This window comes from Arachis ipaensis, chromosome B8 (genome assembly GCF_059453495.1).
Source record: "Arachis ipaensis isolate K30076 ecotype BB chromosome B8, ASM5945349v1, whole genome shotgun sequence".
In the NCBI taxonomy this organism is placed as follows: Eukaryota; Viridiplantae; Streptophyta; class Magnoliopsida; order Fabales; family Fabaceae; genus Arachis; species Arachis ipaensis.
In genome coordinates, this window is record NC_142443.1 from 136,597,193 (window position 1) to 136,669,281 (window position 72,089).

A 72,089-nucleotide genomic window follows, 5' to 3' on the forward strand; every position below is an offset into this window, starting at 1 on the left:
GGTCTTATCCAACTTTAGGAAGGTGCAGTACACAGCCCCCAAGCTTGACTTGGTGTCTTTGCAGCAAGTTGAGCTTATTGTTGTGTTTTTATACCTCGGCGTAGTAAGATATCTTGAAGCCCCCAAGCTCAACGCGCATGTCAAGCTTGGGTTTGTTTGTTTTTTATTATGAGAAACTGAAATTAAAAGAAAAAATAGAATTATTTGAATTAAAGGTGATCTTTTATCTTGTAAACTGGGCTGTAATAAATTGCTTGCTTTTACTATATTGGAATCGAACCGTTTTGCATTTGGGCGCGTGTTTGTTGTTTCCACTTCCCACTAAGATAGTGGGTTTGCAATTAAACCTGTATCTTAACGGAACGTAACTTTAATTTGCTAAAAAGTGTGGTTAGTTCTCAGGAGTCATGTCTTCCAAAGGTTAGTTTCCTGTCTCTTAGTTTCTTCTGTTCTGTTTTGTTTCTTCCCTTCTTACTGATCCTCAAAAGAAAAAATGGTTAGACAAAAAGAGAAAGAGAAAATTAAGGTAGTCGAAGTAAATAAGGATAACCCTTATCATTGGGTTCACGATGACGTGAAGACTCGTGCCTCTTCATTTTGCGATCCTGAGTCTATTCGTTCTCTGGGTATTGAAGGGTTGGGCAAATTTATTCAGGTATTCTTTCTGCTGATTTTTCTTTCGTTCTTGTTTAGTTTGAATAGTTATATTAAGACCTGTGATTATGCAGATTGATGCTTCTCGGTTGTTGTGTGTTGGTCGCACAACCGAGCTTTTGAGTTCTGAGCAGCAGGTTATGATCGAGAAAGCTGTGTCCTGTGAACGTTTGTTGAAAGAAAAGGAAAAGAATGTCGTCGATATGACTGCTAGGTTGAAGGAAAAAGAGGATGCAGTGGTGGATCTTAATGAGCAGATCAAATTGCTGAAGAAAGAAAAGGAAGACGATGTGGGGTGTCTTCAGGAGCAAATTAGAGTGCTCTAGGTTGATTTTAAGAAAAATGATAAAGTTAAAGATGAAATGACTGCTCGTCTGAATAAGCTTGAGGAGGAAAAGATGGACATGTTCATTGCCGGGTTTGACCGTGCTGTCAGCCAAGTTTTATTGTTTTCCCCGGACTTTTATGTTGTTTTTGTAATTTTCTATTTTAATTGAAGTGTTTTGAACTTTACTTCCGACTTGTTGTTGTCGGCTTTTGACTTGTGGATATTTGTGCTAGCCTTTGTATGCTAGTTGTTTTGTTAATAGATATTCCTTGCTTGCTCAATTGTCGTTTCCGACTTTATAGGGCCGGTTTGTAATTTTTGTTATCAATTCGCGAGGCTTGTTTAATTGATATGCGTTTCGCATTGTTTTTGGCTATATGCATGGATATGTTGAAAATGATATTTATTGACCTGTTTCGACATATGAGTTGGTCGGCCTCGTTAAAACCCGTCCGAGTAAATCCCTCCTTAGGGAAAAAACCTCGTGATCGGAAAAAAGAGTACCTGGCCAGCTCATTTTTGTATTGAAAAAATTCAACTGTAGTACATTTTTAGTGATGCAATGTTCCAAGTGTTGGGGAGGGGCATTCCTTCTAATGTTTCCAGGCAGTATGCTCCCTTTCCGATAACTTTAGAAATTTGAAAAGGTCCTTCCCAATTTGCGGCTAACTGCCCCTGTCCTGGTGGTTTCCGGGCTTCTTCCATTTGCCTTAGCACTAAGTCTCCTTCCTTTAACGTTCTTGGCCTTACCCTTTTGTTGTATTGTCTCTTTATTGTCGCCTGCATTGCTTGTTGTCTGAGTTTTGTAAGTTCACAGTCTTCCTATATGAGGTTGAGCTCGGCTACTCTTGCGTCCGAGTTATCTTGTTCGTTGAAATACTCGATCCGTGTTGATCCTCGACTGATTTCTATTAGTATCATACAGTTTGCGCTATATACTAGTCGGAATGGACTCTCCTTTGTCGTTGTGTGTGGTCTTGTGTTATAAATCCACAATATTTCTGGTATGAGTTCGGCCCATCCTCCCTTAGCGTCTGTTAGTTTCTTTTTTAATGCCTGCAAGATGACTTTGTTAGCTGCTTCCGCGAGCCCATTAGTTTGTGGGTGCTCGACGGAGGAGAAGTGATGCTTAATATGCAAATCTGTTAAATATGATGCGATCTTTTTGTCCGTAAATTTCCTACAATTGCCAGATACGATTTCCCTGGGTAATCCAAATCTACATATGATAGATTTTCAAATAAAATTTTGTACCTTTTCGGCTGTGATCTTTGCTAATGGCTGAGCTTCTATCCATTTTGTGAAATATTCAACAGCAACCAGAAGGAAATTTACCTGCCCTGTTGACATTGGGAATGGTCCGAGTATATCCATTCCCCATTTGTAGAATGGCCAGCCGATGTTTGATGTGTGCAAGAGCTCGGCCGGGTTGTGAATAAGTGGTGCGCATCTTTGACAGGCGTCACAGTTTTGTACCTTGTATCTGCAGTCTTTCCTTAATATCGGCCAGTAGTAGCCAGCTCGGAGTATTTTTGTGGCTAAGCTTCTACTTCCAGTGTGGTGTCTGCAAATTCCTTCGTGCAATTCGTTTACCGTTTCTTCGGCTTCTTCTTGGCCGAGACATTTCAGGAGGGGCCGAGAAATGCCTCGCCTGTACAGATTTTGTCCCAACAAAGTATATTGGCTTGCTTTATATTTGAATGTCCTCAAGCTTTCGCCTACTGGTATTTCTCCTTTCTGTAAATAGTGAATGTACGTTCCACGCTAATCTTCTGCCTGTGTCACACTCAACACCGATTTTGTTTCTAAACTTGATTCTGCTAGAGTAATGTGGTGTAGTTTGTCTGTTTGGTCTGCTACTCTATGTGTGGCTAACTTGGATAAAATATCGGCCCTACTGTTTTGTTCTCTAGGTACATGTAGAATTTCAAAATGTTGAAAATATTTTGTTAGCTCCTTAACCGAAGTCAAATATTTTTCCAAGAGCGGATCGCGTACCTGGAATTGGCCGTTTACCTGTTGCACTACGAGTGGTGAGTCACAGTATACTTTTAGGGCTGAGATGTCTGCTTCCTTGGCTAGTCTCAAACCTGCCAGTAGGGCTTCATATTTGGCCTGGTTGTTAGTTGTTTCGAAGAGGAACTTGATTGATTGCTCGGTGTGGACTCCATTGTCGTCCTTAAGGAGAATTCCTGCTCCGCACCTATTCTCGTTCGATGCTCCATCCACATACAGCTCCCAGGAGTTGGTAAGCTCATCTTTGTCCGTGAATTCAGAGACAAAGTCGGCCAATGCATGGGCTTTGGGCGATCCCCTCGTTTGATAGGAGATGTCGAATTCAGAGAGCTCGATTGCCCATTTTGTCAAACGTCCTGCCAAGTCTGGTTTTGATAGTATTTGTCGCAGGGGGTGGCTTGTCCGAACTATGATTGGGTGTGTTTGAAAGTAATGCCTCAGGCGCCGGGCGGTAACTACTAGGCCAAATGCCAGCTTTTCAATCATTGGGTATCTTTTTTCGGCTTCTGCAAGACTTTGCTTACAAAATATACTGGATGTGGTTCCTTTCATATTTCTATTACAAAGACAAAGCTGATAGTGTTAGCTGAAATTGAAAGAAATAATGACAATGGTTTACCTTGCTCCGGTTTCTGCAGTATGGGTGGTGATCCCAAGATTTGTTTGAATTCGGTGAACGCTTTCTCGCATTCGTCTGTCCAGGCGAACTTATCTGACTTTTTCATGGTCTTGAAGAAATGGTAGGACCTTGTTGCTGCTGCCGGCAAGAATCTTGATAAGGCGGCTAGGCACCCTGTTAATCGTTGTACTTCTTTGATCGTCCTTGGTGACTGCATGTTTAGGATTGCTTGACATTTGTCCGGATTGGCTTCTATACCTCGGTTTGTTAAGAGGAATCCGAGGAACTTTCCCTTTTTTACTCCAAATGCACATTTGTCTGGATTTAATCTCATGTTGTGCAGTCGGAGTTGTTGGAAGACTTCCTTTAAGTTGGACTCGTGTTGTTCTTCTAAACTTGATTTGACGACCATGTCATCGACATATATTTCGATGTTTCTTCCGATTTGTTTTTTGAATATTTTGTCCATTAGCCTCTGATAAGTGGCACCTGCATTTTTTAGTCCGAAATGCATTGCTTTATAACAAAAGTAACCTTGGTCGGTTATGAACTTTGTCTTGTCCTCGTCGTCTGGATGCATCTGGATTTGATTGTATCCAGAGTAGGCGTCCATAAAGCTCAACACTTTGTACCTTGAGGTGTCATCTAAAAGTCTGTCAATGTTCGGCAATGGGTACGAGTCTTTTGGACAGGCCTTGTTTAAATCTGTGAAATCCACGCACATTCGCCATTTTCCTGAATTTTTCCTGACGATGACCACGTTTGCCAGCCATGAAGAGAATCAGACTTCTCTTATAAACCCCGCATCGAGTAGTTTCTGCATTTCTATTGTTGCTGCACTTCTTCTTTCAGTTCCCAAATTACGTTTTTTTCTATCGTATAGGTCGGGCATTTGGGTTGACTACTAGTTTATGGTAGATAAAGTTTGGGTCAATCCCCGGCATGTCAGTCGAGGTCCAAGCGAATAGGTCGGCATTAGCTTTCAATATGCTCTTCAAATGTTGCTTTGTTTCTACAGAAAAAGTTGTTCCAATGTTAGTATACTGGCTGTCTGTGTGTAATTCTACCTTTTCAAGATCGTCCGTTGAAGAGGGGCATCTGTGGTTGTCTCTGGGATCCATCTCAGTCAGGCGTGGGATATGCTCCGAGTTGTACACCAAATTAATCCTCGGGATGGCTTCCTTCGTGACCTTCTGTAAGCTTGCATTGTAGCATTGTCTGGCCTCCTTGTGGTTGGCGTGGACCGTCACTATTCTGTTGTCTTGCAGGGGAAACTTGACACACAAGTGAATAGTGGAGACAATGGCTCCGAAAGAGTTAAGGGATGGACGTCCCAAAATGATATTGTAAGGGCTAGGACAGTCAACCACTAGAAATTGAATGTCCATTGTTTTGGAGTTTAGAGGTTCTCCTAATGTCGTTCTCAACTAGACGTAACCTGATATGGGGACCCTTTCACCTGAAAAACCTGCCAGTTCTCCTCCTGATGGTTGTAGTGACTTGCTGCTTAATTGCATCTTCTTGAATGTGGAGTAGAACAAGACATCGACGCTACTTCCTGGATCAAGCAGTACTTTTCTCATGGTCAGTCCTCCCATGCTTACTGAAATTACCACTGGGTCGTCTAAGTTCGGAGTTCTTGATTTGAAATCAGAAGCACTAAAATTGACAGTGGCCGAGGAGGTTGGTGTTGGAGGATTCTGTTGAGTTCCTTCCATTGTCATCATGGCTCTGTAACTTCGCTTCCTTGCTGTGTTTGTTATTCCTCCACCCGCGAAACCTCTGGATATGTAGTTTATGATTCCTTTGGAGGTGGGGGTTTCTACTGGGTCTCGCCATGTTCCTTTGTCTCTGCGTTCCGAGGTATACTTCGGCTTGCTTGTGTCAGCTATTTCCTTGTGGTTCCGAGAACCGGTGTATTTGTCTAGTAGCCCCTGCCTTGCCAATCTCTCCAACAGGTCCTTAGCTGCCACACACTCGTCCGTGGTGTGGCCGAATTTCTGGTGGAATGTGCAGTGCTTCCCTTTGTCTACATACTTTTGATCTTGGTACGTCCCCGCTTTTACTGGCAGCTTTATAAGCCTGTTGTGTAATATATCCTTTATTATGTCCTCTCTTCTCGTGTTGAACCTGGTATACGAATCAAATTTGGAGTTAGCTTAAAATATTTTTTATGATCTTTGATAATAGACCTGTTCGGCTTGTCATCGTCTTTTCGTGATGGTGGTCTTTCATTCCTTCGCGTTTCACGTAGCTCTTCTATTTCAATCTGTCCCGTGGCCTTGTCTCAAAATTCCTCTAATGTCTTCGGCTTGGCCACAGCTATGGCTTCCTGGAACTTTCCTAGTCAGAGGCCACTTTTGATAGCATGCAATTGTACTTCTGGGTTTAGGTCGGAGATTTCCATGGCTGCCGTGGTGAAACGCGTCATGTAATCCTTGAGGCTTTCATGCGGGCCTTGCTTGATCGTGCTGAGATAATATGAGTCTCTCACATAGATTTTTTATGCTACAAAGTGATTGATGAACATCTTGGCGAATTCATCAAAGCTGGTTATTGACCCTGCAGGCAAATTAGAGAACCACAGTAAGGCAGCTCCATCTAAGAAAGTAGGAAAAGATCAGCATAGAATGGGATCGCAGTCACTGTTGAGAAACATCATGGACTCGAACTTGGTGACATGGACTTTTGGGTCCCTGATCCCCTTGTATGGTGTCAGGGTCATCGGAAGTGTAAAGTTCTGGGGCATTTTGTAGCTCATTATCTCTTTGGAGAATGGATTAGCTCGTCGCCTCCCAGATTTGGGAGGATTTTCTCCTGTCTTAGCATTGGACTCTAACTGATGCTCTTCGTGGTGTTCAGCATTTGTCCTTTTACTATCGACCTTCCGATCTCCGTTGTTTTGCATCGCCGCCAACAGTTCGGCCATCCGCTGATTCTCTGCCAAGAGTGCGGCATTTGTGGCCGTGAGATAGGCATTAGTTCGGGGAGTTTGCTGAGTTTCCGACTGATCCGTCATGTTTCCTTTCCTGCAAAAGAAAGAGAAATGTGCAACTGGTACGGGTGAGTTAAAAATGGTTATACCTTCGGGGTGGGGGGGTTAACGCCGGCCCCACGGTGGGCGCCAAATGTTCTTGTCCAGATACCGGTGCCGAGCTATACGTCGGTTTTCTATCGGTTAAGATGAAGCCGGCGATCTAAGCAGGTTAGGTTGTATCCTCGAGAATCTGGACCCGAGCGTGGTACCTGCAAAAGGGACTCCGACGCCCAAGTCAGTAGAGTAAAAGATAAAAGCAGATGAGGATGAATGAGATCTTAGCAAGTATATTAGGTTTCCTTTTTTCTTCCGTGTGTTGTGTAACTCCTTGTCCTGGCTTTATAACGTGATTTGCTTGCTTAGTGGTCCATTAGTCTCCGTGATTCTTGTTGTAGTCCGAGATTGAGTCGGAAGTTTTGAATCCGAGATCTGCGGGACAGGATTTGTTTCAATTGAGCCGTTGAGCTGAGGTATTTGTTCGGTCTTATCCGACTTTAGGAAGGTGCAGTACAGATACGTTTAGTTACGGAAAAATATTAGTCAACTCTAACATTTTTTATATTAGAAATGACCTAATAACAAAATTAAAAGTAGTGTAGGGACTCAATTAAAAAAAATTATAAAAACCTAATTGTAAATCTGATAAAACTATAAAGACCAACAGAATAATTAAACATAATAATAATTATATTTATTTTCACGAATTAATTTTGATATGCTACCGTGTAAAATATTTTATATTGATATTTAATTATATTCATTTTTTGAAATCAGTTATTTTTGTGATATATTATTACATAATTAGTTGTATATGCAAATCTATTTTAAAATAATAATACATTAAAATTAAATTTTATAAATAATTATCTAAAAGAATGGTTAAATTTTTTGGCTACTTTTCTCCAAATGAGATAATCTTCTACAGGTATCGAGTCATCTTTTTTATAGTTAGTTATATCAAAAGTTCAAATTTTGTGTTCACATGATAACTTTTCCCCATGCTGATAGACATTAATACAATCTTTCACCATAAGAGCTTTTTAAGAATTCAATTTTCTCACTACGTTAAAGTTTGTTTAATCCATTTCCGCTGAGGTAACTTATTGAATAATATTCATTAGATATTTTGTGACTGCATTTTTGCATTTTATAGTTATAGAAATAGAAGTGGGCAAGAAATATTTATAAGGTACCCACCATTATTTTTAGGGAGACATCACCAGTCACAAGTCACAACAATTCATAGGATTAAACAACAGAAGATTCCTCAGAATATGATGTGCAAACCACCAATTATTAAGCTCATTCTTTGGTTTCTGTCAACTACATGCAGATCTTAAGTATGACAATCACATTTTACAAAATGCAAGAGGTCAGATATACTCTAAAGTTTAAAAGTAAGGTTAGTATATGAGAAAGCCAAGATACAAAACTAAATGCTCAATTGTAACAGAGTTGATAAACAAAAAACCAAAACCCTTATTCCATTCTCAATTGCTTAAAAATATTATCTGTTGGTAAAAAGGAAAATTCCAGTAATGTAAGAGAAGAAAACAAGAATAAGTTAACTGAATAAGAAAAAAACCAAGTATTCACTTCGGCCTCTTGAGAAAACAAAAAAAAAAAAATCAGCACTTGACCTCATCCTGTTACGCCTCTTCATCGTCGTCTACCAATATCCTCTTGCATGCTTCATAGCACATGAAAGAGATTCCAGCAGCCGGCACTAATTTCATGCAACTAGGCCCGAGCCCTCTGTATAAACCGGGAATCCCTTCGTGTTCTAGTATGCTTGCAAGGGCATGAATCACATTTTTGTAAACTTGTCTTCCACTCAGAGCTCCCACTTGCATATGCTTGCGAGCCACCTCAAGTGGAAACGTTGCACTGCTTGAGATAGCACCGGCTGCCGATCCAATCAAAAGGGTTTCAATGTTACCAATCTTTTCTTGCTTAAAAATCTTCCGGTATGCTTTCCGTAAGGTGTCATAGGCAAAGTAATTGGTGGCAGCATACGGAATGACTCCAATAAGACTGGGGGCAAGGCCTCTATAAAGTTCCGCCGGACCCTCCTCTCGAATTATTTTCAAGAATGCATCGAGTAGACCGTTGTAAACACCTCTCTGCAAAGTTATTGACATGGGTTTATTGTTTTTCCCTTTTAGTTTTAGGTAGTGTCAAAGCATATATATGGGAAAGCTAGCTCTTGTAAATTTATGTACATACCTGGATAGTTAGTCGAGTTTTGACCAACTCGAGAGGATATGTGCATATAGTTGAACTCACTCCGGCACAGGCACCTGCAATCAATGACGCAGGAATAGGAACTTTAGGCTGTTCCCCAGGCTTTGGTGATAGGTTCTTGTTAACTGTATCATAAGCAAATAGCTGCAGAAAATGGGTAAAAATATAGTGAGACTCTTTAAAGGTATTATGCTAGACTTGATTGCCGTTTGATAGAAAAAATAATAATCTTCACAATTAGAATCATGAATTTCCAACATAATAGTATAAAGAAAACATTTTTTCTATCTCTGGGAAATCAATTGTATACATGACTCCCAAAACACACACACACACACACACACAGAGGGAAATGAGTAAAAAAAGGTTTAAAATTTCTATAGTTTCGAAGTTTGAAAATTCTGAGATTATATGCGTCTCGTCTTCTTGGAGCAATATGTATACAAAATTACAAATACTCTCCTCAATGTACTTGGGCATTGCAATTATGTAGGTACTTTGGCACTCAGTAAATCGAACTAAATTAAGGAATTGCATTGAATACCTAGTGTCTGGTTAGATCATAAACCATACATCATACTTAAGAGTTAAGACCAGGGTAATTAAGAGTAACTACCATTCATAAAACTGGTAAACATCTATGGGATAAAATGGGAAGTTTGGCCTCTATTTTGGGTGAAACTCATGATCATTTTATAGGACTTTCTCTTGTTGAAAGATTGGAAAATTATGATTCATTTGGTTGCTTTTTCTTTTCTCTTCCTTTCCTTTGTTTCTACTTCTGTATGGAGGATCTCTTGTCCTCTCATCTTCTTGTACTATTGTTCTTCCCTTCTTAATGATAATCTTTTTAATTTCTTTAGAAAGAAAGAAATGTTACAGATTTAGAGGTGAATAGCTCATAAATATCACCCTTTGAATTCACAAATTAATTCAAGTGCATTAGTATGGTTGACTTATCAAATTTGATGAAACTTTAATGCACAGAAACCTGTGTAGCTTAAATTAAAAAGAACACAATTTAAGGGGTAAGTACTACATGGAGCCAATTGAAGATAGACAGCAACATAGAAAGCATATAATGGTCTTTTAAGCCAAAATCTTCAGTGAATGAAGATCTTAAAGAGTGTGAACATTGAAAATTTTTAATCACATGAACTCATAGAAAAAGGGGCAAAAATTAACATAAATTACATATTTAGATTATTGTGCTTCAGCTATATGAAAACTTTTGTGATTCTATATCATAGCTTATAGACTCTCACTCAATTTCCTTCTCTCCATATAAAAGATGATGCATTAATCTGACTTTTTTTGTTGACACGACTGCCACATAAACTAGTCTAGGAAAAGTTACTGTCTTTAAGTAAAAATATGAGACTGAGTCTCTTTGGAGGAGTTTGATGGAATTTGAGTGAGTCCCACTTATTAGCTGTACACACGAAGTCTTTAATTCAATAATTTCATGGTACTATCCAAAACCATCAGCAGATTTGGGAATATACCATCCATGAAACTTAACATTAGCAGAACACAGACTTCTAATATGGTTAGTAGTTAGTACAACATTAGAAAAAGAAAATCCAAAATTTATAGCCTAACTCATCAGCGGTCATGATTATATATGAACTTTGAGCATTGGTAAAACATATTTAATACTAAATCTATCGCATCAAGAAATGCACAAACCAATAGAAGAGTAAATAAAAAATGCAACACTTGGCATCAAAATGAACAATTGACAAGCAAATAGCTTTAACACCATATCAGGACAGTAATCAAATAACCCCAAAACTGAAATTTCAACCGAATAAAGCAAAAGTGTGAATTACCTCAATAGCCTTGCTAGGTGCAACTCGAATGACATTAACAAAATTACCCCTAAACAACCCTGTCCATCCATCAGTCTTCATGATATTATGGAACACCTCAGTGGTGGAATGGCCACTGCTTCCAACCATCAAGTGAGTCCTTATAGTCTCCAATGGTGCCACTGCGGTTCGCGAAATAGCGCCTGCAATTGCCCCACTGAAAAGCCTCCTCAGAGAAGGGTTCCTGATTCTAACCTTCAATTTAAGGCCACTCCTTTTCTTCTTAGCCTTAACCCCTTCTTCCCCTTCCTCAAAGAATTGAACTTTCCCAAGACACTGAACATACTTAACGTACAAATCATTGAAGGGTAGTTTCAAACCACCGTTGTCATTGTCACGTGAATCAGAATCAGCTGAAGAAGAAGGATTTGGTTGTTGAACACCAAAACCCATGGTACCCATTTGGCCAACGCTTGCAAACAAGCCTCCTGGGTGGTAATAGGAACCTTCTTGTTCTTGGACGCTCCATTGAGAACCCAAATTGGAAACAGAGAAAAAAAACCCGTCATTCTTTTCGTCGAATAGTTGGTGTCCCTTCCTACCCATCAACCAAAATAAGAACCTTACGTAATAAAGTTTTGATTTTTAATTGATGGGTTTCTAGGGTTTAAGGGATGAGATGAGGGGCGGAAAAAAGTCTATGTCACAAACATGTTTTCATGTTTTTTTAGGGAGATTGTGAAATAGACATTGTAGGAAGGAAGGGAAGGAGAAAGAATAAGAACAAAAAGGAGGGTTGGTAGAGAGAGAATGTGTTATGTGTGTGCGTCTGTCTTGCAATATCCTACGTAAGAAAATGGGAATTGGAATCTGAGATTTTGATTTTCTGTTGGGTGGAGACACTGAGCTTCAGCTTCTTATTTGGCTCTTTGGTGGTTTGAGTAGTTAGGTATTTGCCTGCTCTCCTTTCTCTTGCTGTGACCAAATCACCAAACCCTCATTTTTCTATTATTATTATTGTTATTAATTTATTATTATTTTACTCTTATGAAACGAGAATGACACGACAATATCATATGATAATTTGCACGCCCATCAAAAAAATGAGATAATTTGCACACGGATATGGGATGAAAGCGGACGGTTCAGTCGGATTAATTGAGAATGGATTTGGATCTTATAAGGTAAGGGAGTTGGTAAAATACTAAAAATAGTAAATTAAAGGGTTAATTATTATTAATTTTATAATTTAAATTTAGTTAAGATGTATCTAAAAGTAGTGGCGGAGTTTAACTAGGGCAATGGGGCTATGGTCTTCCTAAATTTTTTATAAAAAAATTAGTAGTAATTTAAAAAATAAAGAATAATTCAGTTAGTTCAAATGTTTTATACTGTTTTACTTCTCATTATAAAAATACGCTTTGCTTCTCACTATAAAATTAAGTATTTTTATTTATTTAATTTAATATTATTTTATATATTATTGTTTATTTAATTTAATTTTTTATATGATAAAAAATATTTGAATATTCAATAAGTATTAATATTATTATATTTGTATAAATTAATAAAAAAATTAATAAATATTATAAATTTTAATATTTATTCTTCTAATTTTTTTACATATTTTACATGATATATATTCAAATTTTTATACAAAATAATAATGAAAAATCAAATAATTGATGCATTTTTTAAGAGGAAGATTAATATTCAAGAAGGAGAACATATAACTTCTACAATATCAACGCCTGTAAATAGTTCTTCTACTTTAATGAATCACGAAGAAAGTGAGATACAACCTTCAAAAATCAAAGAGTTGCATCAGATGAATTCGACCTTAAATTTTTATGTTAAAATTTTGACCTCCCAAAATTTTGTTTCAAGCTCCACTACGGTCTAAAAGTATATAACAAATTTATTATTAATAAAAAATTTTAAATATTTTTATTTAAACAATATAAAATAAATATATTGAAAATTTAAAGGTGTATTTAGTTTGTATTTGTATTTTTTGTTTTTATTTTTAGTATTTTCTATTTTTTAAATTTTGTTAAAAAATAGTAAAAACAATAAAATCCTGTTTTTTATTTTCACCTCGAATTTTTTTATTTTTATTTTGTAATCTTAACATGTATTTTAAGAGTACATAATAAATAAATCCTTATCATTTTCATGAAATGTGTGTGCTACTATTTAACTAATGTATATTTTCATACCCTGCATAAGATAATATATGAAAATATATGAACTTTTTAATTAAAAAAATAAACAAAAAACATATGTAGAAATTATCACGATAAATATCTTATAAAGTTATAATTAAAACCAAAATTTAGTGGTTTTTAAATAATATTTTTCTCAACTAATTTGAGGTAGTTGAGTGGTTATTTCACTCATCCGTTTAAGTAAATATCAGAAATTTGGATTTTTTTTTGTATGTTATAACTTATTAACTAGTAGCAGACTCTTAAAAAGACCTCCAATTCACAGTAGATTAGTTCCAATCTATCGAGTCAGAAAATACCATGAAAAAAAATAGTATTTGCCTTTGTCTTTACAGTCTACCAAGTTAAAAAATACCATGAAAAAATTAGTATTTGTCTTTAAAGTAGAACAATTACTTATTGATAGCAATATTTATGGAAATTTGTCTTTATTAAAAATTATCTAGGACAATTTCTTTTGTTGGTATCATATTCATTCTTGAAATTAAGGCAATATGATCAACGTTTTAACTTGTTAAAATTTTACATTTTATGATATAATTTTTAAGTCTCCAAATTTGTAGATCTATATCATTATAAAAGGGTGAATTCTATTGTACCATCTCTAAAATAAAGGATAAATTATTCCTTGTGATATATATTGAAAGTGATGCACCAGATGAATTTTATGAAATAGAAGATATCTTTACGAAAGCAATTGATGCACTTGAAAGTAAATGAGAGCATATGGTCCGTGATGATAGAAGTCATAAAGACCATGGTTCTGAAAACCGGACCGAACCGACCGGTTCAACCAGAATAACTGGAAATCGGTTACCTAGCCGGTCCGGGTAACATAGAAAACCGCCTGGCAAAAAACCGATAGAAAAACCGGTCGAACTGACGGTTAACCGGCAAACCGGAAGAACCGTCCGGTTTTTTGGCGATTTAGTGGTTTGCAACTTCAATGCCAAACGACGTCGTTTTGGCTTTTAAAAAAAAAAAAAGAGAGAGAGAAAGGCGTACGCGAAAGTCCTAAGCTCCTAACCTAACCCACTATGCCACTAACCCTAATCTGAGCTCCCTTTTCTTCCCATTTCCCCTAACCTAATCTGAGCATTCGGCGCCAACCTCCATTCACTCACCAAGGCCACCATTGCCATTCGCCACCCACAACCATCCACAGCAGCCGCGACCACCACCGGCCGAGCCCGCGTCCTTCTGAATTCGGTAAAACTCTGTTCTATGCTCGCCTTCTTGATTTTGGATTTTGATTTTCTGAGGTTCTGTGAGTTCGCCTGTTCTATGCTGCCTTCTTGATTTATGTTTTTGATTTTCTGAGGTTATTTTGATTGTTGTTTCATTATTTTTATGATTGTTGTTTTTGATTTTGAATATGTTTTGCTGCTTCTGTTAGCTGCTTCATGAATCACGATGAATTTTTTTGCTACTTCTAATATGTTTGCTGTTTCATTATTTTCATCATTGCTGTTTTTTATTTTGAATATGTTTTGCTGCTTCTGTTTGTTGCTTCATGATGAATATTTTTTGTTGCTTCTGGATATGCTTGCTGTTTCATTATATTCATGGTTTTATGAAGATGTTTTCTGGTCTTTGATTTTCTGATTGTTATAGATGGAACAATCACAAAGTAACCCATAGCCACAAGATAATGCTGTTCAAGATTCTCAAACTGGTTCATCCAGAGGTAAATCTGATCCAGCTTGGCATTATTTTACAGTGAAGTATGACAAAAATAACAAGGCTCAATATACATGTATTTTCTGCTTGAATACTTACAATGGATGGGGGATATATAGAATGAAATATCATCTAGCCAAAATTCCTGGGCAAATTAAAGTTTGTAACAAAGTTTCTGAAGATGTTGAACTTCAATTCAAAAGGCTTTTGGAGGAAAACAAAAAAAATAAGGCAGAAAAAAGAAAATATACAGCTGATTGTTTGAAATTGTTTGTTAACCTCTAATATTAAGTAATGGATAATTTATTATGTGAAATATTAAATTTTATTAAGTTAAAAATTATTGAATTTATATACTTATGATTATTTTAAGTTTTTTAATAATTTTATTTAATATTTAATTAAACCGGTTGAACCCCGGTCGAACCAGTGAACCATTGAACCAGTGACTTTACCGGTTTATTAACCGGTCCGGTTCTCGCAATCTTGATAGAGACATTTGAAAATATTCTTCAAATCCTCAAGTCATAAACACAGTTAAGACATTGTTGTTGATGATGTCAAATACAAGTTTTAAGGGATGGTAGATTCAGATCCTTCCGAGATTAAAGACATTGTTGTCGATGAGGTGGAGATCAAGTCGAATTCAATTGCAGACAATAGAATTTGCAATATGAGGTGACAATTATGCACAAAAATTTAATCACTTTCATGAGACAAAAGTTTTGCGGATAGTGAACTTCGAGAATGTTATCACCATACAGAAGAGGGTGGAGGAGGCGCAGTGGGTGTACGCTGAGGTTGAAAAGGAGTGGCGCCTATGTAGCAGAGATTCTCCGTACCTCGATAGCACAAATATTGTCACGTGTAACGAGCTGAATACGTACTTGCACCTTGTTGATGGGTTTGTGAGTTCATCATAAAGAGATTTCTTCGGCGGTGACAACCACCACCATCACCATAGATTGGCGATACTAAACTAATTTAAATAATCACAAAAGAGAGAAAGAAAAGTAGAGAATATATACCTAATTATTATGGTTAACATTCAACTTAATTATAATTATAAGTACTATATATATTACAGGGGGTAATTTACCCCTTATTTTAGAGAGGACATGGTAGCATTCGCCTTATAAAAGCTATTGGATTAGTTAATATTTCTTAATAACATCAACGAAATACTATCTTTGAGCATTAGTTTGTGTAAACAGAATCGTAACCATTTTTATTGTTCAATAATTTATTCTATTGAAAAATGAATTATTATCACTAAGATGGGTAAATATACATTTTTTTCTAATTTTTTAGTATTTAGCAATAATTGTTATTAAAAAATAAATAACCACATTATCTTACAATATGATATATAAAGTATTTTTTATTTTGAAATTAACTCTGATTAGTGACATAAAATTTAAAATATTTTTTTTAATTTTCACTCAAATTTAAATTTAAATTCAAAATTAATCAATAACTCATCTTTTTTAATTTTAGTATCAAAACTAAAATTAGTTAAGTGCAAAATATTCAGTATTTAATAGCTTTAATCATTTAAATTTTAATTACCAAAAATTATATTAGAAATTAATTATAACTTAACAATCGAGATATATATATATATTTTGGTACGTAAATAATAATATCTAATTTATTTATTTTTTGACGATAATTTTTTATTATTTAATTAACTTAATGAATAATTTTTATTATTATTTTTCTACCAACAAAATACCAGTTTATACTATTTATATATTTTTCAATATAAACAAATAAATAGGTATCTATACTATTATGTTTATTATCTTAGATGATGGATTAAGTTATTTATTTTGTATGTTAAATAATATAAATAACATCTTGTATCTTAAATTTATTAATTTATCCATTAAGAGAAAAAAATTTATGCAATAAATTATATGTTATAAAGATTAAATGATTTATACATAAATTTACTATATGATTCTTTTTACAAAAAATAAAAAAATATTTATCATATATAATAATCTTTGATATATGTAATGCTATGTATATATTAGGATAATCTATTTTAATTATGTGAGTAATTATTGTTATTTTTATTTTTTATTATATTAATAAATAATATTTAAAACTAAAAAAAGAGAGAGAAAAAAGATAATTAGAAACTTTTTTAATTTGAATAAAAATATTCCTTCTAAGTATATCCAACTTTTATATATGCTAAATGTTATAATATTTAATAGTATAGTATTTATTATAGCAATAACTCAAAATATTAATTTAAGATATGTTTGGGTCTAATAAGATCTCCAAGCAAGCAAGATAAGCCTAAACTCATTGTTAGGATCCCAAATCTCACCTAGGTTCATTATTTTAAGGTCTAATATAGATAAAATCCACTATATCCTCTCAAATTGGTTCAGATTGGATCTCCATTACTAGTTATGGATGTTAGTGGGTACTTGTGGGGGGCATGGCGGGCTCCTTTCCCATCCCTCACTTCCGTTTAAAAAACAATATCTCTTGTCTACTCTCCATCTTATCATAAGTCTCCATTTAATTATTCCTTCAAGATATCTATGGATATTCTTTGAAATAAAAACAAAAAAAAAATAAAAAAATATATAATATAATAATCACAAAATAATCAATTCAATATAATTCAACACTCGTAACATATTTATTATAAAAAATAATATTTCAAGAAAATATAAAAAAAATCTTCCAATTTAATAACATAACATAATTTTTTTTGGATGAAACTGCGTGACATATTAATAGACTTGAGAGGCAAAGAAAGTGAGATAGGGAGAGACGTGAAATCAAGGATGAGAATGAGTCTGAAAGAAAGAAGAAGAATTCGAATTGAAGACAAAAATCAGAGTTACTAAATTTAACAAATTGACTTATATATAATAAATTAGAATAAATTAATAATTTCATTATTGATGTGAGGGGCGGAGCTAGATGAAATATTAGACGGGGCAATTCACATAAATAAAATAAGTTGGAGAAACTGTTACGCAAATACAACATTGTGAAATTGCAGACGAAAATGCAATAATCCCAATTATATGTAATCCGTGACACCCTAACGCGGAATCTAAATACACGTAATCCGCTACACTCTGTCGCGGATTACGTTGAGAAGCTGAAAACACATAAACCACTACACCCTGTAGCGGTTTATGAATAGATGGGCCCAAAGCGTATTCCGCTACACCCTGTAACGGATTATGAAGAGAGTGGCTCACTTTGGAACAAATCCATGAATACCAGTGTAATAGTAACAACCCATCATGCAAAATGCACGAATTCATACAAATATAATCGCCATAAGCAATAAGTCGTACAAAAATAATAGCCACCAGGCATTAACACTAACACAAAATAAATTAACTACATAGGTCATACAAATATAATAGTCACAAGTTGTTAACACTAGCAGAAATAAATAAGTCATAATTCATACAAATATAACAGTCGGAACTAACACAAGCTAAGGGGCGCTACTGCTGGTCACCATCATCATCATGGTCGCTCCCAAATGAACCAAGTAGGTGCGAGCCTGTGCCACATCGAGTCGAACGCCTAACTCTGGTCGCTCGCCAATCTTCGGGTGGAGCATCCTGTAGCCCAACTCCAAATGCAGAAGGTGGCATCCCTCCATGCCAAACCAAGTGTCGTACGGACTACCTGCGAGCTCATTCATGTTGACCGGCAGCTGGAACTCAGGAACCTGGAACGGCACATCTGCTGGCTGTGGCCTGTACTTCGGAGGCTCGGACGTACCTCCTGGGATCGGACTCTGGTACTGCTGAACGTCGTCACCCCGTATGATCTCAGCAAAATCCGCATAGAACTGTGGCCCAGCCAGCTGATCGTCCAAATCCATAGTGAAAGTAGTTGTAGCAAGATCAGCAAACATCTGCGTGCTACAATCATGCAATACCTGGGAGCTAGATACGTGAGTAAAAGGTGTACCACCCATACTAGCCTCCGCAGTGCCACCAGCCTGAGTGTCAGTAGGGTGACCACGGGACGATCCAGCCTCGTCATCATAGTGGACGGAAGGTGCTCGTCTAGCACGAGTAGCCCGTCGTCTAGCACTAGATCGACGCAGGCGATGATCTGCCTGGCCTCCGTCATCACCACCAAGCTGCTCCTCCTGCATCATGTCGTCGAGCCAGCGCCATTCCCGATCAATGGCACGTGTACCAATGCATCATCTCCGCTCCACGCGTCTATTATCGGGCATATCTGACGCTGGAACTCTAACGGGCGCTTGCGACGACCCTCTGAGTATAGCATCCTCCGGAACCTCAACTGGCCTGGGATCTGCGAATGCAATCCTCAGTGACAGAATCCTATGTGAACACAGTACCACCAGTCCAGGAACTCAGTAGATGGACCAGGATCAGCCACTCTCTGGATACTTAACACAAAGCGAACTCACTCGTCCCAATGCTCATGCCATGTCCTATAGTAAGTGGAAAACCATCTATCTCCACCCCTGCCGTCCTTACTATGAAGATACTCTATGTTCAGGGCTGGCTCAGGCAGATGCTGTACGCCCCCTAGCTGTGGGAAGACCCTGTCTACCTGATGCCACTCAATCACTGCAAAGTATATCAAACTAGTGACCGCCCACCATAACCGACTGTGCTCCTTAGTCAGTATCTCCGGATGAATGACTGCAAGTACGTCCAGCGAACCATAAGGCTCCCACACAATCTGATAGTCAGGAGACAAGTCAGCATTGTACCAATATATACAAATAAGTGGGGGAAGAACTAATAAAATATTGAAAACAAAAACAAATGACTTACATCTCGATCACCCAGTCGATCTAATGCCAAGTGATACTGAATAATCCGTTGTTCCTTCCCATCAGACGTGGGTAAATATGTGCCCATCTGAATGACAGAAATATCACATAAATTTGTAATTTCATATGTAGAACATTAATAACTTGAAAGAATACGTGTATTAACGAATACCTGGATGCCAACGGAAAAGAAAAAGCGTCAAATCCCTGCGGCCTTAGTGTGGGGAATCGCCAAAAGATCCAAGACTGTAGCAACTGTAACGGCCTGGCCAAGTTGGTGACGTTTCTGTTTGCCACCCTACACATGCATCGGTACAACCAGGCCAACGCAGCTGCGCCCCAACTATAGCTGCCTATGTCGTCAAGTCTCGCCACGAATGACAACTAGCGAAGGTGGACCCGATTACCACTCTTGTCCATGAACAGCTGTGTCGATAGAAGCATCATAATATACGCATGTGCATATATGGGCACGATCTCCTCGGAAGTATTAGCCGGTAACACCTTGAACCTCTCATGGAACCATGTGAAGTGGACCGTGTATAACTTTCTCTTATCCGGTGGCGGAAGCTCACCAGATATCTCCTGGAACCACTCCCACGTCGGTCTGGCCCCCTCGATGTGCAAGTGGAAGTCAGTCATGCACCCAGAAACAGACTGGCCATCCACGGGCAGCCCCACTGATATGCTACATCCTAGAGCGTGATAGTACACTCTTCGAACGGCATATGGAAAGTGTAGGTCTCAAGCCGCCACCTCTCGATAAATGCGCTAACCAGAGGCTTATCCAACCATAACCAATGCGCGTTCAGCCTAGCTAGGTGGTACAACCCAACGCTCTCCAAATAAGGTATGATCCTATCATGTAACGGCATATTCTGTTGCCTACGAACACTATAAATACATCGGGTTGACTACATATTCAGAAATAAAGAACACCTGATTAATTTCTAACAATGACATCACCAAACCATAACTTATGTTTCAAGACTTAAACTACCTAGATTTTAAAATTACTAATTTACCATCCACAACTTAAATTTCAAATTCTCTACATTTAATTTTAAATTTTAAATTTCAAATTTTGATTTTCAAAACCTAAGCTAAACTAAGGTTCTATTTTTCTAATTAATAAATAACTTTCTTAATATTAAATAAAATATACATGTATCATCCAATTGAAAGAAAATAAAGAGACTTACCTCTTCATTGATAGTTCCGGCTATGTGAGCAACGCCGTTGAGCCAGTACAGTCGCCTTTCATCTTCCATTGTTCCACTGCTCCAAAAATATCATCTCCCTTCTCTCTACTTTCTCTCTCTAAGTCCGTATCAAAACTCCTCAAATGAAATCCGCTACAGCCTCACGCGGTTTTTATAGTGAACCACTCTCTTCATAATCTGCTACAGGATGTAGCGGAATATGCTTTGAGCTCATCTATTCATAAACCGCGATTACATATAATTGGAATTGTTGCATTTTCGTCTACAGTTTCACAATGTTGTATTTGCGTAACAGTTTCTCCAACTTATTTTATTTATGTGAATTGCCCTTAGAGGGGGCAAAAAATATTTACATAATAAAATAAAATTTTAAAGAGAGCTAAATTAAAATTTACATATAATTTACATGTAAAAAATTAAAATTAGGGGGGCATTGCCCCTTGTCACTATGTGGCTCCGCCCCTGATTGATGATGTAGAAGAAACTGTAACAAAAATCCAAATATTTGTATTATATAATGTCTGAAGTTCTTCCATCATTGCTTGGTGCCAGTGAGGAGATTTCAAGGCCTGATTTAAAGTAGTAGGTAGATTCTAAACCAAATCCAAGGAATCAGAAATAGAAGCTGTAAATAATTTGGCCTTGCTTATGCCAGTTTTAGAATGAGTTTGCATATAATGAGTATTGTGAGGAATAGCAGTTTTAGGAGGACTGTCAAACTAAATATCAATTCTTTGATTAGAAGTGTTGTCTTTATGAAGAGTAGTATGAGATGGAGATAACTGACTTGAAGTAAAAGTAGTTATTGATGAAGATTTTTGGGAGGAAGATGGTGGGATACCCCTAAGAGGTTCTTGATCAACTTGATGAGATATTAGAGTCTATGTTGATGACAAATGGGATGGTGGAATTAGAGGAAATAGTAGTAGATGGTAACAGTATGAGTAATTGATGAAAGTACAGGATATACAAGCAATATTAATTGAATATGAGAAAATTGTAGTTTTTGGTGAGATGGAGAGGATGCAAGAAATAAATCATGGTATGAAAATCTTTTTTCATCAAACAAAACATGACGAGTGATGATAATTTTACCACTTTTAAGCAAAGATTTATATCCTTTATGTTAAGGAGCATAACCAAGAAAAACAGATAAGGAGGATTTATAATCAAATTTATTTGATGAATAAGGTTTTAGACATGAAAAACAAGCACACCCAAAAATGTTGAGAAATTTGTAATATGGTTTTTGATGATGCAAGAGTTAATAAGGAAATAACTTGTTAGTGTTTGGAGAGGGTAATCTATTGGTTACATAGGTGGCAGAGAGAAAAGCATCGTCCCAATGAGTTAATGGAAGAGAAGCCTTTTGCAAGCATGGCAAGGCCAGTTTCAGTAATATGTCGATGCTTCTTCTCTACACACCCATCTTGTTGGTGTGTGAAGGGATAAGAAAAAACGATGTGTAATACCGTGTGTAGCAGAAAAAGCCTAGGGGGCCAGCAATTTTGTTAAATTCTGGCCAGCATGTAACCAGCAAAGAAAAGTGAGTCATTGGATGAAATCTCACACCAATCTCACACCATTAAAACCATCATTGATGGCTATTTGATGGCTACAAATCACAAAAGTTGCTGGTCCCCTAGCATTCCTCTGTGTAGCAAGAAACTGTGTAAATTGAGTGGAGAGATATTCTCTTCCATGGTCAATGTGCAAGGCTTTGATTTTTAAACCTGTATGAGTCTCAATATTAGCTTTAAACTGTAAAATTCAATAAAAGCTTGGGATTTAGTTTGTAAAAGAAAAATGCTAGTGTATCGAGTATAAGCATCAATAAATATGATATAGTAATTAAACCCATTATAGGATGTAATGGGGGCAGGACCCAGAGATCAAAATAAATCAAGTCAAGAGGTGGATGAAAATTATAATTATCAAGAGAAAAGGATAACAAATGCATCTTGGCCATACAACAGTAATCACACAAATTTGAAGAATTAGAAGACACATTTATATTGCAAGAATTTAGTATATTAAGAACAGCTTGTCTAGCACAATGGCCAAGTCTACAATGCCATAGATCATATGAATCTGATTTTGCAGCTAATGATTTAGGAATTACAAGATCATTATGAACAGAATTTAAATTGAAACTAAAAGAAGTAGCTTTGGAAAAATTAGAATTTTGAGAAGCAACAGCAACATGATCAAACATATAAACTCCATTTCTAGGTCTGTCTTGGAGAAGAATTTTTTGATTGGCCTGAGATTTGACATAACACACGAGCATGTAACTCAAAATAACAGTTATTGTCTAATGCAAATTTATGGACACTTAGCAAATTATGTGTGATTTCAGGTGAATGTAATAATTTGTCCAAAAGAAAGTGTTTTTGTGTTTCAAGATTAATCAAATATGAGGGACCATAGTAAGAAATTTTGCTATCTATCCCATTACCTAAGATAATCTGATCTAGGCCATGATATTCAGAAAGAGCATACAAATGAGATGATTCAGATGTAATGTGATGGCTTGCCCCTGTGTCAGGAAGCCAAGATGAGTCAGAAAATGTTGATGGTGTAGTAAGGTAGGCTCGAGGATTATGAGCTTGGTGGTGGAAGAGGTTGATTTATGGAGTTTTGAAGTGAGAAAGATGAAGAGTTGGATGGTTGAAAGTTATGATCAAACCTGATGGCCAAATCTGCCAGAAAAACTGACGTTGAGGTCATGAATCATTGAAAGAAGTCCTGCCTCCTCTAGTAAATCTACCAACACGCCCTCTTCTGCCATTAAAATTGGATCTTAATGGTGGTCTTTGAAACTGAGAAGGAAATTGTGGAACAGACTAAGTAAGGTTGGCTTGTATTGAACCAAAATCTGCATTCTTTCATGTGCAAGAAGTGTTTTTGCCTCAATTAGATTGATAGAGTCTGCTTTTGTCATCACTGAAGAAATATAGAAAGCATAATCTTCGAAAAGGCCATCAGTGATGGAACTTATGTGATCTTCTCATGAAAGAACATGTCCAATGGAGGCAAGAGCATCTACGACATTTTTTTATCCTTTTTCGATCTTTTAATCCTTGTATGTTGAGAAACTATGCCAGCAATTCTGGCTACATCTAAATCAAATTCTGGTGGTGTCTTTTCTGAAATTAGATTATCACCTACTTCACTAGCATTGACCATATAAAGTAGTAATTACTTCCAAATTTTGTATGTATTTTTGTTGAGTTTATCAAGAATTGGTGTAGAAAGTGGATTAGAAGAAGAAGAAGAATGATAGCAGTCATGGTTATCTAACCTAAGCTCTTGATATCATGATAAATTTTAAGTAGGAGTAGATGAACAAGGAAAAAATAAGGAACAAATGAATTGGAGATGATCAAAAGAATAGAATGAAACTATGATTGAATATTGTTGTATACGATGGCACTGTGAATTCAAAGAGAAGTGCACATAATGTGTGGACCAAAAAAACCAAGAACTAACCACAATCAACCTATAACAGAAATAACTAACTTGATTTATACATTCTATTCATTTATACTAGTAATGGTGTCAATGGAGGTAGGACTGAGGGATGAAGACTATTGGTAAGAAAAGTGAAACAAGGGTGGAAAGCAATAAATATGTCCAAAGAATACATTTTTTAACGAAAGAATGGTTTTAAAGTTTATTGTAATGTTAGGAACAAATTTAGGATAAAAAATGCTAAGGATGATTTTGATTTTAGACAAAAATCTTGAAAACTAAAATAGTATTTAACGAGTTAATACTCAAATTCATCCCTGAAAGATACTTCGATCTCCATTTTAGTCCACGAAAGATAAAGTTAATCAAAAGAGTCCTCAAAAGATACACGACTGAATCAGGTTCGTCCTTCCGTCAATTCTCTTGATGACTTGGCTAACGTCTGCTGACGTGTGACGTTAACTGCCACGCTGGCAGAGAAGGAAAACGATGCCGTTTTGATTGAATGCCCTGCTAGTCATGATTCAGCGTCGTTTGTGGCCAGAGTGGATTCAAAACGTTGCAGACTCTCACCCCATTCCATAACAACTATCTCTATGTTTGGCTCCAAAATGTTTCGTCTCCCTCAAGCCATGCCCTAACCCTTTCACCTTGCATTCGAACGTCGCCATCCACGTTTGTCATTGTTGGTTGACGATCAAAGCAGAGTAGGTGTTGCTATTGAGAACAGAGGTCGTCGGCTCTGTTAGCAACATTGATTGTGGAAGAAGCAATCGTGACGGTTAGAGGTAAGCATTAAAGTTTTTTCATTTTTTTTGAATCAGTTTATGGCCTGATGACTTAAGGGCGGCGTTTTGTATGTCTTTGTTTGATTTCGGGTAGGGGTTTGAGGAGGCTAAGGGTTTGTGTGACTATTGTAGAAGATTTTGAGTGTGTCAGAATGCATTGCTTTGACTTCCGTTGTGATGATATTTAGTTATGGGTCTTTCATTTTAATGATGGTTATTTTTCCTTGTTGCACATTTGTTTTGGGGTTAGGGCTTGTTATGTTATGATAGAGAATAGCTAGTGGCAATCTGTGTGGGCTAAGGATGTTTTATTTTTTGTTATTGTAGATGGAAGGTCCTTCGATGACTTTTGTGTTTCACCATGGTGGATTGTTTAAAAAGAATGTGGAAGGAGATATGGTATATGAACCTGATAATACAGAGGTGTTGATGGGGGTTGAAGGAGACACGCTTGACGTCTTCTTTGTAAGGGGTTACTATAGGGAGTTGGGTTACATTGAAGCTGGAAACTGTTGGTGGAAAGATCCTGGAGTTTCCCTTTCATCCGGGTTGAGAAGGTTAGTCACAGACGCAGACTTGGTTGCCATGTGCAAGGATTGCAAGAGAAACCACAATCTAATCAATATCTACCTGGAGAATTGTATTTCTTAGCCTTGTATAGTAGACAACATGGAGGACGAAGTAGTGAATGTGGAAGCAGAAAGCTTGAAACAGAGGAAGTCTTTGGAAGCTAAGAAGTGCAGTTCCCAACCTGTGAAGAAATCCACAACAATGGTTCCTGAGTCTAAGAAGCAAACCTCTCACCCCAACAGAACAATCTTACAGCCCAAGTCACAGCCCAGCAAACCAACAATAAAGCCCATATCTGAGCCCAACCAACCGAAGATGAAGCCCAATTCTCAGTCCAATAAACCAGTCCATCAGCCCAAGAAGACAATATCTCAGCCCAAAAAGACAACATCTCAGCCCATGAAGCATGTTCCTCAGGCCAAGAAGACCATTTATCAGGCCAAATCAGTCCCACCTCAATCAACTGCATCATCAGAAGCAGCCAATAACTCACAAGGGAATAAGGATAAACAAAGTAGCAGCGGCTGCAGAGTCACAAGATCTGGAAGACAAGTGAAAAAAGCTCCCCTCCATGAAGATGACACTGACTCTCATGACTCTTATGAGAGTACTGAAGATGAACTGTACAGGCCTCCAAAAATTGTAGGAGACAACCTCTATAGCAGTAATAGTGACAGTGACTCTGGTAACAGAAAAAGAAGTGGAAAAAAGGGACAGAAGGTTTGAAGTCAAAGAGAAGCACAAGCCCCCTAAGAAAAAATTAGGTGATAAAGAAATAGACACTGATGATTCTAAGTTCCAACTATGAGGATTTTGAAGATGAACAAAACTCTGAGTCTGGTATGTTAATTTCCTTAGGGTTACTTGTTTTTGAACTATTTTGCAAATGTTAGGGTAGCTTATGTTTTGAAATTTTTGTTACTAGATTTAGATGACAGTGATGGTACCTCAGATGCTGACTCCTAGCATTCAGAGAACTCTGATAAGGTGTTGGAGTCTGATGAAGAATCACCAGCTGTATACCCTCAGTTCAATGAGAAAACAAAGTTTGGACTATTGAAATTTGAGGTTAGTATGGTATTTAAGTCCAAGTCTGAATTCATGCAAGCAACTAAGGATTATATAATCCAATGGGGTAGAAATATTTTGTTTTCAAAAAATGACAAGGTTAGAGTTGGAGCTGTTTGTAAGTCTAAAGATTGTTCATATGTAGTATACTATGCATGTAATTAACAAGATGGATCTTGGCAAATTAAGACTCTAGTGGATAGTCACACTTGTCCAAGAAGGAGGAAAAACAGAGCTGCAACCCAAACCTAGACCTTTAGTAAACTAGTACCTAAGCTTAGAAAACACCCTACCATGAAGCATCGAGAGGTTTATGACTGGTTTGTCAGAAAGTGCAACGTCTATCTCAATAGCACATGCATTACAAGAGCTTTGAAAGCTGCTAGGAAAATAGTGGAGGGTGATGAGATAGCTCAATATGGGTTGGTGTGGGACTATGCCAATGAGTTGCTGACTAGTAATCCCGGCTCCACAATTCAAGTATCTGTTATCCCCATGCCTGAGAGTCCTCCCCTCTTTGATCATTTCTATGTTTGTCTTGATGCCTGCAAGAGGGGGTTTAAGGCAGGTTGCAGACCCTTAATTGGTCTTGATGGAGCGTTTCTGAAGACACTACATGGGGTCAAATTTTGACAGCGTGTGGACAGGATGCTAACAATCACATATTTGTGATTGCTTATGCCATTGTCAATGTCAAAAACAAAGACAATTGGAAGTGGTTCCTTGAGTTACTGCACAACGACCTGGGAGACTACAGGGAGAACAAATGGTGCTTCATTTCAGACATGCAGAAGGTGAGAATGTTATTGACTTACGACAAGAAACTATTAGGACTCTTTTGATTTAATGAATAACACTGAGGGACGAATTTGATTTAATAAAGTTATCTGAGGGACGAATTTGATTTAACATCTTTTCGTGTCTTTGTTTACTTGTAGGGTTTAATACCGGCTGTTCAGGAAGTGTTTCCTAGGGTACACCATCGATTCTGTGTTTGGCATTTATGGCGCAATTTCTAAAAACAATGGTCAAGTACTGAACTGAAAGATATGGTTTGGGAATGTGCTCGGTCAAGGACAACAATTGAATTCAATCGAAACATGAACAGAGTGAAGCTAATCAATCAAAAAGCCTGGGAATATCTCGACAAATGGCCTAAGGATGCATGGACAAAGGCGCACTTTAGTGAACTGCCAAAGGTGGATAACATCTGCAACAATGCTTACAAGTCTTTCAACGCTAAAATCAAGCATGACAGGGGCAAGCCCATTCTGACATTAGCTGAGGAAGTTAGAAGAATCATCATGAAGAGTATTGTTGACAATCGGAAGAAGCTACAGAACTATCAAGGGATTTTTCCCCTGTTCAGTAGAGTAGATTTGAAGTCATGACAACGTTGTCTAGCCACTGGGCTCCTCAATGGTCCGGCGATAAAAAAGAAGAACTCTATGAAGTTCATGGCTGGCCAACCAATATGGTGGTTAACCTGGGAAAGCACACATGCAGCTGTCGCTTTTGACAACTCACAGGTAACAAATTCAACAGTTACTTATTGTCATCTACTTTCATGCACGATCTTTAAATAATGATTGATTTGTCTTTGTAAGGGATACCATGTATGCATGCAATATCGGCCATACAGGATAAGAATGACAAACGCACTGAAAACTATTGTCATGACTGGTGAAGATGGAAGCGTACATGAAGACCTATTGCTTCAATGTCAATCCAATGAAAGGACAGGATCTATAGGAAAAAACTCCACACCCAGCTCCCGTGCCACCACCATTTAAGGCCAACCTTGGAAGACCAACGAAGAAAAGGAGAAGGGACAAAGAGGAGCAACCTACTGGGTCAAAGACAAAGATGAAGAGGAAGTATAACCCTATCAGATGCATGTATTGTAGTGAGATAAGACACAACAAGAGAAGCTGTGCAAAGAAGAAAGCTATGGAAGCTAAGGAGCATGCCAGGCAGCTGCAGCTGCAACTAGCTGTGGTTGCCCCTGCTGCAGATGGGGCTGACCCTCAAGTAAGCTCTGTCCCAGCTGAACATAATCCAGCTCCAGCAGATATAGCTCCATCACCAACACAGCCTCCAACAGTAATTGACATTAGCCAATCTGAAAGCATACCACCAACCTAAGAAACACAATAGGTAATCTGCCATATGTGATTTCTTTTAAACATATGTGATTTCTTTTATAATCTAAATCTAAATCTAAATCTGCCATTAAATTATGTAGGAACAAGTAACAGCTAGGCCACCCAAGTTAAAGATCATTAAAAGGAAAGCCAGACTTCAGTCCTCTCCTAAACCTACTATAGCCGCACCAGTCGCTATATCTGCTGAGACAATCAAGGGGACTAGTTCAGCAACTGTTAAAAAGCTGGCCAACTTTATGACCTTCGTTCCTACTCCAGGCTTCAAGCCCCCAAGAAAGACTGATAAATGACTTTGATTGGTGTTGAAATGTATTCTGGTTGAATTTGTTTTTGTGTGAGGATACTTTATGTTTTTTTGCACTAGGCAATTGAAGTTCCATTATCAACATTTTAGTTATCTATGTAATTGAAAAGTTGTACTATGCCCTTTTATTTTGGTCTAGCCTACTTTTTAGGTTTGTATCCTCATGTAAAACCTTATGACTTTGCTGTTGTTTTTATCCTGAAGACAATGTGACATCTAGCCTTCTATGGCAACTCAATGTTTAAGAGTACTTTGACTACTGATTATGTTCATTCCTTAGTACATCTTACTGTAACAGTGATTCGAATTGGTTTGGAACATTTGAATTGGATTGTGTTGTCTTAATCTAAAAAAACCAAATGCAACATCTATTCTCATTCAAGGGATTCATCTCATTATACCATGACATATCAACAGAATTTGTTTTACTTGGAACAAGATAACAAACAACAAACGATCACATTAACGACAACTACCACAAACAGGAAAACTATTAACATTTTCAATGCTTTTACTTCAGCTTCCAAGCTGCCCAGTCTCCATGCCACCTTCAACCTCCATTCATCATAGTCACTTTCAACCTGCAGCTCAGCCCCATAATCTTTCTTTGTTCCAACTTCGCCCACCCCTTCATAGTCATCATTGTCAACCCACTTAAAGTAATTGCAGTGACTGCCCTTCTACAAATTCAAAAATCAGAAAACAAAAAATTGAATAAAACCCCAAAACACAAAACAACACGGAAAACCTTTAACTTCTTATACAACACTCACCCGGTACCTTGGACATGCACGGATTGTCTATCTGGGTTCTCTGCTGTCCAAGATTTTCTTATCGCAGCCTTCAATCCACAGTAACATTATTCCTCATGAATTTTCCTCCTGGTTTGCATTGAAGCGCTGGAACCATTACTGCCGTTCAACGGAAACGACACACCACCGCCACGGCCTCCATTTGCTGTCTCCATCGTCGCCCTAAACCAGCCAATTTCAACACTTACCCAGGCATATGGCCCTCTGATCCTTGAACGCGACGTATTTATCATCGAAATTAGGATTAGGTTTCAAACACTGAGGGACTGATTTGAACTGTTTTCCCAAACTTACCTTGTCAGCAACTGCTAATGACACGTTGGACTCTTCCACGTAGGCAGCTAACGTCACACGTCATCAGACGTTAGCCAGCTCATCAACGGAGTTGACGGAAGAACAAACGTAATTAACTTGGATATCTTTCAAGGACTCTTTTGATTAACTTTATCTTTCGAGGACTAAAATGGAGATCGAAATATCTTTCAGGGACGAATTTGAGTATTAACTAAGTTTTTAACCATATAAATTCATATATTATAAAACGACAATCGTAAGAAAGAAATCAATCATTAATTTCTCAAAATTTAATTTTATAGGACAAAATGTACTAAATATAGAAGGTATATTTTTTAAAAAGTTTTAAAAATTAGAATTCAACATAACTTTTGAAAGCACATATATAGAATAAGGATATATTTTCTTCTTTTAAATTTAGCGATTTTACATTAAACAAATATCTCTAACTTTTTTTCTTTTATACAAACGAGCAAAAGTAAAAAAAAAAATGAAAATGAGGACTAAAGATTGAATTTTATTTTAGCTGCATCTTTTATATAATTATTCAAATATTTATTTTTCAGTAATTTTAAAAATCAAATTTTTTACATAATCAAATTCAACCAAATTAAGATATATACGCCTTTTTTTTCGTTTGTTGTCTTTTTTTTTTTCTCCTTCTCATACTCATTTTTTCATTTAATTTTTTCTCTTTCTTTTTTCTTCTTCTCCTCCTCCTCTTCTCATTTAATTTTTTTCTTTTTTTTTCTCTTTCTCTTTCTCCTCTTCTTCTTCCTCCTCTTTTATTATCTTCATCATCATTGACATCTTTTTTTTCTTATATATTTTTTATTCTTATTTATTTTTTTGTTTATTTATTTGTTTATGAATTTTTTAAGATTTTATGAAATAGAAGGATAAAGAAGAAAAACAGAATACAAAAAATAATGATGATGATGAAATAATACTAAATTTTTAATATAAAATACAAAAATAAAATAAAAAGAACATCAAAATTTATTATATAAAGCTAAAAAATATTACTATAGTAAAAACATAATTTAAATTGATCTCTATGCCACATCGTAAGAAAAATAATATATTGGAAGAAAAAAAAGATAAAATATAAAAAATAGAAGTAGAAGAAGAAGATACGTTAGGAGAAATCTTGGTATCTCGGTTAAGATATTTCGGTGCTATTTTTTGTTTTGGATAACTTCTAATTAATTAAGAAATTTTCTATGTCACTGTTAAGAAATTTCAGTGTCAAAATTTAGAAATTTTTCGTATGAAGTTTAAAAGGTTTCGGCACTATTTCTCTAATAAAGTCTACACAATTCAAAACTTCTTTCTTCCTATTTTTTATCATCGTCATTATCTTCTTTTTCTTTTTATTCTTTATTTTTTTCTTTTTATTTTATTTTTTTATAATTTTTTATTATTTTTATTCTTTTAAAATAATAAAAATAAAAAATACTACAATAACACCATAAAAAAGAAAAAGAAAAAGATAAATCCTGTTTTAGGCTAATTTTTTTGGTAATGAATTGGAGAAGTAGATAATACATAATTATGGAGAGTTGGTGTATTTTTTATGAATATGGAGATAATTATTTTTTTTAATTAGAAACTATAAATCGGATACTCAAATTTGGGTAAAGGTAGAAAATTGAGGGTCAAATTTTGGGTAGAGTAGAAAACTGAATGTCGATTTTGGGTAAGTATAAAAATATGAGGATAAGTTTTGAGTAAAAAAATAAAAAAAAAATTTAATTTCTAAATAGGAGAGTCCGATTTGCATGTTTCAAAATTTTTTTAATGTTAAAATACAAATCTAAAAGTTAGATTTGTAATTTTCTTTTTAAAAAAAAAAAAACTACAAAAAAAACACCAGCTGCACTCCATACAAAAAATAAAAAGCGACCGTTTTACTCTCTATAGTTTGGAGATAAAAACAAAATCATCCCTAACATTTTTCAAAATAGTTCCTAACGTTACAATTATTTTTAAAATTATCCTTTTTAACCTTAATCTTTGTTTTGGACCAAATTACCCCTGCTACAAATAAAAGAAAAAAAAACTATATCCATCCCACCACCACTACTGCTCTTCTTCACGCTCCTTCCAATTCAACCAGCATGACTCCTTCCAATTCAACCACCAGGGCCACCAACCCACCACCGCTACTAATAACCCTAATCTCAACCTTACCCCACCAATCTACCACAGCAAGACCGAATCGCCAACAATCCTCTGCAAACTTGAACTAATACAGAAGATGATTGAACATGTCTCAGGCAATAAACTCAACGTGTAACTCAGCCATGAATCGGTCTTCCATGAATTGAAGAAAATCGCATGTACCTGTCCCAGTAAAAAGTTCGTGTGCATCATCTTCGCTAAATCGTGAGTTTTGATCCCACAAATTCTATAGCTTATTATCGATTGGATTTGGATTCTGTTATTTAATTCTACTAATTTGTTGTTTTTCAAGGGATTGGTTTGAGTGATAAAAACGATGGACAAATTACTACAGATCCCAACATGCGAGCTTTTAGATTCGGTGTATAGTTGTCATTGGATTGTTCTTGTTGGTGATGGTAGTGGAGTGTGAGACGTAATTTGGGGGGTGGTACCTGATAGTGAGGGACTGATAGGGAGATGATGATGGTTGTGGATGGATTTGATGGAGATGGATGATGATGGAAGGGAAACGTCGATAATGGTGATGATGGAAGGACGCTGGATGACGATGTTTTTTTTCTTAAAAAAATTATTATTATTATTATTTATTTCTTTTTAACAAAGATGATTTTATAAATAACTGTAACGTTAGAGACGATTTTAAATTAAAAAAAATGTTATGAATGATTTTAATTTTTACTCTAAACTATAAGAATCAAAATAGTATTTATCTTAAAAAAAAACTAATATTTTAAATTCTTCTACCTACCAATTCACTCTAAAACAGAACAAAGTAACAAACTAACATTTTAAACCCGGTTTTTAGTGGGATGGACTACCTAAGTTTATCACCCCAAGTTGTAGTCCATAGAATGTAAACTACCATATGTATTAGCATGCCGGAAATAGGATTCTGCTTTACTCGTAAGAATTAAAATAAAATTTGCTCCCTCATAATTATTTGCCGCCAGTTAGTTATAATCTCACGTTTTCTTTTTTCACGTGCTAAAAATATAAATTCTGCACTTCCTTTAATTTTAATATAGCATGATCAGATCACCATCTCCAATTTTTTACTATAATATATTATAATGGACACATCATCATAACAAATTGCATCTATACGTGTATCTCAAACTCTCTGATTCACTTTGATTTTTCATATGCTATTATTGTATTTTTTTTTTTTACCAAAAATAGAAGACTCGAACCCGCAACTTCTTAATTGAGTATGGGGAGACTATGCCATTTGGGCTATTATTCATTGGCTTAAAAATTTGAAAAGATAAGAGACTCGAACCCGCAACTTACTATTAACGTTTAACATTTATTACATTGATAATAATAACACTATTTTGGTAGAAATATGTGTCTCGAACTAGAATTGCGTTAAAAGGAAAAAAAAAGATGTAATGAAATATATTTTTCTTTATAGCCGCCAATGATCTCCCATAAACTCAATTCTCAATGACTAACGTTTTAATGAATCTGATCAAGTCAATAAAGAAAAAAAATATTCACACTTCACAGAATTAAAGATATATATTAATAAGTTTGGAAAGAAAATAAAGTATTTCATATATATTAATTAATAAAAGTATAAAACAGAAAAAGTACGTAAAGAATACAGAAAGATAATAAATTATAAAGAATAATGAAAGAAAAAAAGAAGATGAAAAAATTTTATTGATTGTTGATTGATTGAAAATTGTAAATAATGAAGGTAAAACTAAGTATATATAGAGTATTAGCGTATGAAAGATAAAAGCAAATAAAGATAAGATAAAGACAAAATTATAATTGAATTTGTTATTCTGTTGGGCTGAATTTATGAGCCGTGAGACGTCTTTATTGTTGTCATGGACTAAGATGTAAAAATAATTTAATATGCCCTTACAAGTTGGAGGATGAAAAATGTCAAAAATACTAAACTTATTGAGATAAAGAGAGAATTAGGAGAAGTTTTATCACTCCAGTTTCAGTTTTTTGTTGAAGTGATCAACCTCTAAATATTTGGTAGGTAAACCTTTCCACTTAAAATTGTCTGCATATGCTTTAACCTTCAACAATGGTGTGTGTGGCTTCTTGACCACATACTCCCAGCCATGTCTCTCAGCAAATTCCTTGGCTGATTCTTCATTATCAAAATACAGAGCAGAATCGCCAACATGGGCGTAGGGGTCTCCAGTTGATGTCCAGCCCATCAACGGATTCTCCCACTTTTGGGTTGACAAAAAGTTAATCTTCCACCTTCCAACCTTTCCAGATCCTTGTTGAGTAGCAGTTCTAGCAGGAGAGTAAATTACAACCCTACGACGAAGGTGATTATCGGGAATACCGGAAACCAATCCGATCTCGCCTGGTCTGGGCTTCTCCACCAACGCGTCGGAGGAGAATGGACGCAACGCGCCTCTCAAAACGGTGCGTAGGCCACGGCCATAGCTCGCCGCACGTTGCACATAAAATTGTGAAAGAATGAAATTTTATTGATTGTTGATTGATTAAAAATTGTAAACTATGACGGTAAAACTAAGTATATATAGAGTATTGGTTTATGAAAGATAAAAACAAATAAAATAAAATAAAGACTAAAATTATAATTGAATTTGTATATTCTGTTGAGCTAAATTTGTGGACCGTGAGACGTCTTTATTGTTATCATGAGCTAAGGTGAAAGAGTGGTTTAATATTAATTTTAATATACTGATAAAATAAAAATTTTATATAATTATCTAATTATATTTTATATTTTAAATAATTATTTATATAATTAATATAATAAAAGTTATATATATATATATATATATATATATATATATATATATATATATATATATATATATATATATTAAGATTATATGTTATTAGTAAAATTTTTTAAATATTTTATTTTAATAATTACATAACAAATATATTAAAAATTTAACTTTTTATATTTTTTATACAAATCTTTTTAATTAATAAATCTTAATATATATTTTAGATACATATTAATTAAAATCATATTTTATTATCGAGTATTTTAGTGTTTTCAAGTTATATCAAACGGTGAGAAGAATTAGTATAATTACAATAAATATTTGCAAAGGTAAAAGATAAAAAATAAAACAGAAGACAGAGAAAAGTTCACACAAATGGTTTACACATTTCAATATATGTATTATTTTAGAGAAATAAGTATAAATTTTTAAAGATTTATTTATCATTTTATTCTAATAAAAATATTGCCGGTGGGGGGAAGGTAACAGAAGATATACCAACAAATAAAATAATAATTTTATTCAAACAAATCATTCTATAACATTTATAAGGCAAATTAAATTGCATGAAGGCCATTAATTATTTACTAGCTAGCCTTGCCCAGTCTTAGGGAAATAAATGACCACACACCATTGAGTCATTGACATGCATTTGTAAACATTAACTACGAATATAACACCACATTAAATTAAAGTAAATATAAACTAGCAATAAATAATCTTAACTATGGCCCGTCCTGTTTTCCTTCTTCAATTGCTCTTTTCTCTCTTTTATTCTTTTTTTCGGTCTTTGTATTTTTTTTCTTTGTTTATTCATCTTCATTCTCTCTATTTCGTATTTGAAATTAGGGTTAAGTTTTGAAAAAAAAATTTAAAATTTTAATTAAAAAATTAAAAATTTGAAGTATAATTTTATCTTATTTTTTAATCACTTAAATTTTAAATTTTAAATTATACACAGTATTTATTATTAGATAATTACTCATGAAATTTTATCTATTAAATTCATCAATTTAACATAAATTAAAACATATTAAATTTTTGTAACATTAATACTTTTTTTCGTTACAAAATATATTAAACTTTTGCGACAAACCAACACTACATTTCGTTACAAAACATATTGAATTTTTATAACAAATTATCTTGTAGTTACAAAAGATTATTATTTTGTAATAATAATAATTAACTTGTTAAAAAATAACAATTTGTAACTATTTTAAATTTAAAAAAAAAAAATTGTTACAAATATTTCGTTTTTTTGTAGCGTTAGGATTAGCACAGAAGCGAATAGTTGATGAGAGGTTAACTATCGGCCACAAAAAATTCTATAAATTAAACCTCACTTTCTATAATTAAATCTTAACGATATATAGTTACGCCACATGAATTACATTCCTAGAAGTAATGATGAATTTTTGTTCTAAAAGCTTGCCACGTGTAGCAACATGTTGGCTATAAATTGATAACACCCAATGGAGTTTTATATATGTAGGCACACTATCAATTTAAACAAATTAAAATCCTTATTAGGGTGATCCTTAACTTCTTATTATTGCCTTACTTGAAAATCATGATGATGAGGTATTTTCACCTTGCACTTTTGTCTACACTATTGTTCATAAAATTAAGCCTAATTCTTGGAGATGTTGGCACTGCTACTTCTTATGGACCTCCATATATACGTAAGAACACACAATTCTCTTCTTCTAGTTATAATAATAATTAAGTTCTAGATAGTCCTAATTTGAATTTGTGCAGCCACTAGTTGTGATGGAAATAGAAGAGAGCAATTTCCAGCGGGGAATATGTTTGTAGCTGTGAATGAAGGATTGTGGGACAATGGTGCTGCATGTGGAAGGCGTTACAAAATAAGGTGTCTGAGTGGAGACAATAGACCCTGCAAAAGTGACATAATTGAAGTTAAGGTTGTTGATTTGTGTCATCGAACTCCGTGTCCCACCATGCTTTTGTCAACTACTGCCTTCTCAGCCATCTCTCGCTTCTCCAATGCCAAAATCAACATTGAATATGCCCAGTCAGTCTATATAAACTTTTCATTTCTTCATGTTTTGATTATTTCATCTGACTAATCTACTTAATTTTGTTGCTTTTTGCTTTTATAATGCAGGATTTGATCGATATATTCAGTTCAGCTGAGACGCAAGCCTAATAATTAAATGTAAATAATGCTGTAACAATAAACGGCATCATTATTGAGGAAATCAAGCGGCTAATTTGTTTCAGAGAGACCTGTGAAATAATGTAACAAAATCAAGTATATATATGGTGCTTGATTGAATATTTAATGTTTTGTTTTGTATACATAGTAATTACTAATTAGTGAGCAAAGCAAATTTTAGTGCAAACGGCAAAGAAATAATGATAATGATAATCTAATTAGTGTTTCAATAGTAGTGCATCAACTTGGGTGCCCATGTCACTATTAACACCCTTGAAAAGCAAACTAAATTAATTTGAAAAATGAAAAAATAAAATAAAAATTGGACATGCATAGGAGACTCAATTAACATAAACTAGATATTAGAGAAGAGAACCAAGTATATATATATATATATATATATATATATATATATATATATATATATATATATATATATATATATATGAGGTTTCACAAGAATGAATCTCTTTCAAGGGCTTAGTGAATTATCACTCTCTTTTTCTATAATTTGAAATATGTATCAATTTATGTCATAAAGATTCGAGCAAAAATAGTTTACCCTATAATTTAATAAGAGACCTATTTAAATAAAGACACTTAAAATATTTTTAAAAAAATATTCTTTAACAATTAAAATTTAACATATGTAATCAATTAAACCATGTTATTTCTATCATAATTAAATTGAACAAATCGATTTAGCTAAAAAATTAATGAATCGAATCTTTTAAATTGGTCTAAATTAATATTTTTTTAATAAAAAATGACTACAATATCTTTATTATAGAAAATAATTAATTAGTGTTTTTACACAAAATTATCAATCCATTATGTATGATTTCTGATAAAAATAATATATTCAACATGAATGTGGTTTATTAGGTAAAAAATAACAAATTGATAAAAAAAATTTATTACAATAGTATATTCATTTTAATAAATATTCTTTTATCTAATACTATAAAAAATAAACTGATCACCCTAATTACTACAGATCTAATAACTTCTATCAACAGCGCTAGAATACTTAAATTGAGTCATTTCTAGGCTATAATATTCGTCAAACAAATAATCAATGAAATATTTATCCATGTCTTCTTATTTTGAGTATATTTATACATAAAAGAAATTATACATAAAGAAAAAAAAAGAGTTAAAATAACAAGAGTGATAAAAATGATAATTCTTAGAACAATTCTAATGCGATCAATTTTAGATATCAATTTTGACCTGTACAGTAAATGAACTGATTTAAAATTAAAAATTGCCACTTGTTTAAACTTTAAACCCATCCATAAAATAAACACTAATGGTGTTACTGCAACATTGTAACGATATTTTATTGTAATGTTATGATAAAGACTCAATTAAAATTTACTCAAATAAATTAGATGTACTTATTTGTACTCTATATTTTATTATTTTATTTTTTATTATCTTATTGATTTAGTAAAAAAATGGATCCAAATTAATTTAACGTAATTTTTTTAATTATTTATAAAATTTTAATTTTTTTCTCAATCTAAATATGGTATATAATTATCAATCTTTTGTAATTTTATATTTTTATTTTAGTTAAATTTTCACAATTTAATTAAATTTATTTCAAATAATAAACAATGATTTAAAATTTAAATTGAAATGAAATCAAGTATTAGAGTGACAAATTTTACATTTAATTTTAAATTAATTCTTATAATATATAGTCCACAAATATTTATGTGGCATCTTGTGGGACCTAAAATAAAATTAATACCAAATATTAGAGATTCTCTTGTAAGTTTTTTTGGCCATCTATATATAAAAGGACAAAAAATCATGATTATCTAACGAAATTAATTTGTATTTATTACCTTCAATTTAAATAAGTAAAAAATAATCTTATTTTAATTTGGTCTTTAATTTACATGGTTTGAATTTGACTAAATAGATATAATTTGATTTGATTTTTTTTTGTGACTATATAATTTGATTTGATTTGATTTAATATAATTATTAATTAAAAATATCTCAATTTCCTATTTTATTCATAAATTTATTATTTAATGACTAATAAGTTAATTAAATTAATTAATTAATACACATAATTAGTATAATTAATTTGATTTAATAAATTAAAAGAAATAAATTAAAAAAATACTATCAGAATATTAAAAGAAATAAATTAGTTGAGTAGTAAATTATATTTAACGAGTTAAAAAAATAAATCGAAAAACACTTTAAAAAACATACCCACATCAATTACATCATTAAAAATAAAAATGCAATTTTTATATAATATAATAGATAATTACTTTGACTAAATGTATATCTACTAATACTAAAATATTTAATATACAAATACTAACAGATTTATTAGTTTCTATTAATTAATTCATTAGTTTAATTTTTTATTGATAAATTTTCATAATTATTCGTTTTAAAGGATTGTATTATTTATTAAATGGAATCATTCAGATAAAGACGTTTAAAATATTTTTTTAAGATGTTTTTTAGTAATTAAAATTCAATATATATAACTGATTAAACTGTGTTATTTTTTGTCAAAATTAGATTAGACAAATTGATTTGGCCAAAAAAATCAATAAACCAAATTTTGAATCGGTCTAAATTAATATTTTTTATAAAAAATAACTACAATATACTTATTATAAAAAATGACTAATATATATGTGTGTGTGTGTGTCTGAGAACCCTAAATCCTAACCCTTCTCTTCTTTCTGTGCCGTCGTAGGTTTGAGATTTAGGGTTTTCCAAATTATATATATAATAGGAGTATTTTATCTCTTGTGGTGACTAAACACCATACCATTAACTCATTAAAATTAATTTTCCTATGATTATCTCAATGTATAACACTATTAGATAAAATTTATTAGATTATAATTGTTTTTAACGAGGTGAGCGAGCTTTTAGACCTAATAATCATTGTTAGAGTTGAGAAAGGTAAAAAAAAACTAATAATATATAAATTAAAACAAATATTATTTCATACAAAATAATAAAATGTATATTATACTTAATTAACGAAAATTTTTTCTTGTAAATTATATTAAATACATCATTTTAATTTGCTTACATATAATTTTAAGTTTTTATTTGCTATTAACACTCTTCACGTTTTTAATTTTAAAATGTTATTTTTCATAATAAATACATTATGAATTATGTTGAATTATATTAAATTTATTATTTGTTGATTATTATATTATGAATCTTTTTGTTATTTTTTTAATTCAAAGAATATTTATAGATAATTATACGTATCTGCATTTTCTAAGAGGATAATTAAATTTGGACGAACATAAAGAGGAGAGGGAGGATATTTTTTTAAAACAGGAGTAAAGGACGGGAAAGGAAGTCTGCCGCGCCCACACGAATATCCATTACCATGCTAACTAACAACAAAAATTCAATTTGAGCCAATTTGATATAGGACATGTGGACTTCATCTGTATTAATGAGTCCTAAGATAATGAACTTAATTTAGATTTGGGATTCGAGCAATAAGCCTAGGTTAATCTTGCTCACTTGAATTAATACTTTTAGTCATTATGGTAATAAATTATATACTATTAAATATTATTACATTTAGTATATATAAAATTTAGATATGCTTACCTGAGATTAAAATAGATTAAAATAGATTATCCTAATAATAATAATAATAATAATAATAATAATAATAATAATACATATAATTAAAATAAATTATTCTAATATATACATGATACTACATATATCAAAGATTATTATATATGATAAATTATTTTTTTTAATAAAGTTAAATTTATGTATAAGTCAACCAATTTTTATAATATATGATTTATTACATAATTTTTCCCTCTTAATATAGGTAAATTTAATGAATTTAATATACCAAATATAATTTATATTATTTAACATACAAATTAAGCCATTATTTAGGACAATAAATATAATAGTATAAATACTTATTTATTTATTAGTATTAGAAAAATATATAAATAGTATAAATATGATCTTTTTAGTAAAAAAATAATAATAAAGATTATTATTTAAGTTAATTACACAATAAAAAAATTATGAATAATTTTTTAAATAATAATAAAAAATACGATCATTATTTTCACATATTATAATATTTATAAAAAAATAATAAATTAATTTTTAATAAATTATACATTAATTCTATCAAAAAATAAATAAATTATACATTAAATATTATTATTATTTGCATACTAATTAATATATATATATATATATATATTAGTACTAAATATATGCTAAATATATAGGACTTTCATTGGCATTTGCATAGTATAATACAGTCATAAAAAAGCTCATATTTTTTTTGGTGACTAAAAAAAAAAAAACTCATATAGGCTAAATATATAGGCCTTTTTTATTTAAATAAAATAAATTATTTATTTACTCAAATAAATTTTAGTATATAATTTTACCAGTTCTGAACATTTATTTATGCTTTTATTTATGCTTTTATATATATATATATATATATATATATATATATATATATATATATATATATGTTGGTGCTAATAGCCAAAACAATATTAATTTTTTGTATTGTTACTGTTGTTGTAGTAAAAATAGAGCAATATTTTTCTCCCACGATTTTTCAATCACCGAAAATGGGCATAAAAGAGAAGAGATAAAAAATTATTGGTTCGGGATTTTTTTATTTATAAAATAAAAAAATTATTATTTTTTTAAACATGATTTTTTTAAAATTTTTTTTTTTTTTCAATCACTCCCACGTTTTTTTTTTCATTTTCGCCGACAATGATTAAGAAAATGTATGAGAAAAAAATTTGTTCTATTTTCGCTGACGATAAAATTTGGTGCTGTTTTCGCGGACAACATCAGTGTAAATATTGTAATTTTTGTTTTTGCTTTTTTTTTCTGTGAAAAAACAATTAAATATACAAATTGATAAATTTTTATATTCGGATTTAAATTGACAAATAAAAATTTTATTTTATTTAAATAAAAAAATCTAAATATATATAATCAATATTTATTTAATTATCACAATCAAATATATGGACATCAAATATTTTGAAATTAAATATTTTTTTTTGTTTTCAAATATATATTTTAAAACGGATACGTGCTTTATTAATTGGTGAAAATTTTGAAGAAAAATATTATTGTTAGGGCCACAATTATAGAAATCAACTATGTATCATTGGTATAGCAAAAAATTAAAAAAATCTAAGTACCATTTACTTAGAGGGTTTGGTGAACCAACATTGGCAATGTCAAACATTATTCAAATTAAATGTTTCCTCTGCTTACATGATCAAACATTATTTGAATTTTGAACTGATTCAGTCAATCTTACAATTAAACGGATAACATTCGATTATCAAAATAATAATGGATTATATATGATAAATCCATTTTGAGACTTAATCTCATCAACCATATGATGAGGCTTAATCTCCCCACTTGAGTCAAACCCATTTTCGGCAAGGTCTTCAACCACTTGTTACGTTATTATGAGTGGGAATATTTATTATCAAAATATAATAAATAATAATGGGTCGTCCTAAACTTTTAGTTCAACATCCAATATATATGTGAGTATTTGAAAACTTTTTAAATGTTTCTGAAATAATGTTGTAGAGTGATTTTAATTATTAATTTTAATTAATATATATTGTATTTTTTTATAATTAAAATCAACAGTTAAAATTATTAAAGTATCAATATTTAAAAAATATCTAAAATTCTTCTGTGAGTATATATAGACAACTCAACACCGATTAATTCGAATAATAAACAATACAATATTATTTAAACAAAATCTCAAATTTAAAATATAAATTTAATTTTCATGTGTTGTTTTTATAAAAGAATTTACTTAAAATATAATTAATTATATATTATATTAAAAAATACTAAAAATATAATTAATTATTTAAATATATAATTTTAATTAAATAATTATATAAAATTTTGTATACTAGAGATACATTAAAATAAAATTCTTTAAAATATTGTGAATACAATTATATATTATCATTTAAAGATTCATTTACTATAGTCAAAAGTGTGATCTGAGTAACCATGTAACAAGGCAATTAGCATCAAAAGGTAAAGTGATACATTGTAAGTAAATGGCAAATTAAAAGTGTTAATTTCTCAGTGGTGCATGCTGCCATACATACACAGTCATCATTTTCTAAACTCTTAACACTTAAAAGTAATGACGGCAATGGATAGTTCAATTAGTATTAAACTATTAACATATTGAGGCATTATGAGCAGAGTCCATTTTCTTGCACAATGGTGTGAGTCAATTTGTCTTATCACAATCAAATCCCCACGTTTAGCACACATCCTCCAATAATGAGTGTCTACTATTGCCTATGATCACAAAACAATTTAAAAGCTCTATCCTTGGTGGAATGTCGTCTCTCCAGATATTGTTAAATGTGTGTTTTATCTTTAGAGTATTTAAAATTTTATCCTAAGTACTTATATTTAAAATTACAGATAATAATAACAAGTGTAACTCCTCAAATGTATACGTTCTTAATTAGTCAAAGAATTTTTTTTTCCCAGCTCAAATCCCAGTTTCGTATTAAACCATCTCAAAAATCACAATTGATAATAAAATCATCCTTTCAAAGTGGTTTACTCGAATTGTTTGTGGAACTGGGCCAGAGTCGGTGGTGGTGTGATTGGAGGTATTTATAAGGGATTTGAATGCCAAATTAGCATGTATTTCTATAGAGTAGTGTAGATAGAATTAGATAAAAAAAAATTACCAGAAATATAGAGATATTTATACAACGACTGCCATTAGAGAGAGAAAGACTCTGCACCTAGTTGTGCAACAGTTATTCCCTTTAACGCCGGGGTAGTTTCATCCCACATGCATGCATAGAATATGTGAGAGTGAGGAGTTCACGGAGTTAAGTCCCATTTTGACTTTTGAAATTAATAAATTGTATTGATTTAGTCTTTAACTTTTTAATTGTTATAATTTGGTCTTTTAAATTAAAAAAAATATACTATTTTAGTCTTTCTTATATTTTTCTGTTGTCAGAATTCATCGTTATTAGTGACGTGGCTTAAGCATTTTCATATTGGATATATTAAAAGCTTTAGTACTAAAAAATATATTAAACAGTGTCATTTGAGGGTTTCAACAATTAGTATTGTTCAAAAAAAAGGGATATAACGTTTTAGTATTATTCAAACCCTAAAACAAAGTTATTTAGTTTCTTTTTTAGCGCCAAAATGCATACGACGTTTTTTTAAGATGTTCAGCATGGCAAAGCTTGAACTACGACACTAACAACGTTGAGTTCTGGCGACGGAAAATATACAAAGAACTATATTGGTGCACTTTTTTAAATTTAAATCTTGAGAATCAAATTGTAGCAATTAAAAAGTCAAAAATTAAATCAGTATAACTCGCTAGTCTCAGAAGTTAAAATAGTACTTAACTCGAAATTCATGACTTTCTCTTCAAATCGGATTGGATTTCGAATTTAGAGAACCTTATTGGTGGCTTGACCTGGATAATTCATCCCACCTTATTGTATATTTGTGTTTTATGTCCTGTTTTCTTGATTTCTTCTACTCATTAACCAAACAAGACCTGAGAACAGAGGAGCTTCCCTCATATGCATCTCATTCACGGTAAAAAATTACTTTGTTCATTTTATTTGATTTTATAAAATTTGAATGTGTATTAATTCAAAGATTTTATAAAAGTGTAGCAAATTAAATGAGCTAGCTAGATCTATAAAACAAAACGGGATCAGAAGAACACAGTGTAAGACTTAGTTTGGTAAAGTTTTTACTTTTTAAAAGTAGTTTATAAAAGCTAACTTTTAAAAGATGGCTTTTTAAAAGTTGTAGCATTTATGTTTGGTAAATCAAATTAAAAATTACTTTTAATAATCACAAGTAACAACAATTGCATTTGGTAAAATAGCTTTTAAAATTTAAAAATACTATAATAGACATAAATGCAAGCATTAAATTTGAAAATTAGTTAACATATGAGGTTATATTAGACTTTTAAATTTTGAAAAGCACAAGTCAACTTTGAAAAGCTCTATCTTAGGTGTTTTTAAAAGTACCTTACTCTTTTAAAAGCTGCAAGCACAAGCGCGCACGTGATCTTTTCTATTTACCAAACACAAAATGAGGAGTTTGAGCTTTTAAAAAGCATAAGCACATATTCGAAAAGCTTTACCAAACCAAGCCTAAGACTTATCTTTGGAATATGGACATCTTAAATATGATCGTAATTAATAATTAGATTTAGCTATTTTATGATCTAAAAGTACATTTAAAAATATATTAATAGAAATTTTTTAAATTTTTTTATATATTTGATACATTAAAAATATAAAAAATATTTTAAATAAATTTAAATAAAATATTTTTTTATATAATATTTTTAAAGTATATAATTAGAATACATATTAACGTAACGAAACTTAATCATTTATCTCATTAATAATAGAGTAAATGACATTTTCGTCCATGACCTTTTTTTTCGCGGACATTTTCGTCCTCAAGGAATGGAAAATACATTCAAGTCCCTGACCCCTGAAAAACGTGGACATTTATGTCCTTCCGTTAAATTCAGCCGTTTGCACTGAACGGAAAAGGATGAGCTGGCAGAGGTGGCGCTGAGGTGGCCGTAACGGAGGCCAGGTGGCATGGAGCATTTCGTAACAGGACATATAAGTCCCTGGAGAGAAAAACGACACCGTTTTGTAACCTCCCCCAATCCTGTTTCGGATTTCTTTGCCTTTTCTTCTTCCTTCCTCCTTTTTCCCTTCCATTCTTCTTCCATGGCCCTTGCCTCCATCACCGCCGCACAGCGGCGCCTCCGTCAGCCACCATCAACGCCGGCGACCTCCTCCTTCCTCTCTTTTCGCGTCTTCTTCCCTTTCTCACTCCCTTACTCCCATTAGTCTCTCTCTCTTCTCACCCTCCTTCCACCCACCGTTCGTCCGCGACAACCTTCTCGGCGACCCACTGCCGCCGCGCCGCCGCCTCACTACCGGCGCACCACCGTCTCTACTAGGGCCCAACCATCATTTTCTCTCTCTCTCTCTCATTACCACCCCTGTGCTTCCCAGGTCTTCTTTCTCTCTGTTTAATTCACCCTGTTATTGCAATTAGTTAATTAATATTGTTTAGTTAGTTTTGTTTAGCTAATTTCAATTTGATTAGATTAGTTAGTTACATTTGTTAGAGAATCTGGTGTGGATAGTGGATTAGGTCTTGCTTGCTTAATGCTGCTGTCTGTGCAATCACTGTTTGTAGTTCATTATATTTAGTTTGTTCAATTGTTCTTAAGTTGTTAGGATTGGGGTTGGTTAATGGAAATTACTGAGATTGATGTTTTACACTGCTGCTGTGTAAATTCTCATTGCCAGTAGATTAGGCAATGCTATAGCATTCTATTAAAATAGAACATAGTTGAATGCAATCCTTAAAGAGAAAAATTTTAAACAAGTCCTTTCCTTCAAGAATAAAATAGTTTCATCTACTTCCAAATCCCTCTCCTTATACAATGCTTCTCTATTGAAAGAACCCCTCAACATAATATGCTTCTTGCTTAAATTGAATGAAATTACCTTGACAGTGTTAACATAAAGCTTGGGTCCCATGAGACTGAACTGAAGTGATGGAGACATGTTTTTCTTATGCTTGTGGCCATATCCAAGAGGCAGATCTCCATACATTGGTGCCCATTGCCGTGGCAACTGAAATTCCAGAAAATGATGGAGATCTTCTATGGCAGGTTTATCTATTTGATACATAAAACTCTCAGAAAAACATGTACTAGAGATATTATATTATATTATATTACTCATTCTATATTTGTGCCAAAAGTAATTCAGAAATGTTTGCTCACATCTAAGATACAAATTAACGGCATGACTCAAGAATCCATTGCCTAGAACAGAGTTGAGTAAGGAAGTAATAGGAACAAAAGACATTGATATGACATTGGGGGATTGTAGTATGGTTTGAAGCCACTGGTTATAAGGCTGACGAATATCAATGCCTCCCCTGCGGACCGAAACATCATTCTTGGAGTGGCTTTTTACAACTGGTCTTCCAGCAGGAGGAAAATGGTTCTGCCTCCACAGCTTGGCATGATCATCCTGAAAGTAAACATGGTTGAATTATGTTAGAGGTTTCTTTCTTTTTTCTACAATGAAACGGAAGGTGTATATGGTGGTTGATATTTGCCTTCAGTTTTCCTGATATTTGAGCAGGATTAGCATTGGAAGATGGATTTGAATCCTCTGAAAACCTCTCATCAGCTAGTTGTTTTAGTAGTTTCTGCAGTTCAGCGGGTGGAAGATCTGAAATCTTTGACTGCTTGATGTGGACCACATCTTTACCTCCCATCTTGACGTCAACAATCACATGGGTGCCATACTTGTCAATGAACCTGATGAACAACATAAGCATATGCTGTGTTAAATTGATTGAACAAGCTTCATGTTTGTGTTTCTGTTTCTAAAAAATACTTACGAGGCAAGAGCTGCAGGGTTCCAGGAAGAAGGAACATCTTTCTTGACTTGATCCGAAAGGGTTAAGTTAGTTCTATCCGAAATAGGATTGGGGGAGGTTACAAAACGGCGTCGTTTTTCTCTCCAGGGACTTATATGTCCTGTTACGAAATGCTCCATGCCACCTGACTTCCGTTACGGCCACCTCAGCGCCACCTCTACCAGCTCATCCTTTTCCGTTCAGTGCAAACGACTGAATTTAACGGAAGGACATAAATATCCACGTTTTTCAGAAGTCAGGGGTTTAAATATATTTTCTATTCTTTGAGGACGAAAATGTATGCGAAAAAAAATGTCAGGACGAAAATGTCCTTTATTCTTAATAATATTTTATCGTTTCTCTAGTTTCTCGATACGTCTTGATGGAAATCTAAAAGGGTCTTTGAGAAGACCTTGAGTGGGGTGAGATTTTTTTAAAATAATAAATAACTTCGAAAATCAATTGTAAATTACCAAATTATTATTTCTAACTTTTAAGTTTCTACTCTTTAATTAAACGTAGTAAAAATAATTTTTGCAAATCAAACTACTAAACGTAAATTGTTTAATTCATATAAATTAGTTAGGACAAAATTTATTATATAAACCAATCAAGGTTAGCTCTAGTCTACTACTTTAATATTTTATCCCTAATGTTTCGAGTTCAAGTTTAGAAAAACATTAGAGTTAATAGTTTATTATTTTCGGTTATTATTTTTAGTTATTAATCTAAATTTTTTAGTTTAATAATTTAATAATATATTTTTACAACTAAAATTACATGATAATTAAGGGTATTCAAAAAATTAGTTTATGTATCTTAAAGATGTAAACATTTTTCAAATAAAATAATTTTAAAATGAAATTAAGCTTTCGTTTTCTTTTTTTAATAAAATAAAATGATATGCTATTGATTTACCACGTTGGGATCAATAAAATGATATGCGTTGATTTATTGCCAAAATTCAATGATATTATGCTATTAAAAACACTTAATTAAAGATTAATCGAATTAAAAATACTTTTTTTGGACCAAATATGAATTGGTGCAGTAAAATACAAGTTAAAAAATGTTTGAATTTTTAGGTTATAATGACAGACTCATTTAAAAGCAGAGAAGAAAAAATAGGCTAATTTTTTTACTATAAAAATAAGAATCATCAATGGAATGTAAAATCAAAACAATATCTCAATTGAAAAACAAAAGAAATTTATCAACTATGTGCAATGAAGAATTTTTTATTTTGTTTTGAGAAAAACTACGAAAACGATGGAAAAAAGAACTCACCTTTATTGAGGATGCATTAATGAAGATCAGGTAAAACTGTCAAGACGATGACGACGCTGTTGTGGCGTTGTAGACGACAATGGGAAGCTGTTGAGGACGACGGTGAAATGGGAGAAGAGAAGAGACGTGTGTTTTCAAATTTCAAAGAGAGTAAATTAAAAATTTTGCTTTCTATAACTCAAAAGATAAATTTGTATTTTTACTATTGTTTGCACTTCTCTACTACTTTTCTTCGTAACTTTAAAGATAAAAAGTTTACATGAATTTCACATATATTTTTTTATTTTTTACTTAATTTTGTTTCTAATCCAAATAAGTAAAAAAAGTTTTTTCTTGCTGATTATGTTCTGGACTTTTTGTTAATTTGTTGTTGTGGCTATGTTGTGGAATAAATCTGTTTTAGTATTATAAACACAACACTTTTGTGTTTATGAATTTAAAAATTATAAATTTATTAAAATATTTATAAAATTGAATTTATTCTTTTAAATATTTAATGTTTAACAAATTTTTTTAAAAATAAAAAAATAAATATGAAGAGCTTAATCTCCCATTAAATAGGACAAGTTGGAGATTTAATATCGTCTCACCAAATGGAGTAAAACTGACTGCCATCTCTGTAAACGACAGGCTTTGTCCTAAACTAACTCTTTACTTGTCTTTGGTCTTAGACCATTTTTAGTAGGGAACTCATCACAATTTCTATTTATGGTCCACCTGTCATAAAAAGTAACTCCACATCAGTTTTTGCATCATAAATAGTAAATAGGAACTCAAAGCATCTTTCTCTTCTCCAATAGGAGAAACTAACTTTAGTCCCTATTGTGGTCCTACTTAATTAATTAATTAAAATACTTAAAATTAATGTAATTATTTTTTTCATAATATTATTTAAATTTATAAATTTAAAAATAACTCACTATTAAAAGATATTAATTATTAAAAAAATTCATATATAACAATTGTTACGGTGGGTAACCGGAGATTAATGGGTTGGATGGCGCTGGTTGGCCCAAACGTATGAAGGAGGTGGCTTTCGAGTGGGTCTGTTCTCGGTGTTCCTCCGTCCGACTTGCACGTGTGAAAATGATGGGGGGTGGTACCTGCAAAGACACTCCGATGCCTAAGTTAGCAAGAGTGTGAGCAGGTTAGAGAGTATTGGAACTTGGAGATACCTGAATGGTGTCAGTGTATTTATAGTGGTGAACCAATAACCACCGCTGAAGTAGTGCCACCTTTTTAGGTGGATAACCGTTCCCATATCTTAGGGAGGTTAAGATATGGCTCTATGAAGTGGTTAGAGAGTTTCTAGGGGCAGTTACTCATTCGAATGAGTGTTATCTGCCAGCTAACCCTCGTATCCGACTTCTTTGGAGCAGGTCGTGTTTAGTACCGACTTCTTGGGATGAAGGCTGGTACTGGGTGAGGGCCAACCCTTTGGGTTGGGCCTATTTGCTTGGGTCCTGGACCTTTATTATTGGGCCAGGGTATGAATAGTGCCCCTACTCGAGCCCAAATTTCTTTTAGGATTTGGGTTCGAGTATTCAACTCGGGGTCGTAGCCGATTTGCGAGAGGGCCGATGTGATGGTTTAAGAACCGACGTGATTTTTTCTTGACCTTTCGGTTCTGACAGTTACGTCTAATCAAGCGTCGTGTCCGTTAGGGGTGTGCGTAGGGATTTAATGGCCTTGGTAACGGTGCATCTTCATTAATGATTGCCCCAATTTTACCATTATGCCCCTAACGTTCTTATAAATACTTTCCCTCTCTTTCGTTGTTTCGTTTCTGCGATTTTTCAAATTTCCCTTGCATTCGTTCGTGCTGCATTCTTGCGTTTCGAAGGCTTTTACTTCCTCCAGTCTTGATTTCAGACTTAAAGGTTAGCTTTTTCCCCTTCTGTAACATGCTTTCTATTTGCGTGCTTTTATTTTGTAGGTAGATTGGTTTGTAGGCTTTAGTTCCGTACCCCGTCCCTTTAGAGACCGTGTGTTGATTTTCCTTTTCTTTTTGTAGGTTTCTTGTCACCCTTTTTAAGAAAAGAAAATGGCTTCCGTAGATGTTCTCTCTCAGTGGGTCGATGTCACGGTCCTAGGGGAGGAGCCTTCAGTCGATACCGAGTTTATCACCCACCTTCGTACTCACCACAGAATTTGTACTTCTGAAGAGGATGAGCCGAAGTATGAGTTGGTGGTCCCGGGTCCAGAAGACCGGGTTTGCTTCGGGAGGGCCGACGAGGCGGCCCCTCATTTCTTTTTTATGTATGAGAGTATGGTCACCCGTTTGGGCGTTTTTCTTCCGTTTTCAGAGTTTGAAATGTCTGTGTTACGTCACTGCCGGGTTGCTCCCACCCAGCTTCACCCCAACTCTTGGGGTTTTTTGAAAATTTACCAATTTATCAGCCAGGCCTTAGAGTTCCCGATTTCTCTGAGGATTTTCTTCTATCTCTTCCATATGACCAAGCCCTTCAGTGGGCTAAATAATAAGCAACAGTGGGTGTCCTTCTGAGCCATACAAGGTCGGAGGCTTTTTACCCTTTTTGACGAATCCTTTCACGATTTTAAAAGCTATTTTTTCAAAGTTCAAGCAGTAGAGGGTCACCACCCCTTTTTCTTAGATGAGAGTTCTTCTCCTCGCTTTCCTCTATACTGGTTAGAGGCCTCCCCCTGTGAGAAATATGGTCTGGATGACCTGGACGAAGTGGAGGCGGCCATCGTAGGGTTCCTCCGAGAAGTGTGGGGGAGGGCCCCATACTTGGATACTAAAAAATTTCTCCAGGGGTCGCCGACTTTTGTCCAGTCACAACTAGGTAGCTTTTTGCGTTTCTTATTAATTTCCGACTTGCAATTTCTTTTACCGACTTGTCTGACTTTTAGCTACCAATTTGTTTTTTGCAGAGATGGCAAAGAAAAACGCTCAAGAGTCTTACCAGAGGGTTCAGGAAGCCAAGGCAAGGTCTCGTGCCAGATCTGGTGGTGCTAGGGCGGTTGTCTCTCCTCCTCCTCCTCCTCGGAACGTCGGGACTCCCTCCCAACCTATTGTAATTTCTTCCTCTGCTTCCTCTCTGCCACCCCCTTCTGTCCGACCTACTCCTGAACCAGAGCCGAAGAAGCGCAAGACCTTAGAGTCTGGCGCTTCTGGTGAGGCGGACGCTCTTGCGTTCGTCCGAAAGAACATTTATCCCCATGCTCGTATGAGTATGGATGATGTTTCTGTTCGGCACTACCTCACCATTGTGGTTGAGGAGAGTCTCAAGACGGCGGGGGTTTGTGGCAAACTCTTAGATATATTTGAGAAGACTCCTCTCAGCTCTTTAGGGACGACCTCGAGGGTCGATGAGCTGGAAGGCAGGCTTCGCATATATCAGGAGCATGAGAGGGAGTTGGAGGGGGAAGTTGCCAAGCTGAAGGAGGAGAGCGCCAGCCTCCGGGAGAAGGAGAAGAAGTTGCAAGCCCAATGCAACATGGAGGTGGATTTGAGGAAAGCAGCGCAAGCCAGCTACAATAGTTTATTTGCTGATCTTGTGTCTGTAAAGAATGACTTGCTGAATGCCCGGAAGGCCTATGCCGAGTTGGAGGATTCTATTGCGGATGGTGCTGACGAGGCTTGGAGGGTTTTTAAGGAGCAGGTCGGAGTCATTGCTCCTGACTTGGACCTTTCTCCTTTGGACCCTGATAAGGTTGTTATTGATGGTGCCATCGTGGATCCTCCTGTCCCCGTGGTGGAGTCTGAGTCTGATTTGAAGACTCGGGGGCAGAGGATCATAGAGTCCCCTCCTCGCTCTAAGGACGCTCCGAGTTCTTCTGCCGCTCCTCCGACTTTCTCTCCAACTCCTGGTCCTGGTGGTGGTGATCCTTCTACTCCTCTTAAGAAGTGATTTTGGCTATTGGGGCTCGGCCTGTGGGCCCCTCTTTTTAAACTCTTTTTATATTTATTTGTTGATGTTTGCAACAATTTTCTGGCCTTTTAGGGCCGTAAACAAAACAAATTCTCGATACCCTTTTTAATAAGGGTTTAATTTAGTGTTTAAATAAATGCCCTTTTTTTGGGAAAGGGTTTTGAGTTACCTTATGCGCGCATGCTTTTCTGTTCGTGGTTCTTTTGACTCTTTGATCTTTTCTGGAAAAAACCTTTTCTTTGGGGCTTGCCTGCTTTTCTGAATCTCTTTGATCCTCAAGGCAGCCTTACAACTTTTTCTTAGTTTTTTCCTATCTCTTTTTGTTATTCCTAGTACTCAATTTTGTTTTATTGAGTTTTTCGTGACTTAGGCTACTTTTGCGATTCATTTTAATTTTACTCGGTTTTGCATTCCGACTTATGAGTCGGACTGCTCCCGAGTTTATCATGATCGACTTCTATAGCCTCTTTACGCCGACTTGTACCTCGTCATTTTATCCTGACGACCATCTAGGTCGGTTCATGGGATTTTCACGTTTTGTCGAGCTTAAATCGGCGCGTTTCGTAGAAAGAGAATAAAAAGGGAATTTAAAAGAGATATTTAAAATGAAAGAGATCTTTATTAATTGAGGAGGTACCTTATTGCTACTAAGGGCTTTTGATAATTTATTTTCCCTTAGCCCCTACTATGATGCCTCGTTAAAAACCCTTTTCAGAAAAACCCTTTGATTTTGGGAAAAAATTATGAAATTGGGAAAAGAGTACATCAGGGAGTAGGGTTCGCTTTTAGCTGTAGTACCTTTTCATATTACAAGCATGCCATGATCTTGGTAACTCGTTGCCGTCGAAGTCGGTTACCCTATAATAGCCTTTTCCTAAGACCTCGTTGATCTTGTATGGTCCTTTCCAATTAGCAGCGAGCTTTCCTTCCCCTGATTTGTTGACTCCAATATCGTTTCTGATTAGAACCAAGTCATCTGGGGTGAAACTCCTTCGAATGAATTTTTTGTTGTATCTCGCGGTCATCCTTTGCTTCAACGCTGCTTCTCTTATCTAGGCTTCTTCTCGGATTTCGGGGAGCAAGTCGAGCTCCTCTTTGTGCCCCTGTATATTCCCGATCTCGTCGTGGAAAATCACTCTTGGGCTTTGCTCATTGACCTCTATTGGGATCATGGCTTCTACGCCATAAACTAGTCGGAAGGGTGTTTCTCCAGTGGCGGATTGGGGGGTTGTTCTGTAAGCCCATAGTACTTGTTGGAGCTCTTCAGCCCAAGCTCCTTTCGCATCTTGTAATCTTTTCTTCAGCCCTGCCAGTATGACTTTGTTGGCTACTTCGGCTTGCCCATTGGCTTGTGGGTGTTCCACTGAGGTGAACTGGTGTTTGATGTTCATACTGGCTACTAGGCTTCTAAAGGTGGAGTCGGTGAACTGGGTTCCGTTATCTGTGGTAATGGAATAAGGTATCCCATACCTTGTGATTATATTTTTGTAGAGGAACCTCCGACTTCTTTGTGCAGTGATGGTGGCCAGTGGTTCTGCTTCTATCCACTTTGTGAAATAATCTATTCCCACTATTAGGTATTTGACTTGTCCTGGCGCCTGGGGAAAAGGACCTAACAAATCCATTCCCCATTTTGCAAAGGGCCATGGGGAGGTGATACTGATGAGCTCCTCTGGGGGGGCCACGTGAAAATTTGCATGCATTTGACACGGTTGGTATTTTTTCACAAAGTCTGTGGCATCTTTCTGCAAGGTTGGCCAGTAGAATCCAGCTCGGATCACCTTTCTGGCTAATGACCTTGCTCCGAGATGGTTCCCGCAGATTCCACTATGTACCTCCTCTAATATCTCGGTGGCTCTTGAGGTCGGTACACACTTTAACAATGGTGTTGATATCCCCCTTCTATAGAGAATATTTTTCACCAAGGTATAGTGTTGAGCTTCCCTTCGGATTTTCTTGGCCTCCTTTTCCTCCTTGGGGAGGATGTCGAATTTCAGGTATTCGACCAAGGGGTTCATCCATCCGAGGTTTAATCCGACCACTTCAAAGACTTCTTGTTTGTCTTCCATTTTTACCACTGAAGGTTCCTGGAGAGTTTCTTGGATCAGGCTTCTGTTATTTCCTCCTGGCTTGGTACTTGCTAACTTGGATAGGGCGTCTGCTCTGCTATTTAGGTCCCGAGTTATGTGCGTGACCTCGGTTTCTGCAAAACGCCCAAGGTGCTCCAGAGTTTTTTCCAAGTATCTCTTCATATTCGGGTCTTTTGCCTGATATTCTCCACTTATTTGGGAGGTCACCACTTGAGAGTCACTGTATATCATTACCTTCGTAGCACTGACTTCTTCTGCCAGCTTCAATCCTGCAATCAAGGCTTCATATTCTGCCTGATTATTTGAAGCTGGGAATTCAAACTTGAGGGAGACCTCTATCTGGGTTCCCCTTTCATCTACCAATATTATGCCTGCGCCGCTTCCTGTTTTATTGGAGGATCCATCTACATAGAGTTTCCATGTAGTTGGTTTATCCTCTTGATCCCCTGCATATTCTGCAATGAAGTCGGCGAGGCACTGGGCTTTAATCGCCGTCCGAGTTTCGTACTTCAAGTCGAACTCGAAGAGCTCTATTGCCCATTGAACCATTCTTCCTGCAACATCCGTCTTTTGGAGGATTTGCTTCATGGGTTGGTTCGTGCGGACTCTTATTGTGTGAGCTTGAAAGTAAGGCCGTAGCCTTCGAGAGGCTATCACTAAGGAGTAGGCAAACTTCTCTAATTTGTGATACCTTAGCTCAGGGCCCTGTAGAACTTTACTGATGAAATAGATTGGGTGTTGACCGTCCTCGTCTTCTCTTATCAAGGCTGCTGAGACAGCCTTGTCTGCCACGGATAGGTATAGGACGAGGTCTTTTCCGGCTACAGGTCGGGTCAAAATAGGAGGTTGGCTCAAAAACTTTTTGAACTCCTGGAACGCCTCCTCGCATTCGGGAGTCCATTCAAATTGGTGTCCCTTTCTCAATAGGGAGAACAGTGGAAGGGATCTTAGTGCTGATCCTGCCAAAAAACTTGGAGAGAGCTGCTAGTCGGCCATTCAGCTGTTGGACCTCTCTCAAACAAGTCGGGCTTTTCATTTCTAGGATAGCTCTACACTTGTCGGGATTGGCTTCGATCCCTCTTTGTGTTAGCATGAATCCTAGAAATTTTTCTGCCTCCACCGCGAAGGCGCACTTTGCAGGATTTAGTCTCATCCCGTGCAACCTTATGGTGTCAAAGACTTGTGAAAGGTCAGACAAGAGGTCGACTTCTTTCTTGGTCTTTACCAGCATATCGTCGACGTACACTTCCATTAAGCTCCCTAAGTGAGGGGCAAACACCTTATTCATCAGCCTCTGATATGTGGCCCCTGCATTTTTCAATCCAAATGGCATGACCACGTAGCAAAAGTTAGCTCTGGGCGTGATGAATGATGTTTTTTCCTGGTCTGGTTCATACATCGGGATTTGGTTATACCCTGAGTAGGCGTCCATGAATGACAAGTATTGATACCCCGAGCTAGAGTCTACTAGGGTGTCAATGCTTGGTAGTGGATAAGGGTCCTTGGGACATGCCTTATTTAAGTCGGTATAGTCGACGCACATTCTCCATTTACCATTTTGTTTTTTGACTAGCACCACATTGGCTAGCCATGTTGGATATTCGACTTCTCTGATGAAACCGGCTTCTAGGAGCGCTTGTACTTGCTCCTCTACTATTAGAGCTCACTCTGGGCCGAGCTTGCGTCTTCGTTGTTGTACAGGTCGAGATCCCGAGTGGACCGAGAGCTTGTGGGACATGAGTTTTGGATCTATCCCAGGCATGTCGGAGGCCTTCCAGGCGAAGAAATCGGAATTATCTCTTAGGAGCTTAATCAATTCTTGTCTTAGGGTTTCCCCCAGGTTGGTTCCTATGTGAGTGCTTTTTCCTTCCTCTTCTCCGACCTGAATCTCCTCGGTTTTTCCTCCGGGTCGTGGTCGTAGCTCTTCTTTAATCCTTGCTCCACCGAGCTCTATTTTGTGAACTTCTTTGCCTTTTCCCCTCAGGTTTAGGCTTTCATTGTAGCATTTCCTTGCCAGTTTCTGATCTCCCCTCACCGTTGCTATCCCTGCTGAGGTCGGGAATTTCATGCAGAGGTGGGGTGTCGATACCACCGCTCCGAGTCGATTAAGGGTAGCTCTGCCGATTAAAGCATTATAGGCCGACCCCACGTCGATGACTATGAAGTCTATACTCAGAGTCTTTGATTTCTCCCCCTTTCCAAAGGTGGTGTGGAGGGGCAAAAATCCTAGTGGCTTTATTGGCGTGTCGCCTAATCCGTACAAGGTGTCGGGGTAGGCTCTTAACTCTTTCTCATCTAGACCTAGTTTGTCGAAAGCGGGCTTAAAGAGGATGTCCGCTGAGCTTCCTTGGTCTACTAGTGTTCTGTGTAGATGGGCATTTGCCAGGATCATGGTAATTACCACTGGGTCGTCGTGCCCAGGGATTATTCCTCGCCCATCTTCCTTTGTGAATGAAATGGTTGGAAGGTCGGAGGACCCCTCTCCGACTTGGTAAACTCTCTTGAGATGTCTTTTACGAGAAGATTTTGTGAGTCCCCCTCCCACAAACCCTCCTGAGATCATATGGATATGTCTCTCCGGAGTTTGTGGTGGTGGGTCTCTTCTATCCATATCATCTCGCTTTCTTTTTCCATGACTGTCCGACCTTTCTATGAGATATCTGTCAAGCCGACCTTCTCTGGCCAGTTTTTCTATCACATTTTTAAGGTCGTAACAGTCGTTTGTGGAGTGCTCATATGTCTTATGGTACTCATAGTAATCACCGCGGCTCCCCCTCTTTTATTTTTAATGGGCCTGGGAGGAGGCAGCCTTTCGGTATTGCAAATTTCTCTGTATACATCCACTACAGGAACTTTCAGTGGAGTATAAGAGTGATATTTTTTTGGCCTATCGAGGCCGAGTTCTTCCTTCTTCTTAGCTTCCCTCTCCCTCTCTTTCGTTGAGGGAGGGTGACCGGGTCGCAAACTCGGGTCTCTTAGCCTAGCATTTTCTTCCATATTGATGTACTTTTCAACTCTTTCCTGTACATCACTTAAAGAGGCGGGGTGTCTTTTTGATATGGACTGTGAGAAGGGACCTTCTCTAAGACCATTGACTAGCCCCATGATGACTGCTTCGGTGGGCAGGTCTTGAATCTCCAAACATGCTTTGTTGAACCTTTCCATATAGGCCCGTAAGGACTCCCCGACCTCCTGTTTTATTCCCAAGAGACTTGGTGCATGTTTTACTTTGTCTTTCTGGATGGAGAACCTCATCAAGAACTTTCTTGAGAGGTCTTCAAAACTGGTAATTGACCTCGGAGGGAGGCTGTCGAACCACTTCATCGCTGCTTTTGACAAGGTTGTCAGAAAAGCTTTGCATCGCGTAGCGTCAGAGGCGTCAGCCAGATACATCCGACTTTTAAAGTTGCTCAGATGATGCTTTGGATCAGTGGTTCTGTCATAGAGGTCCATATCGGGGCTTCTAAAGTTTCTCGGAACTTTTGCCCTCATTATGTCCTCGCTAAAAGGATCGTTCTCCCCTAAGGGCGAATCTTCTCTACCGTCGTGGGAGTTCTGACCTTTGAGGGAGGATTCTAACTTTAAGAGTTTTCTTTCTAACTCTTTTCGTCGCTCCATCTCCTCTTTTAGGTTCTTTTCGGTTTCCTTTTGTCGTTCCCGTTCCTGTTCTAGCTGCTCGAGGCGACTGTGGACTAATCCCATGAGCTCAATTGCGTGGGATGGTCCTTCTTTTTCTGATTCGCGCCCCTCCGAGGAATTTATCTTCGGGTTTTTGATTCCGGAGGTGCCTTCCCTGTGTTGATCGTTGGCTTCCTGGTGAAGGGTCTGGTCTGCCTCATTGTTTCCAGTGTTCAGATTCTCTTGTTCAGAATCTGTCTCCACATGACCCTCTTCAGGGGATCTATCCGCCATCACTGGTTGATCTCTCGGGTCCCCGGCAACGGCGCCAATGTTACGGTGGGTAACCGGAGATTAATGGGTTGGATGGCGCTGGTTGGCCCAAACGTATGAAGGAGGTGGCTTTCGAGTGGGTCTGTTCTCGGTGTTCCTCCGTCCGACTTGCACGTGTGAAAATGATGGGGGGTGGTACCTGCAAAGACACTCCGATGCCTAAGTTAGCAAGAGTGTGAGCAGGTTAGAGAGTATTGGAACTTGGAGATACCTAAATGGTGTCAGTGTATTTATAGTGGTGAACCAATAACTACCGCTGAAGTAGTATCGTTCCCATATCTTAGGGAGGTTAAGATATGGCTCTATGAAGTGGTTAGAGAGTTTCTAGGGGCAGTTACTCATTCGAATGAGTGTTATCTGCCAGCTAACCCTCGTATCCGACTTCTTTGGAGCAGGTCGTGTTTAGTACCGACTTCTTGGGATGAAGGCTGGTACTGGGTGAGGGCCAACCCTTTGGGTTGGGCCTATTTGCTTGGGTCCTGAACCTTTATTATTGGGCCAGGGTATGAACAACAATAAATACACAATATATAATTCGGGATTACACTAATTTATAAAATTATTTAATAAAAAAATAAATAATTAATATAAAGTATTAATTAAATAAAAAATTAATTATTTAATCTAATTAATTATTATAATTATTAATAAACTAATTATGATTTAATTATTTAAATTATTAATTAAATAAAAATTTAAATATTTAATCTAATTAATTATTATAATTATTAATACATTAATTATAATTTAATTATTTATTTAATTATTATTTAAATTATTAATATAAATTATTAATTAAATAAAGATATAATTATTTATTTTTATAATAACTTGCCAAGTGATAAATTATTATTGGTGAAGATGAGTCCCCGTTCAGAGGGACTCTTCCTTCTCAAAAAGTATGCGAAAACTCATTTCTTCATCTCTCTAACAGTCAAGGTAGAGAAAATCGAGATTTTACGTGAAATCGAAAAGGTAAATTAAGTACGTAAAACGTAAAATCTTAACAAGATTTAAATCGTAAAATCGTCAGACCTAGTATAAATTTCGTAAAATCGATGAACTCATTTAAAATCGTAATATCGGAAGATTTTAAGAGTTAAATCGAGATTCTAGCTACTATGCTAACAGTAAATTTCTGTGTTTGTCAGAAATAGGGCTTCAACTTGTTGCCCATTGGGTTGCTCTTAGAGCTAACAAGAAAAAGAAGGGTAAAGCTTCAATATGTTTGTTTTGTTCTGCTTAAACTTGTATTTTGTAGGTTGTTTCTTTTAGTAGCAATGACCCTAAACTTCTATGAGAATTAGATGGATTATAATTTATAACTCTCTGTCAGTGTTGTTAGAACTGGACCGATCCGTCCGATCGGATCAGAAAATCAACGAACCAGTCACAAGGTCGGTCTAGTTGAGTAATCTGACCGTATAAGAAAAAGAATTGGTATGGCTTAGTTGGACCGTCCGCTTTTGACGGAGAACCGGCGGAATTGAAATCCGGACCGTTTTTTCAAAAAAAAAAAAAAAAAAAGAAAGAAACCCTACTCAAAAGACCCAAACCCAGGCAGTAACCCTTCTCGAAGCCCCCATCCCCCCTCTTTCTCTCAAATCTCACTCTCACTTAGTGCTCTTCCTCTCACACTCAAAAAAGCCATCCGCTGACCGCGTCGCCGGCTACTTTGCCTCGGCTCTCCGGCTCCTGTGCATCACCTTCACTGCGTCTTCGCCGCTGCCTCTCCGTCTGCATCGCCGTCGTGGTTGGTCTCCCTCTTCTCTGCTCGTTGTCTCGTGTGCGTCTCTCGTCGTCGTCAGTCTCCGCACGGTCGCCGTCTCTCGTCTTGTTGCTGCTGCCTCCGCTATCCAGTCTCTGCTTCGCCGTGCTTGGTCTCCCCTTCTCTGCCTGCGTTCTGCCTTCACATCGCATCATCAGGTAAGCATTTTAATTTTTTTAGTTATTCGGTTACTGGATTATAATCTGTTTAACGGATTAATTGATTAACTGATCAGTTGATTCTTGATTGTTGTTGATTATAATTCGTTGATTCTTGGCAGATTATTCAAGTTTTGTTGATACATTGGAATATATGTAGTGTAATATATGTAGGTTTAGCGGCTGTTTGTTGTTTTTTTTTTTTTTTGCTGATGATTGGTGTTTAGGGTTGATTTGTTGCTGTTTTTATATTAGTATGGTGAATTGAGATACTGTTTTTATATTGTTGGTGTTGTTTTTTATATTGTTCTGTGAATTTATATTGTTGGATAGTGGATAGGTTCTGTGAATTTGAGTTACTGCTTTGTTTATATTGTTTTGGATAGTGGATAGGTTCTTGAAATGTATATTGTTATGCTCATGTTTATTTTGTTGCATAATTTTTTATTTTTTTGGTTTTGTTTGCAAGGGTTTAAACTAGGAGTATTCGACACTTCTCAATTCTAAGCTTTTGTTTAAAAGTTCAAACTTTTGAATCTTTATTGCATTCTTTTATCCCTTTTATCTGCAACATACGACTTTGACAAATAATGATTTGGCGGAATTAGTTCATATTCTTTGCAGGAAGGGTTTACGATTATATACTTTTGAAAATTCTAGTCACAATTGTCTTTTATGGGAAGCGATAAAAACAAGTCTCAAATTAGTTATTTTTAGAAATTGAAACAATTGTTATTAAAATGTTAGTGACAATATGTATTTTAAATTTTAATTTTAAGTTTTTGATTATTTTATAATTTTTATTTACAACTGAGTTTATCGGTTCAACCAGTACTCTACTGGTTGAACCAATGACCTAGTAACCCAATAATTTGACCGGTTCGATTAATGTTTCGGTTCTAACAACTATGCTCTTTGTCCTCTTCTTTAAATTAGTGCCACTTGTCAAGTATACAACTGTCACATGTGTCAATCATGGAAAGGCAACACTCGTCAAGCAATAACCATGAAGTTCTCTCCCATCTCCCATCAACAAGAAAGATGTTAAAAGTCAGTTAAGTTAGTTGTTTACTAAGTTGATCAGTGGTGTGAGAACATACTATAATAAGTTAGAAAACACAATCGTGTCACTAAGAATTTCCGTGAGTATATCCTTGCAGCATCTCTGAGGAAATCTCAATTGAAGGACTCAGTCCCAACTAAGAACAGTAATCTTCACTCTCACAACACATTAATCCCCTAATTGTTTCTTCTTTTAAGCAAGTGTAGAAATCAATCAATGTAATTACGAAAAAAGAGTAATGCACAAACAACTAGAAGATGGATCAGACGATGTCGTCGAAGCTGACGAAAGTTGTTCTGAGCAACACCAACAACCCCAAGCTCGCATGGCATCTCTTGAAGCGCATCCTCTCATCCTCCACCTCTTCTTCCTTACCCACCCATGATCTCCTTCGTTCCACACGCGCCACCATGCGTGTCCTCATCTCCGCCAACATGCACCACCAGATTGATGACCTCTGTCAATTCATCCTAGCCACGCAGCCTCCCCACATAGCCCACCCTTCCCTCCTCTCCCTCGTCCGGGCTTTGGCCCATTCCTCATCCCACCTACACCATGCCTTCTCCCACTTCAAGTCCCTCAGGGCCCATTTTCCCTCTCCTCCTCCTCCACTCTCCCTCTACAACCTCCTCCTCCATGCCTCCCTCAACCAACACCGCTCTGATTTCGCCACGTGGCTATACACCGACATGATCACTGCGGGGGTAAGGCCGCAAACTTACACCTTCAACCTCATGATGCAGTCGCTGTGTGATTCTGGTGCTTTGGACCATGCACGGAACCTGTTCGATAAAATGTCTTACAAAGGGTGCTACCCAAATGAGTTCACTCTTGGCATTTTAGTTCGTGGGTTTTGTAGGGCCGGTCTCACGAGCCAAGCATTGGATATACTTGACAACTCATCAGGTCTTGTTGCCAATAGGGTTGTGTACAATACTCTCATTTCAAGCTTCTGTAAGGAGGATTTGACCGGTGAAGCTGAGAAGTTGGTTGAGAGAATGAGGGAACAGGGTATGTTACCAGATGTTGTCACCTTTAATTCTAGGATTTCGGCACTTTGTAGGGTCGGGAAGGTTTTAGAGGCGTCAAGGATTTTCAGGGATATGCAGTTGGATCAGGAGTTGGGACTTCCTAAACCTAATAGAGTTACTTATAACTTGATGCTAAAAGGGTTCTGCAAGATAGGGATGTTGGTGGAAGCAAAGGCTTTGGTCGACTCCATGAAAAAGGATGGCAATTTCACCACTTTGGAAAGTTATAATATATGGTTGTTGGGGTTGCTTAGGAATGGGAAACTGTTGGAGGCTCAGTTGGTTCTTGATGAAATGGTAACGGAAGGCATTGAGCCGAATTCTTACTCCTATAACATTATGATGGATGGGCTATGTAGGAAACATATGCTGTTGGATGCCAGAAGGTTAATGGATTTGATGATAAGCAATGGTGTTTATCCAGACACAGTTACTTATAGTACTCTCCTCCATGGATATTGTAGCAAAGGAAAGGTATTTGAAGCAAAGGGTATTCTTCATGAAATGATAAGGAATGGTTGTTATCCAAATACTTATACCTGTAACACATTGCTGCATAGCCTGTGGAAAGAGGGAAGAACACTAGAAGCAGAGGAAATGCTGCAAATGATGAACGAGAAATGCTATCAGTTAGATACTGTGACCTGCAATATCATAATCAATGGTCTCTGTAGAAATGGAAAATTGGAGGAAGCAATTCAAATGCTAGGTGAGATGTGGACTGATGGACCAACATCCCTCAGTAAGGGAAACTCATTTGCTGGCCTAGCTAATTCAATCAACAATGTGTCGAAGTGCACACCTGATGTAGTCACATATACAATCATAGTTAATGCACTTTGCAAGGTTGGTAGGGTAGAAGAAGCAAAAAAGAAATTTATTGAGATGATGGCAAAAAACTTGCGCCCTGATTCTGCAATATATGATACATTCATATCAAGTTTTTGTAAGCAAGGAAAGATATCATCAGCATTCCGTGTCTTGAAGGATATGGAGAGAAATGGATGCAGCAGGACTCTTCAAACTTATAATTCGTTGATCCTGGGTCTAGGAGGTAAAAGGCAAATATTTGAAATATATGGATTGATGGATGAAATGAGAGAAAAAGGGATATCTCCAGATATTTACACTTACAATAACATAATCACTGCGCTTTGTGAAGGAGGAAAAACAAATGATGCTACTTCTCTTTTGCATGAAATGTTGGATAAGGGCATATCTCCCAAAGTATCTACCTTCAAGATATTGATTAAAGCCTTTTGCAAGTCCAGTGATTTTAAACTAGCATTTGAGCTATTTGAGGTAGCTTTGAGTATATGTGGCCACAAAGAAGTATTGTACAGTTTAATATGCAATGAGTTTCTTGCTGGAGGACAACTCTCTGAAGCAAAGGATCTATTTGAAGCTTCATTGGATAGATTTTTCGCATTGAAGGATTTCATGTATAAAGATTTAATTGATAAACTTTGCCAAAGTGAAAGATTAGATGATGCTGATTACCTTCTCCAAAAATTAATTGACAAGGGATATGGATTTGACCATTCATCGTTCATGCCGGTAATTGATGGATTTAGTAAAAGTGGAAACAAACACCGAGCAGATGAATTAGCAAAGAGGATGATGGAGTTTGCTTCAGAAGATAGACCTGCTGACAGAACCTATCAAAATGGCAAGAGGATCTTTCCTAGAAAAGTTGAAAATAATGGTGGAAGTGATTGGCAGGATATAATCCACAGGTACGGGTATTTTTTGTGCATTTTTGGGTTCTTTTCCTTGGGAAAATGAAGTTATTTGTTAGTTTTGGCTGTCTTTGAAAATTATTTTTACTTTTTTTTTTCGTTCTTTAATCATTCCATAATTTGCATTCTTAATTTCTATATACAATGATTAGTCCTCCATAAATATGATCTGTATATGATTTCTTCTACAGCATTTGGACAATGATACCATTCATTGGTGTTTGGTTGAATGGAGTGCTACTATGTGATAGAATCTGTGTCTTCATTTCCATTATCTCATTTATTAGACGGTTTCCTGGTTGATAAACTTATACAAACAATACATATCATTTTTTTGTACTTGGTTAATTTTTGAAAAAGTTGCATTATCATGTGTATAAAATGATCTTGTATCAAAATTTGCTGTCATCACAAATATGTTAGTTCTATCAAACTATAAATAAACTTGGGTCCTGCTTTGAACATGGAAATGATTGTCAAATTGACTATAACATATATTCAATGCTCATTGATGATCTGTTATGTATTACTTAACAGGGATGGTGGCAGTGGTATTGCATTGAAAACTCTGAAACGTGTACAGAAAGGCTGGGGCCAAGGTAGTATCTCGAGTTTGCGGCCACCACAGGATGATTTTCTTGATTACTATGATGGTATTGGTTGATTCTTTGTTATTTCTTTGTATATTCACCTTACTTTCAATCCCTGAGCCCTTAGGAGTGGATGATAGGAGAATGAAAAGGTTTGAACTGATTTCGGCCTGGTGAAGCAGGTAGATGAGAGTGGAAGATCTTTTTCTTGGATTACATGGCTCCTGAAACCATATCCTTGATTATTTGATAGTTCATACACTTGGTTCTTACTAGAAACAGATTAGTCTCAGATGTAACACTTTGAATCTGTGCTATAATGGCCATATCCATGTCCCAGATTGTGAATAGCCACAGAAGCACTAGCTTACATAACTCGGATACTACCAACTCATAGAAACCTAACCTGTGAAAAGATGTTAACAGATTTACTGATAATTGGATTTACTAATTTACCCTCGGATGTTAATCTGTTCATTTGAACTTAGGAGTTTCTCTTACTGATGATGAATTTTATCCAATCCTTTCTCAAATAAAAGATAAATTACTCCTTATGGTATGTCTTGATAGCTATTGGATAAAATAAGTTATGTCATCATAATTAAAACTAACTCTTTATTAAAAGGGTTCTCTGGTATTTTTTTTAGCCAAATTTTTTTCTTTAATTTTTTCAAGTGTGAGAAAGAGGAGATAAAACGTTATTTTCTGGAAATGAAAATCCATATAATTTATAGCATCAATGGCTAGCCACAAAATCATAAAATGTAATTAAAAAAAATTTGAGACAAGAAGATAATTATGAAATGCAGAGATAGGAAGTATGAAACCGAAATTAGAATAAATTATATATAAACCCTGCAAATTAAACTCGCATGGTGAGAATGAGATATTCACATGATTGAAGCAAATAGTAATTCACATGGTGAATTAAAACAAATATTCCAAAAACAATAAGAATAACACACACAGCGTTTTCTATGAAGGGTAAACAATAAAATTTGAAGTGAAAACGAAATATATGCCGAGAAGGCAGAATGGGAGGACAAAGGTGGGATGAAAAAGAGAAGAGGAAGTAAAAGTACGAGAGGGGGAAAGGATGATTTGGTTTCTCTCCGGCATGTCCATCTTCATTATTAGGGTAACTCATTAATTAAGAGTTAGTATTAATTATCATGTCATAATTCATTTCATTCAAACCATTAGATACCAGGAATAACTTACATTTTATTTAAGAGAGGCTTAGGTAGAAATCATTTTAATGTATTGACCATTTCATTTGTCATAAAGTTATTTCTCTTTTACTTTAGTTTCCAATATTTTTTAAACTCAGAAATAGTTTGCCAATCCTATCAATTATAATTTGTTCTATCTTGAAGAATGAATCAGCGGCAACATCATAGTTCATTGCGCACTATTTTGTGTACTACTATGAAAGTAAACCAGCATTGTTTTATTTCTTGAACTTTAAAAGTAGTTATTTAGTTTCTAAAGTGATATTTTGTAAATTTTTTGAGTTTTTATTTTTTTAAGTTGGTGGTTAGTCAGTTACTATTGATTTGTCTATGTCAAAATGACATGATACGTCATGTGAAATTGAATAATTACGTGGCATACCGCACAGGATTGAACACAAATATCAGTCTACTATATCAGATTTCTAATGTAAGTGGTATAGAAAATCTTAGACTAATAAAAATGGATTAAGTAACTAAGGTGTATATATAATATGAATGACTGTTATACATATATAATTCCATTTCCTTTAGTTTTGGAGTCGAGTGGATCGATTTAGGGTTTATTTGGGTGCACTTCTAAATTTTTTTTTTTGAATTATTTTTTTAAAATTTTTTTAAAAAAATAAAAATAATTTTATGTTTGAATATCTTATGCAACAAATTTTTTTATTTATCAATTATATTTGAGTATAACAAAATAAAAATATTTATTTATTTATTATATAAAAATATTTTTTTACAAAAAAATATAAATTATAATTTTTTTAAAAAAAATATTTTTTATTTTTTTAGTATTTTTATTTTTATTATGTCATCAACATAAATAAATAAAAAATATTTTTTTAAAAAAAATTATAATTTATATTTTTTTGTAAAAAAATATTTTATATAATAAATAAATAAATATTTTTATTTTGTTATACTCAAATATAATTGTTATACAATGTCATCAACATAAACTTGAACAAGAAGTATGTCATCATTAGATGCTTTGATAAATAAAGTAGTGTCGGTGGTACCCCTTTGAAATTGATTTTCCAACAAGAAGGCACTAAGCCTTTCATACCAAGCTCTTGGAGCTTGTCTAAGACCATAAAGAGCCTTAGTTAATTTGAAAACATGATTTGGAAACTCTTTTTGTTCAAAACCGGGGGGTTGTGCCACATACACTTCTCTATCAATAAAGCCATTAAGGAAAGCACACTTAACATCCATTTGAAACATTTTGAAACCTTTATGGGCGGCATAGGCAAGAAGCAATCTAATTGCTTCCATTCTAGCTACCGGAGCAAAAGACTCATCAAAATCTATACCCTCTTCTTGATCGTAACCTTGGGCCACTAATCTAGCCTTGTTACGAACAACTTGTCCATCCTCACCAAGTTTATTTTTAAATACCCACTTAGTACCGGTAACTTTCTTACCATCCGGATGAGGTACTAGTGTCCAAACTTCATTCTTGTCAAATTGAGCAAGCTCTTCTTGCATTGCTTTAACCCATGATGGATCCTCAAGAGCTTGTTTGACATTGTTGGGCTCTATTTGTGACAAGAGAGCAAGATTGCTAGGTTCGGCTTGCCTTTTGGTGGATGATCTTGTTGTTACACCATGAGAGGGATCACCAATGATGAAATCATGAGGATAACCCCTCATAGATTTCCATTCTCTAGGCTTTCGGATAGGTGTAGTACTTTGATGATCTTCTGGTGGTCTCACTGTTTCAGTTGCTCGTGCCTGTTCAGGAGACAAAATGGAAATGTCTCCTCCAATCTGACGAGACAAAACCGGGCTGACAGATTCTTTACTTTGAACAGATTTGGGATTTTCTTTACTTGTTCCAGCCTCTTCATAATCTGAATCAATATCCTTCACAATACTGGGAATTAAGTTAGAATCACAAAAAGTAACATGTATGGATTCCTCTATTGTCCTATGCTCCTTGAGATAAACTCTATAGGCCTTGCTTGTGGTGGAATATCCAACAAACATTCCTTCATAGGATTTTGGATCAAACTTTCCAAGGTTTTCTTTATTATTAAGCACAAAACATTTGCATCCAAAAACATGAAAATACTTAAGATTTGGAGGGGTTCCTTTCCATAGCTCATAAGGTGTTTTCTTTAACCCTTTTCTAATGATTGTTCTATTCAAAATATAACATGCTGTGTTCACAGCTTCAGCCCATAAGAATTTAGGAATTTCACTCTCACATAACATAGCCCTAGTCATTTCTTGAAGGCTTCTATTCCTTCTTTCAACCACCCCATTTTGTTGGGGGGTTCTAGGGCATGAAAAATTATGAGAAATCCCTAAGTCATCACAGAATTTTTCAAAATCTTGATTTTCAAATTCTCTTCCATGATCACTTCTTAAATGGGCAATTTTCAAATCCTTTTCATTTTGAATTTTCTTACAAAGGGTGGAAAAAGCATGAAAGGCATCATTCTTATGAGCAAGGAAAAGTACCCAACCAAATCTAGAGTAATCATCTACTACCACAAGACCATAATGTTTACCTCCTAAACTTTGAGTTCTAGTAGGACCAAAAAGATCAATATGTAACATTTCCAAAGGCCTTATGGTTGAGATTCCATCTTTTGATTTAAAAGAGGATTTTACTTGTTTGCCTAATTGACAAGCGTCACAAGTGAGATCCTTATCAAACTTGATGTTTGGGATTCCTCTAACCAAATTTCTTTTGACTAGCTTAGAAATTTGATACATGCTAGCATGTCCCAACTTTCTATGCCAAAGCCATTTTTTAGATTCAAAAGATGTAAAGCATGTTACATTTTGTTCCTTTAAATCCTCAAGAGTTAATCCATACACATTGTTGCATCTTTTAGCTTCAAGAAGAACATTCCCAGTTTTCTCACACACAACTAAACAACCAAATTTCTTAAAAATAACTTCAAAACCCAAATCACAAAGTTGACTAACACTAAGCAAATTATGTTTCAAGCCATGTACAAGGAGAACATCATTTATACAAGAAGAAAAGTTTTTACCAACTTTCCCAACAGCCACAATTTTTCCTTTTGCATCATCACCGAAAGTGACAAGTCCTCCATCATAGTCATCAAGCTTTATGAAGAAGGTTGCCTTTCCGGTCATATGCCTAGAGCATCCGCTGTCCATATACCACATATTTTCCTTTCTTTTGGATGCTAGGCACACCTACAAAACAATGCTCAAGTAACCTTAGGTATCCAAATCTTTTTGGATCCTTTTACGTTAAACCATCTTCTATGTCCTAAGCCATTGTAATCAAAAACAATTTTATAAACCTTGTCACCAACCATTCTTTCACCGAAAAAGCATTGAATGGAAAAGTGTCCATTCCGATTGCATAATCTGCAAAACCTTGGAGTTGCCTTTTTGTTAAAGTAGGTGGGATCTTGAAATCTTGTGTCATTAGAAGATGAAGCAATATTTTCAAAATGTAAATTTTCAGATTTATAGAATCCCAACCCAGCCTTATCATAAAGAGGTTTTTGACTAGCCAAGATGTGATTTAAACTTTTGGAACTTTGTGTAAACTTGGCCAAGTCTTCCTTAAGTCTTTTAACCTCTTTAAGCAACTCTTCATTTTGCTTAAAACAATCCACATATGCAAGAACACAATGGTTACTTTCACAGCTTCTGACTTGGGCTCTTAACTGCTTATTCTCTTCAACAAGATCACAAGCAGTTTCGGCCTCTCTTACTTTTTCTTTTAGAAAACTGTTTTCATCCTTAAGAATGGTGATTTGTTGTTCAAGTTCTTGATTTTCCAGCAAAAAACATCTTATTTTTTCAGAAAGGTGGTCTATCATAAGATGAAGATCTTCAGTGTTAGGGTTATGAAAGACTACCTGATCTATGTGGTCTGCCATGAGACATGTGTGACTTGGTCTCGGTTTCTTCATCATCATCATCAGAATCATTCTCCAAGTCTTCCCATGTGGCCATCAGTCCTTTCTTCTTTCCTCTTTTTGGCTTTTCCTCCTTCTTCAGCTTGGGACAATCAGATTTGAAATGCCCCATTTCCTTGCAATTGTAGCAAGTTACCTTGCTGAGGTCTTTCTTCACTTTCCTTGTGCTGCTGCCTTTACCTTTGAGCTTAGCCATTTTCCTGAATTTTTTTGCAAATAAAACAAACTCATTTTCAGAAGAGTTATCACTGGATTCATCATCCAGAGGGTTAGTCATAGAAGAAAATGCAATTCCTTTCTTTTTTGTATCTTTTTTCAAATAGGTATTTTCAAAAGCAAGAAGATTTCCTCTCAAATCATCAAGTGTCATGGAGTCTAAGCTACTGCTCTCAGAAATAATTAAAGCTTTAGTTTCCCACTCTTTTGTGAGACATCTCAACACTCTTCTCACTAGCACAGAATCAGAATGTGTAATTCCCAGAGCATCTAAGCCAACAATGATAGCATTGAACCATTCAAACAGTTCATCAATGGACTCTCCTTCCTTCATTGCAAACATTTCATATTCTCTGTTTAGCATATCTGCCCGAGTCTTCTTGACAATGGTGGTTCCTTCATGGGTGATTTGCAATTTGTCCCAGATTTCCTTTGCCGTTGTGCATCTTGATACCCGTCGGTACTCCTCGAAGCTGATAGCACACTTGAGCAGATTTATTGCCTTGGCATTTAACTCCACCTTCTTCCTATCTTCCTCGGTCCATCTTGCTTCTGGTTTGAGAGAAACAACTCCTTCGGCACTTGTGATAGTTGGAAATTGAGGCCCTTCGAGAATAATCTTCCAAAGTCTGTAATCCACTGCTTGTACAAATATCTTCAGTTAGATTATAGGACACCACATTTGCGCCACTGTTTTCTGCCATGAGGATCTTTGCTCCAAGCTGCAAAGCTTGATCTCTTTGAGACCAAGCTCTGATACCAATTGATGGTTTCAGTGGCTAAGAGAAGGGGGGTTGAATCTTAACCCCTTTTTGCTTGCTAACACTTGTTGGATTCAGAGGAGACTTTTCTGTTTTTGGCTCGTCCCTAGCCACGAGACATTTTCATTTTGTCTCGTCACTTGGCACGAGACATTTTTGGTTTTTGCTCCTGTGCAGTAGAAAACAGAAATGGAGTAGGAGAGAAGGAAAATTACGCCCAGATATATCCTGGTTCGGCTGCTAAGTGCAGTGCAGCCTACATCCAGTCTCCATCACAACAATGATGGAATTTCACTATAATCAACCAGATTACAAACTGTAAAGTGCTAACCCAACTTACAAGGGGATTCCCACAGAATCATGAAACACAACATAGATGAACAAAGGAACTCTAAGACATCTATGGCTTTTTCTTTTAATTTTGCACTCTCTGCCTTTTTCCGCTCTATGACTTTTTCATACAAATCTCACTGTTTGCCTTTTTACCATGAGACTCAAGACATGACAAAATTAAACAGAAAAATACAAAACAGAATACATTGAAGGAGAAGAAAATCTGTAAGCTTAGGTAGCTCTGAGAATCCTGTGCCTTGCACTCTCACTGCTT

General features: G+C 35.3%; 4 protein-coding genes and 2 pseudogenes across 5 annotated transcripts; 2 read left to right on the plus strand and 4 right to left on the minus strand.

The window, feature by feature from the left end:
• Window positions 1-8,113: 8,113 nt before the first annotated feature.
• Window positions 8,114-11,856, minus strand: LOC107614014 (adenine nucleotide transporter BT1, chloroplastic/mitochondrial). Its single transcript, XM_016316223.3, has 3 exons — window positions 10,731-11,856; window positions 8,881-9,042; window positions 8,114-8,777 (listed from the first exon to the last, which is right to left on the minus strand). The coding sequence occupies exons 1-3, from the start codon at window positions 11,313-11,315 to the stop codon at window positions 8,304-8,306; spliced, it is 1,221 nt and encodes a 406-aa protein (XP_016171709.1). The 5' UTR covers window positions 11,316-11,856; the 3' UTR covers window positions 8,114-8,303.
• A 6,968-nt stretch (window positions 11,857-18,824) lies between these two features.
• LOC148549970 (serine/threonine-protein phosphatase 7 long form homolog) lies at window positions 18,825-20,069 on the minus strand (annotated as a pseudogene).
• A 14,189-nt stretch (window positions 20,070-34,258) lies between these two features.
• LOC107611689 (NADH dehydrogenase [ubiquinone] iron-sulfur protein 4, mitochondrial pseudogene) lies at window positions 34,259-34,753 on the minus strand (annotated as a pseudogene).
• A 1,805-nt stretch (window positions 34,754-36,558) lies between these two features.
• LOC107612355 (EG45-like domain containing protein) lies at window positions 36,559-37,349 on the plus strand. Its single transcript, XM_016314103.3, has 3 exons — window positions 36,559-36,735; window positions 36,812-37,088; window positions 37,182-37,349. The coding sequence occupies exons 1-3, from the start codon at window positions 36,624-36,626 to the stop codon at window positions 37,186-37,188; spliced, it is 396 nt and encodes a 131-aa protein (XP_016169589.1). The 5' UTR covers window positions 36,559-36,623; the 3' UTR covers window positions 37,189-37,349.
• A 9,272-nt stretch (window positions 37,350-46,621) lies between these two features.
• LOC110265381 (MACPF domain-containing protein NSL1-like) lies at window positions 46,622-47,923 on the minus strand. Its single transcript, XM_088495880.1, has 5 exons — window positions 47,766-47,923; window positions 47,478-47,682; window positions 47,137-47,389; window positions 46,856-47,028; window positions 46,622-46,678 (listed from the first exon to the last, which is right to left on the minus strand). Exons 1-5 carry the CDS (start codon window positions 47,921-47,923, stop codon window positions 46,622-46,624), a joined length of 846 nt encoding a protein of 281 aa, XP_088352006.1.
• Window positions 47,924-60,563: 12,640 nt separating this feature from the next.
• On the plus strand, window positions 60,564-65,819 carry LOC107613876 (pentatricopeptide repeat-containing protein At2g17140-like). 2 transcript variants are annotated; one of them, XM_088496016.1, is made up of 3 exons: window positions 60,564-60,933; window positions 61,870-64,763; window positions 65,304-65,819. In XM_088496016.1, exons 2-3 carry the CDS (start codon window positions 62,254-62,256, stop codon window positions 65,428-65,430), a joined length of 2,637 nt encoding a protein of 878 aa, XP_088352142.1. In that variant the 5' UTR covers window positions 60,564-60,933; window positions 61,870-62,253; the 3' UTR covers window positions 65,431-65,819. The 2 variants fall into 2 exon arrangements, with proteins under 2 accessions (XP_088352142.1, XP_088352143.1); XM_088496017.1 differs by lacking the exon at window positions 60,564-60,933 and having other exon boundaries at window positions 60,944-64,763.
• The last annotated feature ends 6,270 nt before the right edge of the window (window positions 65,820-72,089 follow it).

Coding starts and splice junctions, on each gene's coding strand:
- LOC107614014 (XM_016316223.3), bottom strand. CDS start 11,315: ATGGGTAGGAAGGGACACCAACTATTCGACGAAAAGAATGACGGGTTT. Junction 9,043..10,730: donor CACCTAGCAAGGCTATTGAG/GTAATTCACACT, acceptor CATTTTCTGCAG/CTATTTGCTTATGATACAGT. Junction 8,778..8,880: donor AAACTCGACTAACTATCCAG/GTATGTACATAA, acceptor ATAACTTTGCAG/AGAGGTGTTTACAACGGTCT.
- LOC107612355 (XM_016314103.3), top strand. CDS start 36,624: ATGATGATGAGGTATTTTCACCTTGCACTTTTGTCTACACTATTGTTC. Junction 36,736..36,811: donor TTATGGACCTCCATATATAC/GTAAGAACACAC, acceptor GAATTTGTGCAG/CCACTAGTTGTGATGGAAAT.
- LOC110265381 (XM_088495880.1), bottom strand. CDS start 47,923: ATGGAGCATTTCGTAACAGGACATATAAGTCCCTGGAGAGAAAAACGA. Junction 47,683..47,765: donor AACCCTGCAGCTCTTGCCTC/GTAAGTATTTTT, acceptor GTTGTTCATCAG/GTTCATTGACAAGTATGGCA. Junction 46,679..46,855: donor TTTATGTTAACACTGTCAAG/GTAATTTCATTC, acceptor CTATTTTAATAG/AATGCTATAGCATTGCCTAA.
- LOC107613876 (XM_088496016.1), top strand. CDS start 62,254: ATGGATCAGACGATGTCGTCGAAGCTGACGAAAGTTGTTCTGAGCAAC. Junction 64,764..65,303: donor TGGCAGGATATAATCCACAG/GTACGGGTATTT, acceptor ATTACTTAACAG/GGATGGTGGCAGTGGTATTG.